Below are 58656 nucleotides of genomic sequence, written 5' to 3'. Positions count from 1 at the left end.
CTCGCACACCGTTTACTCACAATTAGTATAATAGCTCTGCACTTATGGATTTTTGTCTCTTGAATTATTCAGACCACACTTGTTTGAACGAAATGTGAGGTCGCAGGTATATTACCGGATGTTATAAACATTCACCCGCAATTTTTTGTACAGCTAAACTAGTCGGTGCTCAATTTATCTGACAATGATTTTTTGCAGATGTTTTCCGATTATTCTTAAGGTTGGATCAAGGCAGTCGAGGTCGTTCACTTCATGCAAGCAAAATTCTTCCCCGAGAATTATATAAATAATATGCGATTATCCACACTCCGAAATATCAAAATTAGACTTTGCCCAGATGCGCGATTTAAGTTGGTATACAATAAATTCCAGGGTTGAGACATGTAGATAAACCGTGCCTTGAGTCAAAACAAAAATATACGATCGAAATCCGAATAGTTCTCTCTAGTTTCTATCAAGTTATTTTTCTCTTGATGTGCCCAAAAGTAAAAAAATTTTTATATCTGCCTCTTTATCTTATAAAATTTCGAAGCATTGGTCACAAAAATTGGCAGACTATACAGAAGTATTTTCAGATTATGATTGTAATCAATTTATGCGTGAACTGAAAAATCTTTGAATAAAATTTTAAGTGATTATCAAACGCGCAAGTTCTTCTTTCGACGCGCACTCAGTTCAATCTACAAATCGTGCGGATGGCTTCAACCCACGATTTTGGTGTACAAAACGCGTGATAATTTTGTCGAGATATTGACCTTGACATAGAATAATCTATAACGTAAAACGTTCAACAGTATTTATTTATTTTAGTGTCACAAACAAGCGAAAAGTAATAAAACTAAACAAAGGGCTGTCGAGAGTTCGTTTTATGTGTAACCTCTTTTCCCCTCTTCTTTATTCAACCCTGTTTTTCGTTGCGTTTTTCAAACGATTATCGTGCAAGTGAAACCAAGAGTGAAAGTTTGACAACCGTATAGACAAGGACTTTCGATCATTGTCATTTTGCCGGCAATTATGCGCGCGCTAATGCAACCAAGAGATTCGAGATCGAAAATCGTGATGGACTAGGAAATGCATGTGTCATGATCAGTTGTGCGAAAACACAAATACACGAGTAAAAGCTGAGGCAGTGACAAGGCCGAGTGCAGTGCGAATTCGTTGTATTTCGCAATGATCTTATAACAATGGTGAAAAGCGGAAAGCTGATTGGAATGTAAGTCGTTTGGCTGAATAAATTCCCCAGCGTAAGAAGAAGGTAATAAGGAGGGTAAACGCTATTTCGCTTCATACCTCATAGCCAAATTGAGGCGAGAAAACAAACTTGTCAAACGTTCAAACTGTATGCGAAATAACCAGCGAACGAGGGCTTGATTCATCGCCACAAGCTACTCGAGGGAGCGGTTATACTAACATAATTAAACCGTGAATAGACTGGTCCCATGCATGTGATAATTCTTTTCAGGGAGGTAAAACACTCAATTTTTCGGTCTCGCAAATTATCCGGTCCTACGTAAAAAGTCCTTGTGCTTTGACTGTGAAAAACAGAAAGCAGACTGCCTTCACCTGAGAAGAATAATATATCGAACGATTGAAATCTAGACGAGCGGAAGAAGCTGAATTGTTGAATCTCCAATACCGAGGCCCCAAACTTCAAAGAGAAATTTTGGTCCTGTGTTGTACCATTCATGGTCGAGATGAAAAAATAGGGGCGTATTTTTACCGTCAAATAAGATTAGTCGCAATTCCGAATCGCTTAGCGATCGCGGATGATATGTGAGAAAATTTACACGCGCACCTTGTATATAACAGCGGTTTATAAGGATCATAGAATAGTCGCGTGCACAATCGAGTGGCTTTCTGACGCACTCTAAATCTGGTATGAAAACCCTCGAACTACGAAATCAATAACCCAGCCGTGAGTACGGGCTAAGAAACAGACTGAGGAGGATAGGATATTTGTTTTGTCTTCCCTGAGTTGCTATCCGTCGACTGTTAATTAACGACGTTAGTTACGTCCAACCTGCACCGGAAAGTGAGAAGAGAAGACACAACACAGCTTCGCCTGAAGCTCTGGAAATTTGAATAAGCTTTATCTGCTATGCAGAATGGTGCTTTTGGCGAGCTGGTGTAACTGGAAAAGAATTCATGGAGCATCCCGAGTGAATAGGAAACTTGAAAATCTTCCTGCACTTCGCTTCCGAGCAGATCCTTTGACTTGGTATCAGATGACGCAACGTGACTTTACCCATATCCGAGAGAGGCCAAAAGTTGGAAATGTTTGAACCCATTCTTGTTCTCCACGTGAAAGTGATGCTCTAACAGAGAAACAAGTAGTAATCGTCTTACGTAAGGACCGTTACGTTTACGTAAAAATCAATTATTCCTTTGTATTAACACTGCACAAGTTGTGTCCTCAAATTCACACTTTGCAATTTTGATTAAAATACCACTGCAGTTGGCATTAATTTGCATGTTTATAAACGGTATTGTCACGAGGCTTGTATGCGATTTGAAAAGAAAAATAGTGCTCATAGTTAAGATGATTAAGCACAACGCAGTATCGCAACTAATTGTAACCGCGGTAGTTTTATAATCCATTTATTTGCTATTTCACGAGGATCAAGTATGTAACATTTGTGATCATGCATAACCCAACTCCAAAGGTTTCCATTTCGTGGACCTTACAAGGGTTCGGCAAAAAAATCAGGCGACCCGACAGAATCCCTGAAAGGCTCATCCCAGGCTGCCAAAGTTCGATCAATGGTTGAGTAAAGCTTGAGCCCATTATCCGCGAGAGCTAGCCTGCAAAATACATCGTACCGTTTGGTTTGCAGTATCAAGCGGGGGTAAATATGATATATTTACCTGCGGTAGCCACGGGCTGTTTGTGCCATCGACCTCTTCGAATTCCGCGAACACACAATGCATAAAAAGGTAGAAAAGATATAGAGGTAGGATTCCAATCTGGGAAACCTGTTCATCGTCAAGATGTTTTACAAAAGGATCGATCGGACGTGATCAAGATTTGCTGACGATTAGTTTCACCGCGGTATCTGATTATACCGAGTTTACTTCAAGCGATGTCAAACGATGTCAGTTTCCCAATTGCTGAACTCACTGTTACTACAGAGGCATGCGAAGATGGGACTGCGAAGGATGCGAGGATGATCTGAAATGGAGAGCACAACTTGAGAGCTCGGAGATCTTGGATAATCTCATCCCGGTGACTCTGAATGCAATTTAGGGGGCGGTAGAATTCTCTCTTGTTATCAGTCCAGAATCTCGATGAGCCGGGAACTCAGAGTTGCCAAAGACGGGAGGTAAGATTTCTTGGAATTCCTGAAAATATCATGGAATCCATAACTAAACTGACGTTGAGAAGTTGAACATATCGCCATGTCCTGATGAATTGTCTAAACATTGACGCGGTATCCTTCTCACAGTGAATTTCGTCAAAAGTTACTCTCCATTCATGACATGTTGGATCTGGTTCAAGGAAATCATTCACTGAGTAATTCAGTTGCTCTGAAGCTTTATCTCCTGGATTGATTTCGTTCCGAACCCGTGGCGTGGTACTCTGAAGAACCAGTGGTTTATAAACACCTCCAACGATAAGCTTTTGTTGAAAGTAGCTTATAAAGACGCACGTGGTCGTGCGAAAACAAAGGTTTCAGTTCTTTGCACCGCCTGCAGTTCTGTCGCATCGAGGATAACGCGCGGTATCAAATCGCGTGTAAAAAACCTCAGGCTCTTTTATTCCACGCGCTTACTGCGTATAAAATTACGGTGTTCGTAGGAAGCTGAGAGGAACGTGGGATGCATTTTGCCATTGACCCCGAGTTCATCTTAAGCTTCGGTTAAAAGTTCGCGCAGTGGGTCAACGAATCGATCAGCGTCTCTTGGAGTCGGTTGAAGAGTCCATTGTGAAGTCACGAATTTGGACATGTTCGCGGGCACCTTCCTTTGAGCAGATTTCCATCAGCGTCTGACACGCCGGGCTTGGATATTGGTTTGAGAACCAACTTTACGCTCCGTGGGTCTACTTCTTAGGTTTGGCCTTTTAGGAATATACCTACCACCCTGCTCTTCCGTCTCCTTGTAATCCCCGCCTTGGAGAAAGATGGTGAAGAAGTATTCCGCTGTCTGGCACGTGGCGTCTTACTTTACCTTCTCCGCTTATTCTTGCCCTGCCCTTCCTCTCTTATACTCCGCTTTGTTTACTCGATGTCTAAAGCCTGATGGTGCGGCTGGTGGCTCCATTTTCGTTTTCGAGAGTGTACGAGACGCGGGCAAGTTCTGCCGTTACACAACGCCATCCTTGGCTAATGGTGGAACTGTCCCGGAATGGTGACTCTCCGAATCCCAATGTTGTTTCAAATTAATGCAAAGCCCACCACGAGATCTTAACCGTTCTGCAAAGTTTACCCTTGGCAAGTAGAGCTCCACAATGATACGTCCGTTCCATTTCATAATCTCATTTTCCAACGCGACGTTCAAATGAGAATGCAATTTGATGAAGGTTTCATGAGTTGCTGTCTGATACCGGTATTCGTGCAGTTCGTGAAATGACTTGTCAGTTGTTTCGTACACGATTTCAATATCGATGAAAAACCTACGTTTCTTATCGCGTTTGTTTCTCCTAGCTTTGAGACTAGTTTTTCACCACCCAGTCTTGTCCAAATGTCATTTTCAAACAGATCGCGAAAAAACTTTCCATATCCGTTGCTTCACCTGGGGTGATGTCTGCAGTAGGATGATGACCAGTCTATTCATCATTTCCAACCTGACTGAAAACCTGTCGAGTGAGCCAGACGATACCAACGTTTTTTCTTTCAACCTTTGAAACGCTTTTCACGAAAGAAGCCAGACTGGAATGTCGTCCTACTCGGTCCTTTTTCGATCTTTTCACTCGTAACACACCTACATTCATTTCTTCTAATATTCATGTCATATTTCCATACTTGCCATCAGGCTCCTTGATTTTGCTGTTCTTCGTTGGTTTATAATATACATATATGTATATCACGATAATAATAGTACGCAATAATATACCTAACGCAACACATTTTTGTCTTTATTTTTTCTTCTTTCGTCTCCCAGTATAAGGCCGTTGACATTCTCCCAGGGGATTTATCAACCTCCGCCACCAACAACACCCATTTTCACCCCCTGCGTCTCTTCAGGTTCGAATAATACCTCATTGACATGCTTTGCCAGTTTGAGGCGAGAAAACGGCTTGCTTAGTCTTTCAAGAAAAAAGCTTTCACCCGACTCGGTTTCTCGACTCGTTTACACAGCCTTCTTATACCCATGAATAAAATTATCAGCCTTTCCGTATAAATCTTCTCTTTCAGTTTGCATTCGACAATTATTTCCGCGGTCTCTCAGTAAGTTCCTTATGTAATTTTCAATATTGTTTTTATTATTATTACTATTGTTATACTCACGCTTACCCCAGTGAAAATATTTTTAGAGATTAAAATTCGAATACTACTTCTCTCAGGTGTCTCGACAAACTGTGCAAGTGGACATTATACCCATAAATTTGAATTATTTCTTCTCATAAATTTCATTATAAGGATTATTGCTTGTTTTAAAATTATCTTTCCGGTCTTTTCTGCGCAATTTTTCCGAGTTTATTGTCCTTAGCATCTTCGAAGATATAAATAAATGTCTTTTTCCCTTTTCCCTTTCCACTTTTTTTTTCTTCTTGCTTGTTTTGTTTTTATTCTTTTTCCTTCCCTTAAGTATACAATATGATAACATCACGTCGTGGGCGTTTCCGTCGGATTGTTGTGCGCAGTGGAAATGTAATATATGGAGTGAGAAATGGACGTGGGAAAAGCCTTCAAAGAGCCTCAGCCCACGATCTCGTGGCGAATTCTTATCTCGAAATTCGCAATGCGGTATGCGCATCTGGTGTGTCAAAACTGCTAATGAATTTATAACGTAGGGGTGAAATAACATAAGCATTATCAAATATTTTGCCAAGGGTCTCCGTAGACGGTAAACGTATCATTACAACGGCAATAAAATTCAGCATTACAATACGTAGCATTACAATAATATATATCCAAAATGTCAAGTAATCCTCGAGACTTTTTGATCCGATCAGATCCTAGATAATTTATTTTTACCTCAAAGTGGAACTGAAACTAAAACCGCTCGACGACGCTGATAATATAATAATAGTCGTTTTAGATACGCATATATACGTGTGTTACAAGTTTTATTTCCCAGTGATTTAGGCACTTTATCGAATACCCGCTAATTTATGCCGGCCCCGAATGAGGGAAGTAGCAAACACTATGAATCAAATGTTATACGAAGTAAGAGGCCCGACACGTGGCTTGTTGATAGAACGAATTAACTCTTGTACCAACCTATTCTGGGCTAACACCGTGAAGCTAATTCGATGAAAAGTTTCCCAGAGATTGTTTTTTTTTTCCCATCTCCATAAAGCTCCCACATTTATTTTCGAACAGAACCGATTAGTCATACCGAAATAAGTTTACGTAACTGAAGTACAGATAGAATAGGTACAAGAAAAAGGAATTTGTGCACCTGTACGTATTCAATTCAATGAAATTGCATTAACAAGTAAAACTTTCTCTTGATATTGCAAGAAACCTTCGTCTGCAGCTCTGAACTCAATCCAAGTAATTCAATTCGCCAACTTTGCCAATTACATTAGACAATTGATAGCTTTTATCGCTCATTTAATTGTTCTCCTCTCCACCTTTCACAACTCTTTCGCAGTGATTTAATGACCTTCTTAAAAAAATGAAATAAAGGGTAAAGCAAATAGAGCAGGAGCCCGATGAACCTCAAGGACTGGGCGCACGTGTTTCTCGAACCTTTGAATCGTTTAAACGCCAGTTTGAGATTGGAATTTAGTTTTTGTACGGTCTAAGAGTAGCGTACAATTGAGTCTGGGCTCTTGGCTCCCAAAGTTACTTTATTGTTGCTACTGGAATAATACTGTTCAAGTTTATATTATATTTATTTCAAGTTTTACTCAGCATTCCGCTTGGGACGGCAGCCTTTGTGTTATCGACTAAGTTTAAAACGCAAACTTACTACTCGTTGTAAAATAGCAAACAACGATCAGAATACAAGGCTCGACCGTACGATGTTAAATATGTAGGATTAAATCTGCTGGGTACTTGAATGCGTCTGAGAAAATTGTTACCACAGCACAATGCATCCTTGGCTCTTGAAATTGCGGCATATATTCAAAGAATAAGGAAACAAATGAAAATAATTGCTCAGGCAGTGTTTGAGAAAATGTATATTAGGTTGTGAGTTTATAATAAAATTGAGCTCTTGCGACGGGGTTAAAGCTAACGTTGAAACAACGATGCATTTCTGAAAACAAAACTGTTATTTCGCGTCCTTGCGATCATTGTCGCGGAATGCATAATTCAAGCGACTGTATGTAATAAAGCAAAACGTAGGTATATTGATATTCCAAAAGCTCAACAACAACACCATTTCAAAGTTCTAAAGTTACAATTTCGTAATTTTCTTTCCAATATTCAGTTATTTCAATCTCAACTTTAACCTTAGATCAAATTCGACTTTAAGGAAACTTTGAGATGAGATTCACGTTTAAGGTTCCATTAAAAGTTCTTCGCCGATTGGTGTGCTGCGTTTTGATTATAGACATTACCGAGACGATGTTGCGGTCCGGTTTTTAATTGAAATGTGAAGAAACCCGAAATGCATACTGAATTATAGTTTTCCAAACCGTTCACCTTGCGGGTGCTTCACGAACAGATACAAAATCGCAGCCGAAGCCGAGACTGAAGAAGAAGGCGATGCAGATGCTGGTAAAGTTTAAATTGCTCGGTATTGTGAGAAAAATATGTATATATCACGTGTAATACATGGCGTGGATGCTATCCCAGAAGAATCGGAGTTTCGTACCGAGTTTTGAGCGAGTGGAGTTGATTTCCCGACGAGATTGCTTCATCCGCTACAACCATTTCAGAAAAGTACGAGGTGGATGTATTTCTCGCTATCCACCTATCTATCTCTCTCTAAAAAAACAAAAAACACACAATAAGTGGTAGCGGAAGGAGAGAAGAAAATAACTCGCAGATTCCGTGCAACTGTCTATCATTTTATGTGGAACAGGATGCCAACACTATATATAATAGTATATAATGGTTATAAAATACCGAGAATGTTTTTCTTCATTTTAATCTTAGGAACGTCGCGAGAGGGAGGATTTATAGCTATTTACAAACCATTCGATGGTAGGTGATGAAAAGACGGTGGTGAAAAAGAGATCAGACTCTGTTTTATACCCGCGGTAAAATTACGTGTCATGTATATATAATATTACATGCCTTACATTATACTTGAAGAAAAATGTTACAGGCTGCGTGAAAGATTCATGGAAGAAAAAAAAATAGACGCTGAGAGCCTGTTGAAGCAGTTGCTGCCGGTGAATCTGATTCGAAAGTCCCCTCCGTTTTTGGGACTATGCAAAACGGGGATCTGCAGCGCGCGAATTTGGTTTTTAATAAGAGCGCCGTAAATTTTTCCCGCGCACCGTCGTATATACGAGATGGGAAAAATCGCGCGACGACTTTTACTCCGGCCCTTTGTCCGGGCCGTTGGATTTTATCGTTATTCCAAAAGCGGAATTCCGGGAAACGACATTTCCGGTATGAGACGGGTGATCTCATCGAGGTCGTCTGTCGACTGACACAGATTGCTTTGAATTAAACTAGAGGGTCGCGTGCTTTTACCACGAAAATTTGAACCCCCCTTTATACCGTGTATAATGCATGTGCACCCGGGGAATCTCTGGCGGAGCCCTTTTCCCTGCTTCGGATATCCGACGGGTTGTCTGATCGACGACTTGAAAAAGATTTTTCGCGATTTAAGGGGTTACACCCAGTCAAGAGGCCGAAAAAACGCGATTTCTCAAGGATTTTTTATGAAGAGACATTTCAATTAATTGATATAAAAATGTATATACATATCGGGGTAACATTGAGCTTCGTTCTGATATTTTTTATTTTTAATAATCACGATTTTCAAAGCTGTTATAACCGATCTCCGGGAGCACCACTAAAAAAAAGTCGCCTTGCGGTAAGCGAGATATCTTTGGACTGGATCATCCGAAATGAAAGAACGAGAAACGTTTAGTTGATATAAGGTATTATCTGTTCTTTAATCGAAGGAATAAACAAAATATTAATTTTTAACAAGACGGCGCCTTCTCAAAAGCTTACAATAAAAATTTTTGCCTTAGTTTGTTTATAAAATGGAAAATATTTATCGGCGAGAAACAACCTTCGATTAAGGACTAAGAGATGTATTCCTAAAGCTTGTATAAAAATTTAAGACCGATCGGTTCAGCCGTTTTCGAGAAATCTTGCTCACCGACTTTGAAGACATAGTTCTGAGAAAAACGCGTTCAAAGCTTCACAAGCACTTTAAAACGCTCCGGGGCGTCTTTGCAAGTGTGCGTGTAAGTTCAAGAATATTTGTCGGGTCGACATGAAATTTTCTGTGTATGTACTTGAATATATGTACCTCACGAAAGTGAAATAAAAAACAATCGATTTTTGAAAAAACCTGACTGAGTATAACTCCTACAATTTGATGGTAAAAGCGCCCGTTATCTCGGGCAAGTTACGTAACGAGAAGGGGGAATAGATGTGAAGGGAGCTAAAGTCGGTCGTTCTACTCTCAAGGCTTGAGCCGTGGAGGTGCAAGAAAACTGAAACCGATGCGGACGAAGTACGTGAAGCCATGGTTCTTCATCGTTATGCTTTCTTCTTGTCGCTTTTCTCCGTTCTCACAAATGACCCCTTTATCTCGGAACAGAATACAACCACCGATACTCCGAGCCCTCCGATCAGTAGGAAAAAGGGCACGTACAAGTGGTGCAGCCTTATAACGACTGGTCTGCTATTGTAAATGGGCTCGGGCCGCCTCTTCAGGTCCTCAAACCATTTGCGGTAGAAACCAGCGTTGTGGAGTCTTCCGATTAAGGTGTTCAGTCGTGGCTGGAAAGGCGAACCTGCCGGAAAAGAAATTGACAGTCATTGCTCAGGTCGTTTGCGGAGTTGCCTCTGAACTACATCGACGTCTACTTGAAAAATAAAAAGATAATATAAAAACCATGGTTTTGTTTAACGAGTACTACAATATTTTCCGCATGATCCTGATTGACTTCCACTTCACGTGTTTTCTACCATGTGTATTCTCGAATGTATCATGATCTATAATAAGCCCTGATAGATCCATTATTCCTCATTTCGTCACCTCATGAAGATAGGTATATCCAACATTAAAGAAACACTTGTAACAACACGAGAATACTTTGGTATCGTGAAAGACGATAGCCAGAAGAAAAGAAATACAAAGAGAAAAAGGAGCGCCGTTTCCTGGACTTTGAAAGCTTCGCTTCACCCTTTGCGATTGGATAGGCCAGGTGGTATTTTCTCGGGCAATCCGGAACCACGTGCAGTCCGATAACGGTGCTTCCCTCGAGCAGAGCGCTCTGCTCACGTTCAAGGAATCCTGCGTCCCGAGCATGAAAAACGTGCCATTCGATCTCCGAGCCGTTATTTAGCGTCAGCTTGGCCTGAAGATTCCGCAGCGTTGACGGCTCGTCATCGGCAAACACGTCCGACAGCAGATTTGGATAGTTCGTCAAGATCTTCAGTCCTAAAATGAGTCAGAATCAGTCATCGCTCCTACGTCTCGCTGCTTGGATTCAAAAACACATCAAGCTGCTTATCAGTGTTCGTCCTTGTCAATGTCGATGACGGACCAAAATTCCAAGGCCAATAGAGGTCTGAGGTCTTTAGTATCTTCATATTCCAATACGCGTGATGAGATCGCATTAAAGTTGTAATCAAACGTAAATGTGTTGAGAATTTATTGTTCCCTCGTGAATGATGGAATTGCTCACCGCTGTGATCGAGTTCCTCAAGAGTGTCAATGTTCTTCAAGAATGCAGGTTTGCTGAAGCTCGAGGCGAGCTGGCTGGTGAAATACCCGCTAACAACTACGCCGAGTACAAGTCCAGAAGCGATGTGAATCCGTTCGCTGATCCACTTCGTGTTGGAATTCATGGGGTAGAAGGAGTAGAACACACAGGCAGCTACGAAGTCTTGTATCCTGATACCGGGACGAGACTTGGCCGAAGTCTGATCTCTGGTCCGACCGATCCTGAGGTGGGTCACGATTACGTAAACCATAGCGAGCACGGCGTTACCAAAAGATATCAGAGCCCAGGTGAGGGGGCTGAAGATCCTGACCATCATAAGGTACTCGGGTACCCGCGCTCTGCGCGGCACGATCACGCATATCTGATCGAGGCTGAGGTACGTCGTGTACTCGAGGTTCTCGGTCCCGTAGTTCTTGACGAAGAACTCGTTGAAGGCGAGGTCGCTCTGGTGGTAGGTGAGTCTGCCGAGAGTCCCGGTGAAGGTACCGTTCCAGAACCATCCGAACTTCTCCGGTGGTTCGTAGAGTTGCGGAGTGACGTTCATCCGAGCGCAGATTTCGAGCATGGAGTTCGCCTCGAGTCCAACGTACCGACCATCCTTCCACTGCAGTGTCAAGTAAGGAAATATAGAGATGTTCACTTCGTAGCCGGCGAAGGTCTGCCGCTTCTTCAGGGGTTCCACCGAGTCTTCGAGGTTTCTGAGCGCCCCGAAGCCGCCTAGTTCGCGGGGTTCGAACGGGTCGAAGTAAAGGTTCCTACCTTCCGTCGACAGCACGACTTTATGAACGTAGTTCCGCCGCCAGAGGAGGCTGCCCAAGCTTCTGAACTCCTCGGGCGATACTTCGCCGAGTCCTTTCGGCACGTAGATGACGTATATATTGCCTGGGATCCAGAGACGCTCTTCCGGCGAGCTGGAGAACGCGACAACCGTCTCGGCCGATATGCAGAGCACGACGCAGGCTTGCCAACCGACGCTCTTCAGTGCCTTTATGTCGTCGAAGAGCTCGACGGGCGTTTGGTAAGCCTCGTTTACTTTTCGGAAGACCTTGGAGCTCAGCCAGTCTCTTGAACCAGGCTCCGCTATCACCGTCAATTTTCTGTACATGTAATCGTCGCCGCAGAATTCGAGCAATCGGTTCAACTTCGACTCGTATTCGATGCGATTCTCCAACTGGAGGATCATCAGATCCGCTCGCGACTCCAGAGAACAAGTTGCGTAAAGGAAGAGCAAGAAAATCACACGATGCTGGTGGAAATTCATCGCGCAATTCCAGACTGTCTTCGATTCTTGCCTCTTCAGCCTTTTCTTCACTCCGTTCAATCAGTCCTTACGAATCACCAGCCACTTCCACTCCATAAATAACCACTTTCACTCAACGGTTGGCCTCACTTTGTTCGGTCCGTAGGGTGCGTTATAAATTATTCCACCTCCTGGAACGCCGATTTATCAACACCGTCTTTAACCTCATCAATTTTTCCCACGTTTCACACATTACTCTATCTATACCATACAGCGACACGTAGTTTTTATCTATTTCATCGAAGCACTGTTACTTTTTGTGACGATCCAATGCGGGTGTTGGCGACTTCTTTCAATTCGAGATCAAGCGAACTTTGCACGGTGATTTAGAGATTTTGCTGGAACAATTCGATCGTACCTTAAGGGCAGTGGTTAAATCCGGGTACCCAACATTCCCTCGGGAAATTAAATCCGTGAGTAAACACGAATGATGTATCTGGGTCTCAGCGTCAATTGAAATCGATTTCAAACACACACCCGTCGCACTTTGCTGCACTTTGTAGAATCTGGGTGCATCAGGGGCACCGACAGTGTTTGATAATCGTCACGTGACAACCGATCCACGTATATTCATTTGCACTCTCATCCATCAGACCGCAATCCTGTTCATGCATCTCTGTCAGAGCACCGATTACATTTGCAGTTTTATAATTACAAAGCAGTTTTCATGCTCAGGGATATCGAGTCGCGTTTCTCTCTATAATTACTGTATTTGCAGATCAGCTACAGAAATCAGCGTTTATGGATGTTAGGTGTACAGTTGGTATGGAAAACTTTTGAAACAGAAGCGTTGCGAATACGAATGTTTTAAAAGTATCACTCAAGATAATCTGGTTGCATCTAATTTAAACTGTTTTTTTTTCTCTCTTTTTGTATTCTAATTAGAACAGTCTTTGAAATTTCCTTCTGAATGACAATAATTTTCTGAATTAGAATAATCGTCTTGGCTATCTCCGAAAGTTGACTATTTACTTTCACGAGTCAAAAATTCATCGAAGTACTAATTCGAAGTTTTTCAAGAAATTATAGTAAAGTATAGAATAGCGTGGAAAGATTCCCGTATGGGTAAAAAATCCCTGTTTCCTTGATAAAGAATCGCGGAACGAATAAGAACAAAAATCTTTTTAAAAGTATACAGCGAATCAGTGAAACCGAGCTAAGGTAAGTGTGCCAGTTATTGACACGTTAATACCCAATTATTGACCCTTTTGTTTTCCAAAATTCTAAATTGACGGTAGAAATTGTGAATTTATCGGTGACTAAAACCAATCGCTAGAGAGTTAGTCACTAAAAATGTACTTTTTAGTAGTTTTAGAACTAAAGATCAAACAGATACAACCAAAAAAAGGTCATTAATTGGAACAGGGTTAATAACTGGTACACTTACCTTAATTCAAATTTAATTCTCGCGTAATACACAACCGTCGGATAAATTATCTCGTCCTAAATCAGATTCCCTTTTTTGCCGTACAAGCTGTAACTACGCCCTCCGAACGAGCTTCCAGATATATTAAACCGCCGTAGGTAACAAACTTTCCCAGCCTACTTGAATCCTACGAGAAGCGACGTTGACAGTCCCGAATCACCGAGTCAAAGACTGATATTACACTGTCAAGAGCTCTCAGCGGTGACACATAAGTTCCCTCCCGCAGATCTGCGGAACACGCACGACTCGATAATTTATATTCGAGTACACGCATATAGACGTTTGCCCAATAATCCGTTGATGTTATTTAAACTCTCGTTGTCTCTTTACTTCCAAATTTGCACGGCTTATCGCTCTGCGAGCATCGTTACACGGATCGTAGACGCGAAAGATGCGAACCCGGATAAGAACGGCTGCGTTCGCCTTCCCACCATAATTATACAACAACCACTAATTTTCCCTTTACTATCCTATCCGCTTACTAACCGAGCGATATCATCATCGACGAGTCCCGAACCCCGGAATCGGTCGCGCAGAATTTTAGTCGAGGCATTTGATCCAGGTTGGGGATGATTTGTGTTTGCTTAAAGGTGATTTGCCGCGTGTTTATTGGACCCTACCGCACTCGTGGATAACGAGCTCTGCAATCGAGTTGATTTCTGTCTCTGCCCCCGATAGGAAAGAAATTTGCTACCCCGTAAAGGCGGGGGCAAAGAGGAGAAGAAAATACAAACAAAAAAAGAAAATACCGATACAGCTACGGTGAATGGAATTTGTTTATTAATCTTTTCTTTCGTAAATTCATAATTTATTTATTGAGCTTGAGTATCGGATGGAATTTTTTATCAGCGGCTTATTGAATCGCCGCGGGATATATTGTAATACCTATTCTTTCCGATCCTCATTCAATCTTGTCATCCGTCTTTCGGTTAACCGTGCATGTGTCACTTGTCTCTGAATCTCGTTCAGCCTCTGCTCGCAAATAAATTCATTTCATTTCGTTCAATTTGCCTCCGATATTTTCCGTTGATCTCCACTCGGAAGTGCGATTATTATTTCAAAACGGATCATTGATTATTTAATGAAATTACTACCTCGGAAGATCGGTTTCCGGGTAGGTGTGATAATTATCCAGAGGAAAAATTCCAATTAGGCGTTGTCCAACTTTATCAATTATTGCTGCAACTTTCGAGATCTCATCGCGAAATTCTTGGCACAGATTTATGCGCAAATTCAACCAGGTGGAATATTTCGTCGTGCACCCTTCGTTCCTTGATCTGATTTTCGTCTCGCAGCTACGCGCTAATTACTTAGTCTCGTGTCTCTGTCCTATGTAACAAATTAGCTCTGCACCAGAAGCTAGAATTCATGATCAAAGAGTCGTGCCTAATTAAAATGATCTCTCCGTATCCTTTAAGAGACTATGTCTCTGTGTGTATGAAAATATCAGTGAAACCTCGGGAAGTTGGCAGTTTTAAGACGGGCCGACGCTAAGACGCTGCAAAGTTGGCTTTTTAAAGTCCATTTCTCTGTGTTATCTACATGTTTTCCTGATAAATTAGCAACTCGATTCGAAGAAAATTTACATTCAAAGTGATTGAAATCAGTGATACGGAAGGATATCGATCGATCGAAATCCTTCCGGATGATAATTGTCTGTTTAGGACAGTGCCGTGACGCTTGTTTAGTACGCACGAGAAACGCCCACGGGTATCAATGAATAACAACGAATCGTATCGGGTATCGATATTAATTATAAGCGTTACATAAGTACAAATGGGAGAAATACCGTAGAAGCTTTATTGGCCATGTAAAAGCGACGAAGCCTCCGGTTATTAAAACAATCACGAGCAATCTACATTCGACTTTACGTAGGTAAAGACAGTATTACGTGGAGCTAGAAGGCTTTGGAACAGTTTCGTGTAACTTCAGTTATTTCCAATTTAGAAACTAATCACGTCCGCACATTGCCGCGAATTTTTTCAATTTCCGCACGTGTTCAATTTAGGTTTCAATGAGCGAATGAGTTTCGACGTGTATAATCCAGTGTGTTTGAATTGCTTTAATTTAGTTTTGTTTTCGGATAAAGTTAGAATACGGCCCAGAACGTCGGAAAAATCCGTGCATATTATGTAGCGTCAAAAGTTTGTTTTGGGTGATTTAATCAACGAGATTGAATAATACGATTCACTTCGCGCATTTCTGTTTATGAATGCAGATTCTTAATTTAGTTGAAATAATTCCGAGATGTTTTTCATTCTGTGGCAAACATGTTCGAATCATGCGCGGTACAAAACGGCAACAAAAAAATTAGTAAATAATCAATTTTATCTTCTATATAATTTTGATAAGCTTGTCACGGAGTCGAAGATGTTTTAAAGTTTTTCCGAACGTTTGAGAAATTGATTTTTTTTTTTTTTCAATTATATTATAGAAAGAATGATCGTAATTTTTGATATTCTAGGGATATTGATTCGAAAAAGTTCAGAAACAACGTTCAAAATGACAAAGTAAAAACTACAGCGTAATTTCTGCCGCGTAAATAATCTTGAGGTTGACGGAAGTGTGAAAAAATTGTCGACTCGTATAAATTTAACCACAGTTTTATAACAGTCCGCAAACCGCGGGCTGACCGTGTGTTACATTTATCTCATAAAACATGATACGCGTCTTGTATGTTTCGAATTTAATACGTACCTACATACGGACATAAGTCAGACTATGCGAGTAAGCGGATTCCGGCATTCTCATTCCCACCGGTATAATCACGGATAATCTTTCAGCCGATCTAATTGTAAGCTCTCATTAAAACAAACTTTGATACTTTCGTTCATTGTTCATCGTTCTGCACCACGTGTCGAAAATGTTTTCGCTAATAAATGTAAATATTATTCTCACTTTTATTACAACCTTACACTATGCACACATTGTGTAAAATTGATTTTTACGCTTTTAATGTAGATTGGCACCGTGAGTTCTAGTAACTCGCTGGTTAACATCTATCTGACATCTACACACGGTGAATTCCTCTCCTCCTGAAATTCCGACAGCACGTATGAGCTGTGAATAAATCAATAAATCGTATCCCTTAACAAGGTCCAAAGAATAAACAAAGAAATGAAAAAGCTTTTAATTGTCAACGTCGGAACTGCAGCGTCATTGAATGTTTTTCATTTTTTTTTTTTTTTTCTTCTATTTCCTCTGCACTTTTCGCCCACCAATTTGAAACTTTTCACCCGAACGTAATCGATGCTGACGTTCGATACGTTATTTCCGGTATAAAAACGAGACCGTGCAACAAATTCCTCGTTGCTCTTTATTTTCCAAAGTGACTGGGCCGTGTCTTTTTACTCTAAATTCGTTAAAGTTTCTAACATTTTCCGAAAGGTCGAATCCCGCGAGTATTGTATGCTTACTCGCCTTCGGTGATGAGCCCAAAGCTCATTATTTTCAAATACTCCATAGCAAATATGTATAGAGGATGGTGGAGGAAGATTGCGGCTTTTCCGAGCGTAGAAATCGGCAGGGTCGATGCGATGTTGATGTGGATGTTACGTATACAGCACTGCGTGAGTTGGCAGCTTCCCGATTCTAAATCTCGGGATTACCAAAAGCCTAAAAAATTATTTACAGTTCTGTACCTACGTGAAAATTTCGCTTGGTTGAAACCGGATGCGCGATCGAAACCCACGGCAAATTAACCCCTTTCACATTGTGTAATTAGGGTTAATCTGCAAATCTCTGCTAATATCTGCAGTTACGTAAATGCGGATTCATCTCTCCCTCTGATTAACAAGCTCGAATTGTTCGGGCTAGACGCACTGCGAACGGCATGTAACCTAAATGGATACGGTTATGGCAAACCTTAGAATTACACGCTTTCATTTCTAATCGAAAGAGACAAAACGTATTTTACTTTTGCTCTCGATCCTTTTCAATCACAGTGGGATGCTCAGCGTACGATAGCCTTGTCGCAGTTTATTTACAACTTTGAATAATCTTTGTTACATACTTCGTATAACCCCAAAAACCCTCGAGTAACAAATTTCGAGGCTAGAATTGTCGAATTTTTATAAACTGAGAAAAATTTCGTTTGTTATAGCAACTAGAAAAATTCAGTAAAACAGGTATCGTTGAAAAAACTGTTTGAACATTGTTGGAATTGGGAAAAACGAGGTACGCCTAACCATTTTGCGTTATTGTCGATCCTTTTTTGGTTATTGCAACGCAAAATCAGTTTCTGAGGTTTAGTCTACTTTTTTAGTTGAATAAGGCTTCAACGTCAATTTATTGTTGCACAAGCATCAAATTTTCCCAACAGTTACAAGAAAATATAGCAACAGTGATCGTAATGAGAAAGAATAGTAACGGATACTAGACTTTTTGGTAACAGCCAGAAATCTGATTTTCATTTTCTACCTAGAATTATATTTTTCTATTGTGGTAAAAAATGAAAATAGTTGAGGGCTGAGCGTAACTGGAACGAAAAATTTCTCTCAGTTATTTCTATTTTACATCCGCCATCTTGGATTTGAAAATGATCAAATTCTAACTTCAAATTCGTGATCAGTGACCCCAAAAACCCCCGAGTAACAAAGTTCAGGTCAAAATATCGAGTTGAAACGTGCGTAACTGAAAGGGTTAAACCCCGTTAATACATCGTGAAAACTGTTGAACCTTATATTTTTTACTCCAATTCGTTTAATTTGATTATACAACCGAGCAATAAAATTTGAAACCCTGAATCAGAAAAACTGTATATTAATCTGTCGAAATTTTCTCTGAAAAAATAAAATGGCCAATAAAAAAGGAAATCTAGATAATTGTTCGAAATTGAAGCTTATTTAATTCCTTCACTTAGCGCTTTCAATTCAACACCACACACGTATTGTTTTTTCTCTCTCGCACAACTTAGCATGAAATCGAAGGTATTTATTCTATTCCTGACTTTTTTTTCTCCAGAAATTCGAGTGAAATTTGATCAGAGTTGAAATTTGAAAATCCTTGTTAATTTCGAACGCTAGTCACGTATCGATGGCGCGAGTTTCGAGCCGAACGATTCACTCTTTTACTAACAAATTGAATCCCGTTTTAACTTACAGTAGATAAGAATTAACTGAGAAGAGAGGGAGAAACTGCGTTTTTTCTCCTTTATCTGATAACGCGGATGCGGAATGCCGGCACCGGAAGTAAAAACCGTCGCATATCGCGTTGCGATCCGAGACAGCGTGCTTTGCGTTACGAATGACAAGGAATTAATTAAGTATCTGCAGCCCTCCGCATTCCTCGATTCTGCTGAAATTTCCAGAGGTGTTTCTTTGCCGTGAAATGTGAACCTCTCGATCCGTCGTTTCGTCTAATAAGCCTTCCTTCATCCAAGTTAAGTATATCATGTCGAAATTTCACTGACAATCATTTTAAATAAATTCACCTCAACTTTGTTCTTATAAGATGGAAATTATGTAAGTTGAGTTTATCATTTATCTTTATCTAGAGTATAGAAAAATTTGCTGCTATCCGTGTTCATATTTTTTATCGCAAGAAGAACAAGATAAACTGTTTTCTGAAATTCATCTTCGTCTAAAGTCTAGAAAAATCTATTGCTGTCCGTGTTCGTATTTTCTTATTGTATAAAAACAAGATAAACTGTTTTCCGAAACACAGAGAGTATGTCTTAATTTTTTCGGAAATAAATGATTTAAAATAAAAACGTCTTTTTGGCACCAAATCTGACAGTCAGGAAACTGGTGTATTTTTTTTTTTTTTTATTTATGGGTGATAGAGAAACAAAGTATCTTACTTGCTTGAATAATTGCATGAGAAAGTACCTCCCACCTTATCTAGATGAACATTTCTATGAATAACCTTATCTTCGTCCGTATAACGAGACTCGTTATCTTGTAGAGCACTGGTTGTCTACAGCAAGGGTCACGCGCCATGTCTATCCGTATCGAATCATCGATTATAGGTCGGATCCCGCTGAAATATGTCGGTACACGCGAAGGTGACGACCTTCGAGTAAGCCTATGTACACAAATACGTATGGGGATGTTAAACGCAGAAGGTGACGAAAGGAGATTTAATCTCGGCAAGCTAAAGAGCTTTCGATACGTTGTAACGGATTCGTGATTTTCGAAACGGCTGAAAGTGATTTAGATGATTTTTTAGGCTTGAAAAAGATTTTGTATATTTCATATTATCAAACCAAACATCTCTACTCTGGAACATAAAACGAGAATTGAGATATTAGAAAAGAAATATTGGCTTCTCTTCCGGAAAGATGATTGTAGGTACTTTTAATTGTATACTTTTGTATTTGTAGGCATATAAAAGCGATCGCCGACTGCACGCTGGGCAATCCAAAAGGATTTTCGTGTCGAATTCGAATGCGATTTCCCGTCGAGTGGGCCGTTATTCCCCCGAAAAAGAAATAATTGAAACAATTACTTACGCATTTTCACCTTTTATCCTGCTGCAAACTATCCAGCCCGATATTTGTATATTTCAACTTTCGAAGCTATATGGCCAATTCAGACTAGCTTGATTCAGGGTGAATAATGATGCTTCGGCCACGCATTACACGAAAAAACTGACCGCAAAGTACAATCACATTGGTCATGTCTATTGTTATTGTGAAATTGTTGAAGCAGTTTCAAATTTCATGAACCTCCAAATACACGGTATATACGTAGAACGTATGCGGCGGAGGGCGTTGTTCGGAATTTATACGATAATCAACTCGTTCCAGATACAAAATAATAATACGGTAGTTAGTTTTTATACAGAATTCGTTTACGCGTCGTAAATTATGTCGCAATTTTTTCCACGTAATTTAAAAATTTTTTTGCTTCTCTTTCGCAATTACAATCCTCTGTTTGAATTATTACACTTCTAGTTTTTTCGTGCAATATTGAAGCAATACGTATAATAACTGTCAAGATATCTTTTTAAATCAAGATTCAGTATTGAATCCTTTTACCATTTATTCCGACATGTGATTTCTGACCAAACCGAAGGTACATTGCGGTTCCTTACTAACGCGTAAACTTTCCAAGCTTACAAATTTTCAGCTATCCAGGCCTTGTGCGGCGGGAGTCGAAGCCAGAAAAAATCATTAATCTCTCCTCTTGGACATAGTCGTTTGATCGTGCTGCCCACCAACTTTTCCGCGGGTAAAAAATATCTCTGTTAAACTACAGTGATCGAGTTTCTCTTCAGGCTTCCCCGATTGCCCGACTCAGTGGTAATTTACCTTACGTTTGCGTGAAGCTGTGAACCGTCAAAGCGTTCCATATGACGGTTCCAAGAACTGTGTAACTTTCACTTTCAAAACTCAATCGTCAATTAGCGCGGAAATCGTCTATATATAATTAATAGTAATTCGATAGTCGTAACAGGCAAGATGTTCCGTGAGAAAAGATTTTCTATAAAATTTTCTTTCTCTTTACATTTCGTCAATGATAATTTCTACACGAATAGAAAACTTTTTATTAAACAAAGATAAAAGTGACATTCCTAATATATTCTAATCCATTGTTTCAGTTCTGCGCAGCTCGAGATGAGCAGTTGCGGATTTTTCGTGTCGCACAGAGGTCGCCACGGTCGAAATCGGAGTACAAGCGAACTCTTCTGGGTGGTGAAAATATGCGAGAACCCAGAGCCGGGCGGCTATTCAGAAGGATGATCCGGGCGTCAGGTTGAGCTTGATCGTCAACCAGTAGAACGAGAGTCGCGAAGTGAGAATCCGAGATTACCAGGGAGACGGTGGTGATGGGATTATGAAAATTTCGCCAAGAAAGCATGAGCAAAAATCTTCTGCTCCCCATTGCAGAGGTGCCTCGTGATACCATTCGTGATCCTCGGGAGGTGGTTTGACCCAGATGAAGAGACGGAGATACGCCGCCGAAAATAAGTCGTGCAGGAATTACTGGATGATGTTCGAATGGCCGTTGAGAGGCATCTGCAGGGAGAAGAGAATGTGCAAAGTACCAGCCTCACTCTGTTATCCGGGTATTCATTAGCCTGCGAGGAGAGTTGATGGGCTGAAAGAATGGCCCTCAATAAAATGATGAGGAGTAGGAGCGGCGACAACTAATGCGGCTATAAAACAAGCGAATGTTATACCCGGAATTCCCGAGACCATATCCTCGCTAAGGATGCCGTAGATTTCCTGTGCAGATATTTTTCCTCGTACGTACCGAGCAAGTTTCTCAAACCTTCAACTTCCGCAAAGAGTCAGCAGGCTGAAAAAAACTTCTCCGAGCTATATGGTTTACACGAAGTGCCGATTTATTCGATTACGTCTGTCGAGACCTTGTCATGATGTCTCGCACAGTTTATACTTACTTCCAGTTTCGTCTTATGACTCACTGCTGATTGACAACAGGAATTAATTAACATCTATTCGACGAGTTATGGTTTGCAATTTGAAGAAAAGTTCGGAGTTCCAAAGATAAGACCGTCGCATTAATTTGAAACCACACTCTTCGTGGAAGCATAAAGTGATACGATCACATTATGCACGATGCTTTGGCGAAGTCTACTCTGTTCAAGCAACGTCGTAAGGTTCATATTATTTCATATTAGATTATCAAGCACAGCAATATCAGTATTTTCAGCAATATTCCGTGATACTTGTCAAAGCATGGGTCCGGAAAGTTGATGAGCAACGAGTGGCGGCGTTGTTTGATCCGCGCCATAGTAAAAAATGATTCAAAAAAACGACCCTTCACATATCAGGTTGCTTTCTGACAACGGAACGGACAGCAGCTTATGTATAATAGAATGACTAAACGCACTATTGCGAAACTATGTCTGAAATCATGGATATCTTATAATTATACTGAAACTAACTGGGCCCAGAACTCTGAGGAAAAAGTAACTGGCCGGTTATGTCGTTAAGCCGTTAAATAAAATAATGGAAATACTTTCTGAGAAAGAGGGAGAGAGATAGATAAAGGACAAAGAGGAAACGAAAATGGAACTACTAGATACTTTATTTATACATACCACGCATGAAAATTCTTATAACATAACATACTTTGATGCACCCTACGACCAGAAGTTTTCGAAGGGTATCGAACGAAAATATACAAATAAGTCGTTGATTCATTAATTAAATCCAATATTCACCAACGTCTTTGCTTGGCTTGATGTCTAGGAGGTAGATCGGCGCCTACGCTTGTCAATGCGATAGTTACGACCAACTGCAAACAGAAAATGCATTATTCACTCAAAAAGGGCAAGAGAAATATCGTTGACTTCTCGCCGAATAAATTCCTTATGATCCAAATGCCTAGGAACGTACTGATTGCAGTTATCAGCAGAGCTGACGTGCCTTTGATGATTTTTTGGCGTATTCTTATACGGTAATAAAATTCCTGAAGAGAAACTCACCGTTGGAATACATGCGCGATGAAGCGGCTGGATATCCATCCCTTTGCATGGAGTTGCCGCCGCCAGATTTAGAATGCTCTTCAGGATAGAACGTCTCCACGTCTGATCTCGACTCATCATCGTAGGTATCACTTGGATCCGAAAGATCTTCCTCGTAATCATCGTACCCATTGTCGTAATACTCATTGTCGATATCTTGGTCATACTTTTGGAGGTTATTGCGGTCCTGCTGGTAGCTTACGTCGTTGTTACCATCAAAATCCAGATTTTGTGGAAGATGTTTTCGTGCGTCGTCTAACTTTGGTAGTCCGCGGTGAGCGTGTCGACCCGTATCCGTACCCGGGAAGTCGTCGCTCCTGTCCCATTCCATGGCCTCATCCTCATAGGCACCCTCTTGAAACGACAAATCTTCAACCGGCAGCTGTCCAGACGGGTATAAGTTCGAATCACCGTAGCTGTTAGAGGGGCGAAGATCGATCGATTCCCGCGCCCGTAGAGCCGGCGAAGGGTTTGGGGCCCAGGTTCTCCTGGACCCATCCCGTTCTTGAATCCAGCGCCGAAAACGTCTCTTGGGCTCCTTCATACCCTCAGGGCGAGCTATCGCGCCGACAAAAAGTACGGCGGTGAAGGCGAACACCGCCACGAAAGTGACCCTCATGATTGTCTTTCAACTTTGATACCGACGTGTAATTGTACCTCGCCAAAACACACGGAGGAACTGATTTCGCTGCTACTTGGGCGTGGATTTATACCATTTATCGCAGGAAGCTCTGTGGCTGTGTTCTCCGAGTCTTGGACTCACGTCCGTTGCGGTTTTCGTATAATCATCACAGATAAGACCGTCCAAGGAACCTGGAGTTTTCATTGAACGGTGTGAAACCTTTGTGTTCATTGTTGAGAAGGCGCTGCCTTTCCAAAGTCATCGCACTGACTTGGACATCGTCGTTTCCTAATCACCCCGTAGTTATTCGAACTCGTAACGAAACCCTGTAGACCAATTTTGCCAAGTTCGTAACTGCGCTTGCAGGCACGTATACTCCATCTTCAAAACGATGCTTGGCTGTCCGTCTTTCCTCTAGAACCAACTGCTAACTCGTCGCCATGCGGATGCTCGAACCGCAGGTTTATCCGGAGCACTACCATGCCGGGAGTAGCCGGCGAGAAATTCTTCCAAGATTCAAAACGAATTCAAGGTTCATCAGAATTTAAAATTGACCAGGTTCGTATCGATCGGTTTCGCAAACTTATCGCAGGTTTCACTTATAGCTTGACTATAATTAAGATACTTATTGGGCAAAAGTTCAATGACATATGTATTGTACATACAGATATACATTGCTAACGTGTCCAAGCAGTTGTAAGAACACTGGTGGATTGGTTCGGTCCTTTGAAATCCTCAATCACAACAGGCATTAAAGTTTGCTTCGTCAGCCACCGATTAACAAGTCCCGCGGTCTGCGTCGTCTGGACAGTATATACCTTCCGAGCTATACGATTACCCGTTTAAAACTTTAAGTCTGACAAATTAGTCAGATGTATTAAAAGCCCTCCACATTTGCTATAGATTTTGAGCAGCACCGTCGCGTTAGCTATCACAAGTTTCAAGCAGATGACCTTGTACTTTTGGATTCTGGTGCATAAATAAGTAGATATCTATACATCGCTGAAAAAAATCTCTAAGTCTTCGATCATCTTCGCTATTGGCTCGTTAGGTCGTCTAGTCGTTCATAATTTCCAGTCGAACAATCCATGGACAGCGGTCTTCCAGCTTTTGATACGGTGACCCGACCACCACCACAAATGGAGTAAAAACATCTCCGAGAGTTGACCTTTGACCAGACCAAGATTTTAATTGGTGCCTGTGGCGGTAATAAGCGATTATTCCCTATCTTTGGCCTTTGGTACAATCAAAATCGACCTCATTGCCAACTCTAGCCTTTCTATGAAAGACCTTTCTTGATTTTGATACTTTGTTCCCGTCCTTCTATGCACGAGGTGGTACGCAGACAATAAATAACCTCTAAAAGTAACGTGGGGGATTACTGAGCGTTAAAAAAAATAGCTCTGGATTACCCATGTGACCTGACACAGACCTGATGTCGACTTGCTCGGTGCAGAAGTTGCGGGATTGACCGATGTTCAGGAGATGTCCTTCGCCCGATCAAGTAGTTGCTTTGAATATTTCCTTCGAATCCTGACCCTCGAAAATACCAGAAACTTAGGGGCACAGTTCCCAGAAGCAATGTTAACGACAGACTAGACGGAATATAAATACCACTTCGTTTACACAGATTCTTTGGTACTGGAGTCTCAAGCGGTCGCGTCGCGTCGTTCGTCGCATACTTTTTCTTTTCAGAGAGGCGATTCGAATGGCATATCCTTGTGAAAAACGAAACGAACAGCTGGAAAAAAAAATGGTAGACAAGTTGTTGTTGATCTTGGAGCTGTTTTGATAGCAGTAAAAAACTGGATTCCCGATGCTTGGTATCAAAGCAAACAATCCTTTCTCAGGGTGTGCACAAAGTAGTATCGCTTGGATTTCTCGCAGACATTGTGCGTGCACTGCACAGAGTAATAAAATTATGACCGATTGCGTGATGCTCCGAACGAAACGATCCTCAGCCACGAACGGTGATTCGATTTGAACTTATACGAATTTACAACGTGGAGTCCGAGCACCTGTCGCGTGGTGAGTGATAATTTGATCGGAAAAAATGCCCTCAGAGAGCCAGACGCGATGCTTCGACTGTAAAAAGTGACAAATAGGCGTTACGTGACCCTGACAATCATTATCGATGAAAATTGTATCTAACAAAAGGGATACAATGACGCGGGGTAGCAGGAAAAATTCCAACCCAGAATGGGACTAACATATCATCGGAGATCATCCTCGTTTGTTCTCATAACCGTGTCCACCTCGGTGACAGCAACAGCTGCCCAACGGACACCGTAGTGCTGTACGAACGGCGAGTGAGATATTGCAACACTGCGACACTACGATGAAAACGGGACACTTTGGTCTCTGAGTGTAATGTGGTAGCCGTCGAAAGAGGAGATCAAAGATTCGGTAATAAAACAAAAGTGGCTTTCCTGAAGGTAGCTTCTGCGTCTCTCTTTCAGGGATCCGATCTCCACTCCGCGTTCGACAGTTGTGATTTATTTCGCGCCCTCCCACTGCAGGTCGATGTTAATGATTTATTACCCCTTTAGACAGTGGATGGACTCGGATTTTTCGTGGCCGCAGGTTTCCGGCATCAATTCCAATCACGCACTCATGGAAAATGGCCATAAGGTTACCGCAAGCTGGAAAATCACCCCAAGATCTTGGAGGGCTTTGGCTTGAGCTATTTCGAATATCATTGTAGATCTTGCACCGATTAGTTGCAGCAGTTTCAGGCTTGTGTAATATGTACTGGTGGTACTGGTTGTGTGGCAGAGTTTACCAGGCATCGCACTATCAAATTTCCTGACGTATGTAATAACCCAACATGTACCAACATGTGCGGCTGGATGCGATAAGAGACTGATTGGATGTGTATTTAAAAAACGCAGCGTTTTATTCCGAGCTGCCTTATCTGCCAATAACAAACTCGACTACATCGAGTCGTAGCGTCGCAGATATTGGATGGTATTGAAAATCGCCTAAAATTATCGTCATCGTTGAACCCCTGGGTATTTTCGTAACTATCCCAGAGGTAAGCCGCCCTTGAAATCTGTAGTAGCACACCTGCAGTCGTCTGCGAAACCGCTTTAAACCCACCGTTTGATGTTATTTGCGAAGCCTTCGAAAGTAAATTTCACGCAAAACCTGTTTCGATCCCGTGGCACCTTTGAGTTCTTGGAGAATTGTTTAGCCATCCGAAATGTTTGAAAGTTGTAGAAACGATCGGTTAGCCATTGGGAACGAGTTTTGGAATCCTCGGAATCTCAATGACAGTCCGATTATACAAAAAAAAAAAAAGAATAAAAGGATCGCATCGACGATCAATTGTGTGCGGATAAACACATTGGTGTAAAAAGAATCGTCAGAAATGCAGGGTAGTAAATTGATTCTCCTCGGGCAGATCTAACGGTCCTCAGATTTCTGGGGAAGGGAGGCGACGAATTGATTTAAATGTCACGGACGCAGAAACGGTGAATTGAAGCGAAGAAAAAATGTCAATCCGGACCGGCCGAAACACGGTGGACCAGAAACACAGCGCAGGTTTCCACGCGCGAGAGAAGAGAAGACCAGAGACGAGACGAGAAGCGTCGAGCAGAGTTTACGCCAGTAGCGTCGCGACGCTCCGTCAGTGATCGTCTCCTCCCCCGCACCACGTTTCGAGAGTTATCGCGGATTTACCTGTTGCCGACGATCAGCTCTGCGCCCGTCAAACTCACCTTCTCGCGCTATTTTCGGCTGACATCAGAAAGAAGTGGACAGCGGCATTTGCGGAAGGGAAAACCATCATCCCCTTCCTTTGTAATTAATCCAAGTTTTCGGTTGAAATGACGCGCTGAAAAGAGGAACAATATTCGTGAATAATAATTATTACCGCTCTTATTTTCGGTTCGAGAATAGAATGTATGAAAGGGAGAAAATCGCCGAGCTGAAACAATCTCTGGACATGTTCATGGACAACGTTGCGAATTTGTTTCTCGGATCTTCGTAACGTGGAACTTAAAATCGCGCCGGTTTGAAGTCCAAGAACCGATCATACGCTGCTTTGGAGAAGAAATATCGCAATTTGATTGTATCGATGGTGAGTTGCGAACAGAAATGCGGATGGAATCGGTGAACGTCGAGTGATGAACAAGGGTGAATCCGGATGACGGGGAATGCAATGGAAGTGGATCCTTCGGTGGAAGAACACTTAAACGTCAACCGCAAATGTAAGTCTGACATACTTTGCTGTGCTTATTGTGGTTTTTTGAACTCTTCAACAGCACGCCGGGTCATTTTGTCCTCAAGAAATGGTATAAAACACGTGTTTGAACGTGATCTTACAATACAGACATCAACCTGTATGGTCCCGAGTTCTTTTAAGGGGTAACACCACTCCAACAGCAGAAAAAAAGGCCTAACTTTGACGACTTATTTTTGGAGTATGGAAAATGGAATAGGATTTATTCTCAGAGGGTGTATTTGACACGCATTAAATTATGAAAGACAATCTTTATTTTTCTGTCATTGTGCTGCAAAATGGCGGTGACGGAGCCAGTCTTTGAAATCACCTTTTTTCAAAACTTCTCGTAAAGTATAAGACCTGGAAAAAGAAGCCAAATATTTATATAATTTATACACTATTGCCTATAGAACTACGTAGGTTGTTTTTTTTTTTTTTTGAAAAAATTATTTGATTTTTGGCCTAAAAATAAGCCGACAATTGTTTATAAAAAAAAGGCTGCCCACTTCCACAGACAATGTAATTACTATCAAAATTTCAAATCGATCCACGAAACGGTGTTCAAGTAATCGGTCCTCCCAGTTTGAAAAAAGTGGTTTCGAGAAAAATGCGTTTAAAGTTTTACTGTTTCAATATCGAAAATTGAACATACAAAATTTTTTTTGACGCTATAGAACCAACTGGATATTGTTTTCATGACCCTAAAATATCGTTCAAGTAAAAAAAAAAAAATCAAATTTTCCAAAATCCGAGAGTGGCGTTAACCTTTAAAAGTTTCCTCGAATATGTAAACATGAAAAAACCATGAACGACTCAGTGTCCAGTTTGTGTCGTGAGAAACAGTTTTAGGGCTAAGGTAGGGGAAAATTTATTGATCGCGTAATGTAATCCACCATTAATCGAGCGTAATTTGTTTACCGACCATTCATTCTCGCACAAGGCTGAAATTAGCAGCCAAAGGTTCCAATTTTCATTCGAATAAGATAAGAAAGTCCGAAATTCAAAATTTTTTCAAATATCTCGAACCCTCGATACCTTAGTAGAATCTCGTCACGGTGCAACTGGACTGCATTTTTCTATTTCCAAAAAGTTCTAACACGTTTAACTTCATCATTCTAGCGGTCTAACATTTTTCACCAAAATAATGCCGATCGATTACGTTCCGTTTAATCATGGCTAGGCGCTTTTGAACCGCGTAAAGTCACGAATCCATATAACTTACCGACGACTCTTCGTTTCTTTAATCGTGTCGTCCATTATCGTATGACGAATTTAAATCCGCACCATCAATCGTGCGATATTGCAGCTAGCGTTTCATTTAACACGAACTTAAACGGTCGAGCGATCAAGAATCGGTGATCAAACGCTGTCGTGTCGTGCTGTTAACTGATTTTTATCCTCTCCAGATTCACCCTAAGGTATATCAAGCCCACATAATTCTCGTTAAACTAAATTTGCGCGGGACTTGGAAAAAAAAAACTATCAATTTTCCATACACAAACACGCCCAAAAAGAGTTGAGTTAAACAGTTCTCCGAATTCCTAGCATCAAAATTCGCCTCGCCTATCATTTTATGACCAAAATTATGGCAAAATCTTCTTTCAGCTAAAGTGTTTAAAAAAAAAAAAAGCTCAACCTCCTTCGGTGTTACTATAAGTAATAGAGGAAAAGGGGCCGGAAACTAGGGCGAGAAAGCGGATACCGTTCAGGCGCCTTGACAGGTAGAAAAATGTTCGAAAACATAGTTATACACTCTGCGCTGTGCCTAGGCGAAATAAATTTCCACACGTACTCGTATAACATATTTCTCCTCTCTCCTTATTGCTTATCATTTATTTCCTTTTGCAATATCTCTTATCGCGTCGGTGAGTAGCTGCCAAACTGTGATAAAAGTAGAAAAAAAAAATAAATGAATTTAGAAAAAAAAAAAAAAAACTTTTCGGCGTATCAATAACACGTTATCTCGAACAGTTTGTAAATTTTTCGCCGAATAAAATATTGTTACACACATCGTATATTTTATACGTTACATGTTTACACCGCACTTAACGGTCTTTCGTATATTGTTGTTGTTGTTATTATTATTATTGTTGTTGTTGTTGTTGTTGTTGTTATTGTGTATTAACCCCTGACTTTCCGCTGCTCGTATGCGATTTTGGTATAAAATGAGGGTTGGAAGAGAGAGAAAAAAAAAAAAAAAAAAGAAAAATTGAAAAAAATGAAACCGAAAAAAAGAAGAAAAAACCAACACTATATACGCGCAGAGGACGAGCAGCCATAAATAATTCTGAGGTTTTAATCGCGTCGTCGATCAGTTCGGTGCTCAGTTATATATATATACGCGATCGGATCCTGTGTCTCTTTGCAATATCGTGAAACGACGATCCGCCAACCGATAGGCAAGGGCTGTCCTCGAAGAGCCGTGCATGGGCTTTGGTATAGCTTATCGGCGTAATTACTTGATAAAAAAAATATGTCGATGCCGGCAGAAGTTGGTTTATAGGCTTCGGGTCATACACGGTGTGACGCGATTCTGATCTCTATCGTGAAAACGTTGAGATAAACCGCGATAACCTGGAGCACCGTCGCGTAATCTGTCGTCAAAGCTTATGTACTACGATTCTCTCTGATATAGTAATCGTTGACAATACTCCGTTTGTTATTATTTCATACAAATCCATTTTTACTTCCCCCGCCTACTTGTAGGAATTTTTTTTTTTTTTTGTTCTCTTCTTCTTCCATGCGCATTCGTTGCGAATCAAGGCAGCGGAATCACGCGATCAAGAGGCTCTGGTACGTGGCGATGGCCAGTAAGCTAAAAACAATCGATGCATCGATTAGTAGAGTCCAAAAAAAAATAAATAATCCAATACGACTCGATTTAATTCATAAAGATTAGTCGATTAATCGATTGTTTCGTGTTTTTTTTTTTTTGTAAACGGGTCACTTGAAGCCAAAATTTCGCAAATTTCAGTCTGCAGTCTTAATGGCGGAAAAGTTTTTTGATAATTTATAGTTTCATTAAAAATATTCTTCAATAGTAGGTGAATATATTAATTTATCTTGCATTAATTATATCAAATAAGTATAGTTAGTTAGTAAGACAATAATAGTAATTGATACTTTAATTACGTAAATTGATATTGTATTGCGTCATTCGTGGGAGTAAAAATACCAAAACTGATTTTGAGGAAAAGCAATCGAGTCGTTCGATTAATCGACTTCATAAAATACTCGATCATACACGATTAATCGCGAAAATAATAATCGATTATTTTTGGTCAATCTCACTCTGTAGAGTAACTCGCGCCGGGTATTCTACTCGATCGGAATAAAGCTCTTCGTAACTAACTGTAAAAGGCCAAAAAGAAAAAAAAAAATCATAAAAAATTCCCTTTTTTTCGACGATTATAACAGTGCACTTATTAAATATTATTTGATATCCTTTTTTTTGCCATAAATGTAAATAACCACACTCCTTTCACTTTTCCGCAAAGCCTTCTACGAACACGATCATATCTGTAATAAACGAGCATTTGACACGCAATGTGGTTAACACAAGCACACGAGAAAAGAATAATAGAGTCAACCTTATATCCGTTTTACTTATTCTCCGCACAAACCGAGCCGCGCATGAAAAATTATTACATGTATAAAATAACGTGAATGTTGGAAGCGCTGTAATTGATTTAAAAAAGAAAAAAGAAAAACAGGGAAGAGTACAATATTTGCGATGCAAAGGAAACGTCTCGAATATCGGGAGAAGAATGGTCCTGATAAGGGGAAAAAAAAAAAATCAAAAATTGATCCCTTCGTACGAATAGTGAAAAGAAAATCTCTATGGAAGAAATGTCGTCGAATTTTCTTATCCGCTTTACAAAGCGTCGCACCGACGAACGCAATTTTGTGTCGCTAGTAAATATTCGCTCGTTTCGTCCGAATATCGTATCACGTACTGTATATAATAGCTGCACGTCGCATCCAGCTTTGAAATGACGGGCAATTTCGACCCGGATGATATATTCCATGAATCATGGGGAAGGAACGTTCCCTACCGCTTTACGTTAGGAAATTCTTCGTTTTTCGAAAATATCCTCTTTCCACGTTTCTGCTTGCTTGAGGGGTTATACACAGTTGGAAGGCCGAAGAAAAGCGAATTTTCCAGAATTTTTTCTGAGAAAACTTTTAAATTTATTGATCTAAAAATTTGTACACATATTATGGTATGTTTTAAATTTATTTTAAGATTTAGTATTAGTGAAAATATTTATTTGGAAAGGAGCTACAGCTGATCTCCGGGAGCTCCTCTCAAAAAAGACGTTTTGCGGTGACGACTGTATCTTTGAACTCGATCCTCAGAAATTACAAAACCAAACAGATTTCGTTAAAGTAATGTTAAATCTAGTAATTAATCGAAGGAATAAGCAAAATAAATTTTTTTGACAAAATGGCGGTTTCTCAAAAAAAAAAAAATCGATTTTTGACCAAAATTTCGGCCTTTAATTGTTTATATAAAAAAAAAATATTTATCGGTGAGAAAAAATCTTCGACTAATTACTAAAAAATATATTTAAGAAGCTCGTGTTAAAACTTGAGACTAATCGGCTTAGCCGTTTTTGAGTAATGTTGGTCACCGACTTTGTAAATACCATTTTGAGAAAAACGCGTTTAAAGTTTGGGGAAAGAAAAATAAAAATTTACCTTTCAGGTATAAAAGAAACAATAACACACTGTTGCTTTACGCATCTAAATATATTAGAAGGGAAGGGAAATTTTCTGTGTGTATTCTTGAATATATGTACGTTAAGAAAATAAAATAAAAAAGAAATCGAATTTTTTGAAAATTCTAACTGTGTATAACCCCTTAAAAACCCCCTGAGCAAGTAAAGGTCGTTCACCTGTTTACCACATCGGTCGGGTGATTCGGAGGCGTTGACGTTGGCTAATTGCTTGTAGGGAAAAAATCCACTCTGACATAACGGGTGTATAAGTCGATGTACGTGTTTTACAAAAAAAAATTCCGCCTAATCCTTGGAGTCGATGGCTGTAAATTCTCAATCGCTGTTACAGCCTCGAATTTTCTACATCAAGGATGCGTGGGACGTACAGTCAGGTCAAAATTGTGTCGAATAAAAAACCTAAACGAAAGTTAAACAGGGTGACTGAAGCTTTTGACGATCGAGTTGAAGCTGATCGAATTAAGAAAGTCACTGCGATCTAGGAGGAAATTATTTCTGGGGATCAACTCACGATTGAGATGAAGATAAAAAATGATTTCGCTGAGAGAGAAAAAATCAACATATTATATGCATAATACTCGCTTATCAATGTAAAATGTGTGCCACGTAGGATATCGTCAGTTTCTTCCGGAAACCGCAGGAGTTATGACAAAAGGATATGACTCAAACCTTTCAAAGGTACCGATTTAGTCTTAAGTTTTTTTTTCTTCTTTTTTCTGATATATTTTCGCACTTTTTTGCATGTAAAAAGCACAAACACTCTTTAGACACTTGGGTGCCTAAATTATAAAAATTTCACACAAAATTGCAATAATTTATTTACGTATATGCTGGTTATAAGCAATTAATGTACAAAAAAGAAGATTTGGTTTTTTCGTAACGTAGACAGCTGCGGCTCTGAAATTATTTTTTACGTTTTCTCCATACACAGTTTTATAATATATATTTTTCAGCATTTTCCTTACGCTAGTTTTTTGATAAAAGAAAATTTGGAACTTTCCGAAAATTCCTGCCATTTTGAATCTCGTAATTCTGACTTCTGGTTCGTAATAAGCGATTTTTTAAATTCGTTAAACACCGGCGGTGGTGAAGGGCTGATGTAAATTACTGAATTTATTGTACCGTAGCGTTTGCCATTTGTTAATCGAATTTAACAGGCGTGGCTGATGTTGAATTAACGTCGTTCTAAATCTGTTGCGCTTCTGAGAATCCCATTTTCGCTGGAAATTCTATATCCGAAGTAAGTAATCGATTCTAACAGGAAACGCCTGTTGCTCGCCAACTGGAAGTGCTCCTGTTAACCATTAACCGATAAACCTTTTATATTGAGCTGAACCATTCGATATTGGATTACCGTGTCCATACGTATATGTGAGTCAAGCTTTTCACTCCGGCTGACAAGCTCGAAGTGCGCTTCTGGTTTAATAACGACAATTATGGAGCAGGCTTCGCATTTTTCATACTCGTATTCCGGTCCTTCAGGATGCATGGAACGACGAATGGTTCGAAAACTTATCGGATCGAAAACGTGACGGGACAAAGGAATGAAAAAATCAGCCGAAGCTAATCGAGTCGAATACATAATTTCAAATGTGCCGGTGATTTTGAGGAGAAATTTTCGACCCTGAATTTCAACTTTAAACACCTGATCACCATCAACAAATTCGAAGAATATATTTTGTCTGATTGTGGTTTTTAAAAAAAGACCTCTTTTTATTCGTTGATAAATTTTCTTCAAATCTTCTGAGACATGATTTTCTTCTTTAGCTTGTCGTTCTGCCATAAAAATTCCGACATTTTCATGCAACAGTTATAAGTTACAGACAATAAACTTGTAATTCGAAAATACATTGCTGATATTATACAAAATCAAATTCAGACAATTTGTGGAAAATTTAGATTCACGAATGAAATTATCTATTGTTACTCAAAATCGGACAAAGAATACGAATTTTTCGGTAGAAACAAATGGCAGAATAACGTCCTTGCTTTGTTTAAAAAATTTTTCGCTGGATGTAAGTAGATTTTGTTTGAATGATGCATTGTAAACGTTTCCATTATCAGGTATTTGATTCGATACTTTTTTGACGTGACTGTACGTCCGACGAATAGGAAAAAAAAAAAAAAAAACAGCACCGTGATTCAAAGCGAATTGATTGATCGCTCGATCTTAACTGATGACAGGACATTGACCGAGGATCTTACGCGACTCGAAGAATTTCAATTACGACTCGAAGTGAAGATGAGAAACCGTAAGATTAATTATTCAGCGATTTCGAGTAGCTCCGAAACAATCCTGGTGAAATCCGCCCCAGACATTCAAACTGACAACCTAAAATTCCATGTTAGCTGACAATGAAATTCGACCATCTGGTAATTTGGAATCCACGAATATAAATCGCAAATCCAGTGTATGATTTTAAACAATTACAGATAAATTGCAGCTCATAGCTAATTATTTTAGCGGCAAATGAATCCTCTTCACAAATCATCCGTAGGGATAAATTTTTTCCCCATCATACAACTAATTCTGTACAAAGGTTGCACCATAAACCCATGCATGTAAAATAAGTGTAGTAATTATGATGGAAATAATTTTTTTTGGGGGTGGGGGGGGGGGGGGGGGGGGTGTCAGCTTGGATGGTCGAAAATCATGCAATTTTTTTTTTCTTAAAGAAAATGAAAACACTTGAAGCAATTTCAATTTGAGGGACTTATTATTTATAGCTTATAGAGTATTTTACAATTTTCTCATTGAAATTAATCACAAAATGGAGCTCCTGTTTTCAATCAGATGGCGCAGATTCCTCGGTCAATTTATATCCGATCGACTTGAAGTTTCGACACAATCTTTAAAATTTGTTTATCCTTTCGAGTAGTGGCTAGATTTTTGAATTCGAACCTCAGAATTTTTTTTTTAAGTATTTTTTTCAGCAATTCTCTGGTCGACAAGTGAAATGTTTTGTTCATAATCGTATATACCTGAAAAACTTTTCTTTTTTTTTTTGACATTTGGGCTGGGAGCTCGCACCCGAAAAGTTGTTTTTAACTCAAAAAATTTTTCCAATCTGTCACAAGTTGGACAGTTATGTCAGAAGATGCGACACCTCAAAAGCCTTCGATATCGGAGTCGTTCGCTACTTATATGCACCATGCTGCAATTTTGTTGTTAATTTGAATTAAAAAATTCCAAAATGTTTGTGAATCTATAAAAAATACCCTCAAACTGCAAATTGCTCGAAGCGTTTTCAATTTGTTTAAAAAAAAAAAAAAACTTCTAAAAATAGGTATGATTGTGGGCCGTCCAAGATGTACCCCCCCTCCCCCCATTTAATGTTATTCAAAATTCAGATCCAGTATGATTAAATCAGAGAATTTGCCAGCACTCAAAATCAGATCGAATGATTCTTTGGACATAAAATTGCAAGCCTCGATCAACGACAGTCAAATTTTCTGAATGCCCTAATTCGACCGGTTCGTCTCTCGCCTCGGTGATTTTTTTTTATTTTATTTCAAACCTACATCCGATTCAGTCGTGCTCACCCTCGCATACGTTTTACTCGGTGAAATACGCGCATCGAATAACAAGTGAAAGAGACTGAATAATGATTATACGCGCAAGCGTGAGCGTTGACAATTTTTGAGTGCTCTATTCGCAGGGAAATCGTACTTGCCAGAGCTTTCAAGGTGCGTCAATAGAGCCGATAAATGTGCAGTCATTGCATCCGCAAGCTGTGTTCGAAACTCTATTAATTCATGGATAAACTACTAATTTTCTCGCTTTCACATATAAATTGAACGTTGCTGATTATCTTAAGCTTTTTTTTTTTTTTTTAATTGCTTCAAAAAGTTGTGCATAACTTTCTCGTAAGATTGTATAAATTGCAACGTAACTATTGAATCAATCGCTGTTTCATTTTCCGTTTCACTGGTTCAACTCGTTTCACGAGTCGTCATATTTATCGCATGTCTTCGTGTTAGACCTGCGACGTTCTGTCTGGAGTTATACGAATTCTTCACGCAAATAAAAACGACGCGACATTAATATATCACGGTTGTTAAACGAGATAAACGAGTAATGGGAAAATTCCTCTGTACAGTATCACATACGAGCGTATTATAAAGATTTAAGAGAGCTCGCGATGAATGCATAATGCATGAAAAAATTTGTCGCCACGTTGTTTGAAAAGCTTCTTTCACAGCTTTTATTACATCGTACGTAGAAACGGGAGAGGAAGAAATGTGACAGAATCCGAAAGTATGACCCAAGTAACATACTGAAATCTCGTTTCAGTCTGACGCCCCAAAAACATCTCGAGTGAATTAAGTTAAGGATTCTCGGGACGTACAGTCAGGTGAAAAATCTTTAGGAAAAGAAAAACGCGTTGGACCTGAGCTTCGAAAAGTATCATCGAAACTAATCTCATTACGTACAACTAAAAAGGTTCTAACGATGTCAAGAAATTTACTTGAAACGTTGTAAGTAAATATACAAGGGGGGTTCTGATGCAATCTTCCCTACCGACCGTGTACTCGACTCGGTCGGTAAAGAAGATTGAACCAGATCCCTCCTTGTATATCTACTATTGTATTTTGACTATCACCACCTCGTTGTACATGATTTAACGAAATCAGAGAAATCATGCTACTCTATAATTTTTTCACCGACAAATTGATACTGATTTTACAATTGTAACGAAAAACAGCTCATTTGAATCGTGAATAAATATTCGGAACATCGTCCGAGTTACATTTTAGATAAAAATAACGTATTTCTCGACGAATCATTTGAGTTTGTCATCGATAAATTGTATAAATAGTTTACACGTCAGTCTTTTTTTTTTTATCACATCTAGCGAGTGCGTGAAAAAAAAACCGCTTTACACGATTTATATGGAATTCATTTGTGAATTGGACGAAATATTTCTACGTGGATTTGTCGTTATAAATATAATAGAATAATATGATTGTCCTGAAATTGTGAATAACGAGGTGCTTACAGTTGAAATTGAGTGATTGAAAATATTTCTGAGACCACGAAGACTTGTTGAATAACATTCAACTTCAGATCTGTGATACCAGTAAAATTTGATATATATTGAACTTGATTACTTATTCAATACCAGTTTCCGTATCTTTTACTCGTCGTGGTATTGTTGCAACGAATGTTTGACCCGCCTGTACCTTCCTCAGGTCCTTGAAATTCCCTTGCCAAAAATCCCACAGGGAAAACCTTTCCCGTCTTCTTTCCATCTTTCTCTCTCACCGTCTCCATTTATATTCGTGTAGTAAGATTACGACGCGAGCAATTGAAAAATAATCAAGGTATTTGATCCCTCCGCAAACGTCGATTTGAACCAACAGAAGTGACGAACAATTCGAATGACTTTTTTTTTTAAATTTATTTCAACCTGAGAGAAAAGAATTATTCATACGGCTTTAAAACATTTATTTATACAACGCGAGCATGTTTTACGCGTTTTTTCACGCATGTTTTCCGTACACAAAGTATCCGTTTCTATTACGGGCAAGTAGTCTGCGAATGCGCGTGCGCGGAGTACTGAAAAAACCACTTTCAAGTCCTAGGAGTGAAAAGTGATATTTTCTGTACTGCGCGCATGCGCTGTAGCGAACAAATCTGACATTACGCGACTGTAACCTCAATTTCGTGCTTCGTGAAAAAACGCGTAACATACTCTTGTTACATAAAGAATCGTCTGCAAGAAGGAGGAAACGGTCTTTTCGTCTTCTGTTCACCTACGACTCATACTGCAAACTTACGCTCGGTTGGCAAAGACCGAGTTTTCCTCCTCGTTACACAATATACTATTCTTTAAATTCTGTCTCTTGAACGACGCACGCATCTCGATTTTTTATATCGTCCGACAGTTATTATTACATAACATTGTAACCTTTTTGATAAAAATTCTAATATACCAACGGTGAAAGCATGAAGAAATTCTATGAAAAAAATAAATACCTAGCACAGTCAAAGTTCAAGGTTCGATTAAGAGAACGGAAGTAAAATTTCAGTACGTTTAACACCGCCGTTTTCGTAATTATTTTACTGATCCGTAGCTACCGCGTTTTCTTGACAATTTTTTTTTGACCCCCTCCCTAGCAAAAAAAAAAAAGCGAAAGTAAAAAACTTCCAAACAAGAAATTTGCTTCACCTGCGGCGAAATAAGCTTACATACATAATTATCACACATTTAGCAAACTGAGATATGGATGAGCGTATCGGTGTCGTCTATCCTGACGGGGATAACGAGTAACTGATTATTGCGATGCAGACAGCTTTCGGGGCCCCCTTTCTTATCCGATCAGACTAACCCAATCTAACCTTAATACGCTAGACATTGTATTATACATCCTTTCAGCTCTCGGGATCAATTTAACCTTGGGAATTAGTTAAGGCGAAATTCGGAAAATTGCTTCATCGCTGCTTCTGCAGTAACAAGTATGAGATGAAAAGCTGGTAAGCGAAGGATATAACGTCACATGTCGTTAATTCCAGGTCGGTAAACGGATATTCTGATTTTGAACCGACGAGGAGAAGTTTGGCCGAACGTATCCAAGCTTTCAGATCCCATGGATTCAGTTCTGAAAAAAAAAAAAAACAAATAGGGCTTTAAAAAATTCTGGGATACTTTTTAACTATAATATTTCAAAGCAAATTAGTTATTTTTGTCAAAATGATGTTTTAATTATAAAAAAAGCTTCATAAAACAACAAAATATCGGAAAGTTGATCATTCTACTAAAAAAGTCACAACTCGGTGAACTTTTAGTATTTTGAACAGAAAATTGACTGAGTAATTCTTCAGACTCGGATATTAAGAAGGAAAAATATGGAGATGCTGCTCGATGAAGAAAAGATATTTATTTGAGTGAGTGGAGTTGGATTTTTCTAAAAAGAATGAATTTTTACTATATTTAGTTTTGGATATTTTTCTTACATCATTTTAATTCCAACCGATTGCATCATGATCGTTACAATTAAACGGGGTGCAAACTCTGCCTTAAGAACTTGTTCGATTTAACCGTCAATTCTCTGATGATAACTTCTCTGAGACGAATTTTGCATTCAGTCGGAAAGTAATCGGGTAGAAAATGAAGAAATGACGAAAAACGAATGTGAAGTATTCCAGGATAAATTCCCACCGTTTTTTGGGTAAACCCTTTTGAGCGATCCTCAGCTCATGAAATATGTCAAGAATGTCCGGAATTTCATTCCGTTTCGAAATGCGGATAATTCCTGGCACTTAGCCCTCGACGGTTCCTCAGTTAGATGTATGCTTTTTTCTCGTCCAGGCCCTCGAGTTTTATTGCCACGGGAAACCTAACCGGGCAGAATTTCGCGGCTGACGTTGTTCGAGGCCGAAGTACGCGGAGTGATCGAAGATAAATTAATTTTCCGGCATCCCTTGAGCGAGGACCGCGTGTCAAGATGAAAGACTTGAGCTCGAAATAAAACGAGAGCGCTTCCTTCGATTTGCTCCGGATAATGTTTAAAACAAAATTCTGAAATTATCACTTCATCGCCGTCTTTTACAATTAATTACCCTCGGTTACAAAAACACCGCTCGATTTTCTCCGAAATATAAATCCGTGGCAAAGTGAAACGATCGTCCAGTTTCCCAAAATTACACTCGTCGACGCACAATTTTATTTCATCTCACATACTTTTCCTCTTCAATCTAATCATTCATTATTTTACGAAGAGAGAATAATTTCCATAACACAAGCTATCATGAAAACAGTTCAGCTCATCGAATATATATCGAAGGATGAGGAAAATCTGGCATCCGAAACGAATTATTCAAAAATATTCACCCCCTAGTCAGTTTTTCAATTTCTCTTTCTACACCATCTTCTCTTTTTTTTTGAACGGTTTGTATTCGTTTTACCGAAGTACGCGTATAAAGCCGGAGAAAAATCAGTTATACTATTTTTTGCCCCGCTTACAATATGGATTCAATGAATTTTCTAACCCGTAATAATACAGGCTTGTAAAACTCCAACAACTGTACGATGATGGAGAAAAAGAATTGATAAGAATTTCAAGAATTATTTACAATTGTTTTTTTTTTTTTTTACACGAATTAATAAAGAATATTGCGAAGAAAACTTTGCTAAAAAATTGTCGAATTCCAATGTGAGGATAAAAAAAATATGGAAAAAATCTAATTCCACCGTCTATACTCATTCAATAACTTAGCGATGAAGCTACTTTGGCATATAATGGAAAAAACGAATGTCGGTATTAACGATCGCATATATCGATGTCCAATTTGTCCGGTCCGTTCGACTTAAAATTTATGTTATTATATGGGTGTAAATACAGAGCACAGGTAAACACCCACGTTATGAAATGCCAACAGGGGGCTCCTAAACTTTTTTCATCCAGAAAATAGCCCCACAAAACTTTCACCCGTCCTTCAGACCCTTTTTTACGGCACGCGAGTTAACGCAACTTCCGTAAATTTTTCCCAACCCCTCCGAAATGGTAGAATTAATTTTTTTTGCACTCTGTTTTCCTTTTGTCAATCATGCCCCTTAAGCAGTATCCGTAGATACTTTCCTTTTCGATTTCCTTGTATTATTATTATAGTTCGTTTACCGCGTGTATTTTTTTCCCGTTTCTTTTTTTTCTTTTCTTCTAATTATATTATTTCCAAGATGACGCACAACTCGTTATAGCTATATACATATTGTTATGTACCTATCTATGAGATCGCACGTAGGCCGTAATTTTTCCGACCCCTCGAGCTGTTCAGGAGCGTACATAAATTTATACGATGAAAGCCGACGTATTATAAAAACACGACCGAAATATTCTACGCTATGAATATAATATAGATGTAGATATTTACCCGGTTTATCGCCGAATAACCGCCATCACCGCGTTCGTCTAACAAAATCTTTAACTCACTATATTTAGAACATACGATAAACATGTTACCGAACGCATCAGTGTGTAATTTTTCCAATATATTATACAATACGTCCATAGCTTCGATATTCAGCTAAACCGCTGACGCTTCATATTTTTTACCGACATTTTCATCCTCTCTTCTATTTTTCCATGGCTTATTTTTTATTTTTCGTTTCTCACCGCGAGAAATTAATCATTAAAAACCAAACCGAGTTTTAGTTAGAACATTATTCATACATATATATAAAGATGAAAATTTCATCCTCTGTTATTCTGTCAATTTGACGGTGTTATTAGGAGAAACGATTTCAACGCCGTGTCATCATCACGTCCAATTAAAGCGATCTATCAGCCCTGAAAAAATGAGAAAGTCAATTAATCGTTGAAACTTCGTCCCCACCGCTATACCTCTTTAAATCATAGGATAATCAGGATTAAATGGCTTCCGTAATTAGCAGACCCCAATCCTCATTGCTTGAGCAGGGCTAATTGCAGTCTGTATAATTCAGGGTAAATGACGGGGTGAAATTGGATTAAACTCTGCGGGAAAAAGCGGACATCCGGTTTTATTACTGATATCACCCTCCCATTTAGCGAAGCAATGATTAGTCGATGTCTATAGCTCCGTAAGCCTTGAACAACTACGAACATTGTGATAAGTTGCTCGAAAATCCCTCTTTTCAAAAGGGATAAAATACAATGCTGACACGTGTATTCGTCATTTCTCAAGCGACAAGTAAAGGCAACATCGAATAGCTGACGGTTAGATATTCGAGCTTTGAAAATATCGAGACACAGGGTGTATCATGGGTTTTCACCACGAAATTTCATTCTCCGGGATCACTTGGATCCTCCAGACACTTGTACCAGATTGTATCCCACAGCTGACACCATAGGGCAAAGTTGAATGCCAGAAAGGATCGTGGGAACGTGATTCGTGGGTCTGAAGTACTCGCACTGAGTCGCTCAGAAATAATCTCGAAGCAATATGCTATCGCCGGAAGTAAGGAAGAGGAGACACGCAGCTTCCTGGGGTCTGGATGCACTCTCGGTAATTCAATTTCTTCGTAATGACGACTCTCGGAGATGGAACAAGAAGGCAAAGTACCGTTAGAAGCGTTTTGTCTCCGCCGAAGAAGTCTGGAAGTATAACCTTGTCGGTATGCATGGAACTAAATTTTTACTATCAGCTGACTCGAATCAACGACCGTCGCTTCATGAGCTGCCTCAATTCCAAGGTATAAACTTATTGCCAACGCTGTACTGATTTTAATCTGACAAAAGTTACGATTCTGCATGAAGTCGACTCAGAAGGAACGTCAGTTTAGTGTCCCCCTCTGATTTCGTTGCTACCTACGTATGTTGTGGAACATCGAATACCGAAAGACACGTATTTCTTTCTGCCTTTTCGGCGGAAAAACGGTTTCAAAGGGTGAAAACGACTCGCAAAGATGGGCACCCAATGGGATGATTTCTTCATGCGCTTGATGTACTCGAATGAAACCAACTCTGAAATATGTTATCATTCGGTAGAAACGTTTCAGCGCTGGTTTCATTCGAATATATGAAGCGCATGAAGAAATCACGCCATTCCCGTGTTTGGGGATCGTTTTCACTCGTTTAAACCGCTTTTCCAGCACCACGATGCGGCGTTAAAAAGAAAATTCATGTATTTTAGTTTTTAATGGTCTACAACATTCACGAGTTGCAACGAATTCGAAGGAGGATACCTCACTGGTGTTCCTTGTCGAACGTCAACAGAGGCTGACATGAGCTCGTTACTGGTTGACTCCATGCTGCGTTGATCAGGATCAGTAGCGAACCCATGTTGCAGAAACACTTGACACAATGCAGAGTAATCGAAATGATCCCGATCGAGTAGAAGCAATTAGCTGATAATCCGAACGGTCGTCAAATCGAAAGTTTTGTTCTCTCTACCATCAACCGCATCTTTTTCGCACAATGGCGAGAGTCTAATCGTCTCGTCGCTGGACTTTCGTTTCCATGGATTCCTGGACCAAGATAGATCCTCCGTCAACTTGCGTGACAAGCCAGTCTTTTTACGCTGGGTGAAAAGAAGAAGCAGAAGAAGAGGACCGGAATGTCTATGGATACAATACATCGTTTACATAGCAGACAGTGGATGCTCGGTCTTCAGTATCCACTTGTGTTGTCCTCCAAGTATAGCAAACGACGCCATTGTAGCGGGTAAAACAAACTTCTTCCTTTAAGACGAGACGACGTCTATTGGCACCCGACCTTTCTCTGACAGAAGTAGAGGATCATAATAGTGGAAGAGCGGAAAATTTGGAAAGGAAATGAGAGAGGCTTGTCCTGATGGCGGAGAAAAGGTACTCTTTGTTACCGTTCCTCACTGCAAAACATTTGATCTGCACGGATCACTCTGTTAGTAAATATTCATGCACGGCGTAAAGTCTGCGTTAGTTGAAGCTCGGTGAAAAATTCCTCGCGCGATGCTTCGTGATGATTGTAATTTTGGCCAGGATTGAAAACAAACAGAGGCTGGAAACATTCCTACGAGTAATTCCATGCCTTTTCAACAACTTCAAACGTACATCGAAGTTAGTCTGAATCAGAGTTAGACTAATTGATCAAGGCTTTGATCAGGTACACCTATAGCTGTTATAATAGGTTTAATCTGTGTAACGATTTAGTTTGCGATGATTCCCGTCGGATTACATTACGGATAGATTGGCTTCCATTGCGATGTAGAAAGGTCGTGATATTCGTGGAAATCTGGGATTCGCTAATTGGCCAGGATCCGCTTGAAGCGATAAATATGAACCCTGGCGTAAAAATTACTCTCTGGAATTCATCTAGCGAGAAAATTAGACCGGAGAAAATCAAGTCTCATCTTCGTCGACGGCTTTGAACCCCACTGAGAAAGAGACGGACAAAATTCTGGGCTATAATATTCGTCCTGTGAGTTCCGTAAAAATTTTATATTCCGCTGGCACGTTACTCCGATCTTTTTGTTTCGCGAAAGAATTCCCCCTTGTTATATGCTATATACTTGAGATAGGTCGATCGGATGAAGCCGCAATTAGCGTCACTGTCAGCCGGGTACAACAACCTTCTGCTAACTCAGAGCCTCGGTCCCTTCGATAAAAAAATATCTCCGACGAGAGATGTTCCCAAGATATCGAAATGATCCTGCGTTGGACAAAGGGGCCAACTGCTGTAAAACTCGCTGAAAGAAGAGAGCGACTGTATTTTATATCCATAACAAAATCAAGAATACGGATCCGTAACCGATTTTCGAAGGGTGGTTCGTTTTGTTCGTTGAATCTGTCCAAGGCAGGCTTAAAGGCTGCCCTGACATACTCGCATAATACATTTTATAATTCGAAGTAAATCCGAGATCATCAAAGAGTTTGAGCTGCCGTCTAGCGTTAGAGCTAAATTTGATTTTCACATCAAGGGCGTCATTTTATCATTGATTAACAAAAAAGTAACAATTTAACGTGTGTAAGTGAGTGTCAAGACTCGATTCACGTGCGGTGATGCATTCGACGTCTTAAACCGGTTAATCATCGAAGATTGGTTCACCGCGAAAGTCTGGAAACTTGAAACTCCGGGCTGGAGAACAGGGAGCAGGTCCTTTGACGCAGGAAAGTAAGTTGGAGATCATCTCGTGCCTCTGTATCTATTCACCTGATAAGGACGTAAAAAGCGACGTCTGGAGAGTATTTTACAAGGGGTGAAACTCGCTCTCTCGTAACTTCTGGAAATTTTCTTTCTCTGTTTCCATATTTGTTTCTCCTTTGGACAATGAACAATATCGAGAATAACGCCAGATCGTATGATCAAAGTGCGGGGAGTCGATTCGAGGAGAGGAAATTGAACAGTTAACGACGAAAACAATGCGGACGAAATTAAAAGACGCATCCGCCCGGAATATGAGAAGGGCCCTTTGATCTCATCATCGGGAGGCATGGAACCGAAATACCGAGATAAAAGACCGACGTGCCCTGATAAAATCTGTATCGAAGACTCGAGATTCTACAGGCGAAATGTTCGAACAAATCCGCTTTTCTAGGCGTTAAAAATACTTGGAGAGACTGTGCTTTGCGCTTTCACCGAATCCCGAGATCGCCCATTGATCGAAATCATGATCCTATGGATCTTTGCTCCGAGACATGCTTTCCCCAATCCGTAGTCTATTTTTTTCTTCATTTCGGGCACTGACAAGCATTCTACTGTTGTAGTCGATATTGGTAAGGAATTCTGAAAATTTCAACCTTTATCCTTGGATAATATCCGGTGTTGGAAATTTAAGCTACACGTGGAATTCACCTCTGCGATTTGACGACAGTCTTTAACGACGCATTCCGGACTAACTCAAATTGTTGTTTCACCTATTTTATCCATATTTCCTTTTTGCCAATTTAATGAAGCCAAATGCGCGTTCCCGTGAGTTTAACGGAATGGATCAGCGTATAACCCCGGCGGATTTTTTCATATCTCAATTAAATTATCGCGCAGATAAACTATTCCTCTTAAATCATATGAACAGAGAATCCTCTGCAAGTGCGAGTCTCTCCGTCTACTTTTTTCAGAATACACTAATATCCGCATAATTGGAATCGAAATTAAACCCAGTCGACGTGACGATACGTTGCACGGTTTGCCCAATGCGTTCCGGCCAATCGAACAGCAGAGCTCTCTCCCTCTCTCTCTTCTCTCTTTCTCCCTCTCTCTGGATTCCCCCGAAGCTGAATTGATAGGAGGTTGTGGATGGCCACCTGTGATAATTGTAACAATAATTGTCCGAGATAACGGAGAACGAATCGAACTACGCCGGGCTGCGTTAACTGTATAATTACAGATACGAGCGGATACTTTTGGTTTACCGGTCGAATCGCGCAGTTCGCTTGATCCGAGGAATTAAAGGTATTGCGGTAGGAGAATTGTTCCTGCATGCGCAACGTGCAATCTATGAGAATATAGTTTTTCCAAGGCCTCTATTCCTGGCCCGATCGTGCTGGCAAGAAGCAGAGAGATAATTCACAGCGCCTCGGCGAGTATAAACTTGTGAGTTAATATTTTTGAAGCTTCCCAGAGACCGTCGACTCGGTTTTTATACCCAAGCACTCGACTCGGCAACAAGAAACACTCGTGGGGGAAAAAAACTGGGGAGCCCGCGTTCTTCGAGTCTAAGTCACTTTGCATGAACGGGAATTTAATTCTGGGATTATTGTAGTCTCGTGATTGACTCAAAGACGACGACGCGACGCTGGATTGCCGAGGAAAGCTCCGAGGCGATTAGAATTCACGCTACGTATTCCCGACCTCTGAACGAGCCGAAATAAAATGAAATTAAATAAAGCCGATCCGTCGCCTCTCGCCCGGTTGAAAATCGTATCGGTACTCGCGAAGAAGTTGAACCGGAGCGAAGGCGGAATAATCTAGGCGACAAATTGAAACATCTGTTCGAGAGTCGCGAAGCACCTTCATGTTTTATAACCCTCTCTGTAGCTGTGCGAATTCCATCTGTCGTCCTGCTGATCAACGTAGATGTACCTGCGGGACGCTTCGTCTTCGAATTTTGATTTCCTCCGGGATATTATCCAGTCGCGATATTCGTATACCGTGAGGTTATCTGCGAGGTGATGATAAAGGACCGGCAATATTTTTGCGGAAAGAACGAGGAACCGTCGAGTTGTGTAGAGTTTTCACTCGTTTTGAGAATCTTGGAAAGCGAGCGAGTGAGTTTTCAAATGAAAGTAAAACAGTTTGGGTGATCAAGAAAGTTTAAAAATTTTCCTTTACCATTTTGAACAAGTGTAATATAATCAAAAAAAATTAAATAAAAATAATCACAGCGCGAGTCGCTGGAGGTTTTTATATGTATTTGAGAGAGAACTTTTTCGGTAGATTAATCACCGGGAAACGAATTGGGGTGTTTTTAACATCGAAATAGAGGCTCACGTGTAACACGTAGATCTAATAAACCGATAGCAACAGCGTTATTTATACACGATGCTTTTCATATATTAAATTATCAATTAGTTCGACAAAGCCCGCGTCGTAAATCAATAAATAAATATCGCGCCACGTAATCCACAAGGCACTGTACATACATTTGATAAAAAAAAAAAGAAAGAAAACGTACGGTTTTTCACCCTGGCCATAAAATTTTTACTCGTGGGTGTTTATATATAAAGTTTATTCGATGCTGCATTTGGACCCTCGGTTATTAAAAATTAGGTATAATATTAGGCATATTAAAAAAGCTTGTTGCATATTTCAAAACGATTTATTACCGTATGCGGAAATCTACTGGACGCCGGCTTTTGGAAGTTTATTCGTTAATAATTAATGTCATAATTAAAGTAATATTAGCCAAAATATATAATTATACGATCACGATACTCACTTCGAAAGTTTTTGTTATGAAACAAGGACGTGGCTGCAGTGCTGCTTACATTAATCCATTAACAAAGTTTACCCACGCTTATAATCGTGTCGGATTATAATTATTTTGCCATCCTTGTTACATTCCACGTAAAAGTTGCGGGATTCTTACATAAGTAGGTAAAAACGGACTCCGTAACAAATCCTCTGATGATTCGCAAAATTGAAAGAACTGTAGTTACATAACATTTACGTCATAACATATTCTCAAAGAATTGAAAATACGATCTGCTTTCCTTCAATTAAATTTTCGATATTCTCACCGAGAAAACATGAACAACGCAGTGAGAGTAGAGTGCTAAAAGCGAATGACAATCCTCTCTTCCTCCCACGAAAATTGCGAACCTCGTTTTTCCACAATCGGTCCCTCGGCGATACTCTAAAATAAAAGCTCGTTCCACCGACCGACTTCTCTCGAAATTTTATACTGACCGCGCATTGCCGTAATACCAACCGAACTGTTTTCCTTTCGGTCTATTTCTAGGTTTAAGGGTTCGCCTGTCGCACCGCAGGAAGCATAAACGCGTCTCGAATCTCCAATTCAAATGAAACGTCACAGCTGCCGAAAGAAGATTAAAAAACGTGTAATGCAAAATGAAAAGCTGAAAGTTCTAGCCGACTCTACAAAAGCTCGTATTCCAATTGTTCCTCATATCGGCGTAAGATTCTTTCGCGACCCATGGTTTCTGAATCATATTTATACACGATCAAATTTATCGACTTCATGCAACTTGTCAGGTTCGTTTGGTATATTCATCTTTGGATTCATCTCCGTTGAACGCTTTTGATTTCTCGGACCGCAAGGTCTTGAATCGATGTTTTGATAAAGCTAAGTCTGGTTCGTCATAACATCGGAGTTATTATTTCGTTCCTCGACGTCAAACGCGAGTTACTCTGAAATCCTCGTTTTCCGCGAACGATACGATGGTCAAAAGCTGGCCGCATTAATAAAGTAAATAACCACGTCGAATATTGGTAGCTGCACCAGATGCCAGCCCGATATAATATCTGGGCAGCATCGTTGTAAAACGTATTTGTCGAAATCAGACTTATGTACATACGTCACAGCGTTGACGAGTTATATTTTCCAACCGAACGCAACTGGACCTTTCCTGCTTTAACCCCGTTTTGATTTTTCTGTCAATAGTGGCGCCCTTCAGAGAAAATTGACCAGCACCACAGAGCGAGCTGGTAGTTCGTGATAAAAGAGGGAACCTGGAATTAAGCGTCAGGGGTTGGGGTCTGAGATCTGTAAGCCTGGACCGGAATGTGCTGTACAACCTGGCGGAAGTCCAGACTGATGCGAATCAGCTGAACGCTACTCTAACTTAAGCACTTGTTGTACGAAGTAACGATGATGAATCGCCACGAGAACATATCGGACTTGTACAAGAAGCTCAATATAACCGAAGAGGACATCGACTACCTGAACAACTTCAGCTTCCCAAACCTTCCGACGACTAGGACGACCATTTCTTCGACCGAGGAGAAATACTGCTACTGCAACGGTGTCGTTCGCGACCTTGCCCTCTCCTACAAGGTTTACCACGGCTACGTTGCCCTGATAGTCTGCATATTTGGAAGCGTCGCGAATATGCTGAACATCGTCGTTCTCACCCGGAAGGACATGGCCTCGGCACCCATAAATCGCATACTCACAGGACTCGCGACCGCCGATATGCTCGTCATGTTCGAGTACGTTCCATTCGCCGTCTACAAGTACCTCATCCTTCCGGGACACAAGGTCTTTCCTTACGGATGGGCGGTCTTCGTGCTCTTCCACATGCACTTCGCCCAAGCCCTGCACACCATCAGCATAGGATTGACCCTCACTCTTGCCGTCTGGAGGTACATCGCCATCAGGTCAGTAAACCCTAATTTACGAACGAATTGAATTTATTGGAACCGTTGACGCGACTCTTTCATGTCCTCGCATTTCTATCTCGTACGACTTGTCGTTGGTCGTCGTAATATGACGAGAAGAAATCAACCTGGTCTACTAGGCTTGCACTACCATGGTAAAGCCTGCAGATGTAATTACCTCCGGTAACAAACTGAACTCAGAAACGTCATTGGAGGCTATCAACATCGTGCTTGATGCGACGTAATCGTTAAAAGCAGTTGATAGGATCAGATTCGTTTCGGAGACTGCGGTGGATTTTGATTGAACCAGTTTACCTCGGTGTAGAATCGCCTTTGATGGTATACATTTCACTGCAATCGCACCACCTGACCGCTGATTTTCCGCTTGAAATCGGAACCCGATCGCCTCCGGGTTTTCGCTCAAGCTGACCGCAGCTTACAACGAATGAATTCCACATCGTGACGAGGTACTCGATCAGGAATCGGTTCGGAAACGATTCCAGCGATATGGTGGCGTGATGACAATCCCGTTGGACCCGTGCCACATCTCTCAGTCATGGTGGCAATTAGGTAATGTCGTGGAACCGAAACATTGCCAATGCACTATCGATCGTCCTCGAGTTGTACACTTAAGCTTCACCCTCGGAGGTGATCCCTGTCCGATTAGGGTGCGGGATTAAGGTTCAGTTTTGGTATCTTCGAGCGCATTCTCCCCAATGGCAAAAGTTTCCGAGAGTTAACGTGGTGAACCGATTTACACGGCCCACCAAAGTGAAAATGCTCCTCGTGCTCTTCTCAACCCCAGACCGTGTTGGAAATCCATTTTTATTGACTTCCTGTCCACCGCGATAAGGACACGGAGAGCAAATGGATTGAACTCATTTTTTCTTCCTTTCCATTCCTCTTGCCTCGATTCGTGATTCGAGACCACAAGCCAAGCTGAACGGCCTCTCTTACTCAATTGTCACTCCCCGAAACTTCTTTCGACAGTTTAGGGTCTGATCAAACAGATGTTCTCTAATGTCGCGTCAAGTTGACAAAAAAGCACTTTGACGAATTCCCCGCGATCGTGAGGTTTCGCAAGCCCCAATTCTTAGCTCGTAACTCAGCTGTGTGGTCGTATCTTTGGAAGGAGGATCATTCTCCAGTGCGTACTCTATCGAATATTATATATTTTCCTAACGTAGGTCGTAAAGTTATTTCGCGATGAAGACGGCTTGGGTTTGTTTTCTCTGCCTTAACGGACAAGATTCATTCCGGAATATTAACGCGTCTCTGTTTTTTCAAGACGATAATCGTACCGCCTAAGTGCTACGAATCTAAAATAAATTTGTACGAAATAGTGGCGCTCAAAAGAAGCCTTCATAAATTTTTCATTACGGTTGGATATGGCCGAGTCTGATGGCGCGTGTTGCGGTCCTTGGGATCCCGATTTTTCAAGTTTCCAACAAAGTTTCTAGGAAAGTTAAACAAAAGTTTGATTTCGGCACTCTTCCAGCCTTCAAAGCCTTATATGGTCCTAGCAAAACGAAATAAAAGATGAGGTGAAAGGGACCAGACAAATAATCAACGGAATTTCAACACCGACCAAGTCACCCTCTTCCAGAATCGTAGAATCGTTACGTTAGCAGTAATAAATTACGACTAACATATCAAATTTTAACCGGCTAGAAGGAACAGTCAAGAGTCGTTTCGGGTGGTGGCAATAATTTAGGGTCAAGTCGAAACACAATTAAGCGGTTACTTATATTACTACAGAATAAACTCGAATAACGAAGATTATATAGACATATAGTTGGCCATCCCGTTATTGAAAAAGCCGACAAAGTGCAGCTGGAATATCATCCCCGACATGGTGAGGCCAAAGTATACATTGGATAAAATACAGGAGAAAGTTTTGATGAAAAGTAGGAAATATGAGCTGCGTAAGTAAATTATGGAAACGTCTGCCGAGTGAAAACAGTCCCGTGCGTCAGACTGGTGGAAAAAACTTTGGTAAAAAGAGTGGCGAGTCGGCTTGCGGAGGATGCCAAGGTGGCAGAGATAGCTCGGGCAATATTATCCGAAGGATATAGTGTTTCTCGACGAGGCCATTACTGTGCGGACCGTTGACACTGCAGGGTTTACAAAAAGTGGTAGGCGTCCGACAGAGGCGCCGGCAGTGACATAAGGGTTGATCAGAGGTGTAAACAGCGCGGAAAGGAAGCCATCGAGACCAAATTTCACAGAAACGTTAAAAAAAAAAAAAGGGTGGAAGAAGGATGGTCAGGAGCGACGGACCGCCGGAATTCACGGTAATCCGATCGCCTATCGACTCAACGACGCAATTTATAACGCGTGAAGAGGTCCATGGCGCGAAAAACGCGTCTTCCGATTCCGGCGTATCACATATTACATGAGCGCGGGGGGAGGAATTGGGTTCGTATAAATATTTATAAATCCGTTAACATCGAGTTCTCCTCGGGCAACTTTACGACACGAGTGGAACGCGGCACATACTGTTCCCTATCAAAGGTGACGTACGGGTGGAATGGTGGCCATAAAAATACACCGGCATAATGCAAATTCCAGGCTTCGGTTCGGAGGGGAAGTAATAACTCTGCATACAAATTGGCATTCAGAGAGGAAGCTCAGTTCTCACATACCGGCCAATCCGCTTGCGGTTGTAACTTTTTGAAACGCTTCCACCCGGTTAAACGATTTTAATTTCCGCCATGAACAAGTACTAGCTTTTGGACCATTTCAGGTTCCCGCAACACAATCATGCCTGGTGCACTGCTGCTCGGTGCAGAGTCGCACTCTGGAGCAGTTTTCTCGCCCCTTTCATCGCCTGCGCTCCAAGCTATCTGGTCTTCGGGGTGAGTTCACGTTATTTACAGATTCTGATTTACAGAGTGAACCATTTTTTGAAATATGCTCAAATACATCGAAAACTAAACAAATTAGCGGGAAAGACTTAAGTTGGGCTTCAATGGGCCCAGCAAAGGCCCTGGACCCACAAACTTGGATGCTCATGCGATGAGCCTCACCTTCAAATACAACAACTTCTGTCCGAAGCATTTTTCAATTTAATGCAGCTTACATAGTTTTCGATATTTTTGAGCAAACTTTTTAAAATGGGACACCCTGTAGGTTCGCGGAACAGTGATTGAAATAAATCGTCGGGATGACCAAATCCTTGTCTGCAGATCAGGGAGGAAAGGCTGGAGGAAAATGGTCGGGTGGAAATACTTTACTACGTCGATGCGATGGACGCAGACACGACGGGAAAGGGCTTCCTTATTCAGTTGAACTTTTGGGTGTTGGCCGTAGTCGTCAAGCTCCTTCCCTGCCTGATTCTGACCGTCATTAGCTGCTGGCTGATCAAAGCCTTGTACAAGTAAGCCAGCTGTAGCCCTTTTACTTGCATAAAAATCTCTGATCGAGAGAAGAATTTTCGAATCTTGTTATCGGTTGTAGATAATTTTCGAATTTTTTTCGAACCGTCTACTGTTTGGTATAATTATAGAAACATTGGCCATTAAATAGCAGCAAATCCGATGTTTTAGATGTGGATCTATTTCTGATATGACGTCACTTTACTGAATCGAACAGACAAACTGTAATCGTGGAACAAAACTAACGCGTCTTTGTTCACGAGTAAAAGCTCAGAGTTGACGGGTAGGTCGAGTTTTCGGATCAGATTGTTTGTGTCAAGGGTTTCAAAAATATGATTCTTCTATAATTTATCAACCTGATGCGGCAAACAAGATGACAAAAGTATAGTCATGATCATCCATGCACTTCGGGCGATGAACTTCTCCGGCTTTGCTCTGGTCATACAATATTAATCTTCCATATGGTAAAGATTTATCCGTTTTTATGGCTTTGTTACCAGTTATTGCCATCGTTTGATCCAATTTCGGCATGATGTATAAAACCTAATTGTAAGGTTATGACAACACGTGGTACAAAAGTGATTTGATCCACGCAAGTGTCTACTTTTAAACAACACAAAGTGTATCGAGTATGAAACAGTTCTCTCTAAAACTTGCTTAAGCGTCGTGTTTTAGTAATTGACGTGAGTGGCAGCGAAATTGTTGATTAAAAAATTTTACAATAGCAGCGACGAATCGTACAGTGACCAAAAATGGTGGATCTACCCTGTTATTCTCTTTAAAGTAAATACTTTCAAAGAGACAAAAAAAGAGTAAGCAAACTCGTTGCTATATTGTTAAATATTTTTTCTTCAACATCTCCATGCAAAATTTTAAAAGGAACCTAGAAAAACGGTGTATTTCCCAAGTCCACAAATCCATTTACCGCGCATTCCACCTTCACGGATTTCCCGCCGTTGCGCTGTAGATCGATTTGGTTACTTGGGGGGGGGGGGGATTCTGGCGACCCTGGAGCCCCCTAGCCTATCTATTCAGAAATTACGAGTTATTTTTATGAAATAGTGGCGAAAAATTTCGTCACTCTCTTGACTGTCGATGCTTTTCGCTTACTACGAGACTTAACAAAGCGCGAATGAGAAAGAAAAATTGAATCTATTTAACAGGGCGAAGGGAAGAAAGCAGGCGCTGAGGGATTACAATCCGTGCGCCATTAACACAATGAAGAACGGAGGCTCCCGGAGAGCCAGTAAATCCGAGAGACGGACTGACCGGACAACTCGGATGATGGTTGCGGTGCTGCTCCTCTTTCTCGTCACCGAATTCCCGCAGGGGATTCTGGGCCTGCTTTCGGGCGTGCTGGGCGACTGTTTCTTCCGGAACTGCTACCACAATTTGGGGGAGATTATGGACATCCTCGCCCTACTGAACGGCGCCATTAACTTCATTCTCTACTGCTCGATGTCGCGGCAATTCCGGACGACCTTCGGCCAGCTCTTCAAGCCCAGGATAATGAAGAAGTGGCACCCGGCGACGCAGCAGACTGACATACAGAGCACTTATGTATGATACAGGCCTGCCAATGCCCCGATTCAAGTCAGCTGCTTTTAACCCTTCCGTCTGTTCGTTGCGTTATAGGGGGGTGCAATGCCTCGCGCTAAATGACTGTGCAAAAACTCCTGTATCTGTATTTTCTCGTGTGTTAAAAACTCGATCATCCGCCGTAAGAAATTCCTAATTGTGGTCACTGTACAGTCCTTGACTATTTTCATTTTTTACCGTAGACGAGAAATATACTTCTCGGTACAAAATGAGAATAAATGAGCTTTTTAGATGTAACCAGAAAATCTATACGTAGGTATGTGTTTTTGTTCCATTTTTTATTATGCTCAATCGTACTATATTTTCATTGTAACTGTTGCAATCATTTTTGAGATATTGTCGGCTATTTAACTTTATCGAGAAACCAAGCAACCAGATTTAATATTGCAATTACCGGAAAATCTAGTACTGACAACTGTAATTATTCTAAACAGTTAATTGTATCACATTTTCTTGTGATTCGAAGCAGAATTTTCCATGGTAAGTATAACGATGGAAACTTTCCTCAGTGTATACTCTACTTTGTGTGAAAGCATCGGAAGCTGTGCTTACTCGAAATCAAATCCCGACACTAATTCCTTTTTGCATATTTTAAATCGTAAAAGTACCTTCTTCTCTTGTTAAAGGTACGATCCTTGTGATTATTCAGGGGTGTCAAAATTTCACTTTTCATACATCACAGTCTTGAAAGAATGAAGGTAAGAAAAAGCGTATATTACTATATGTACGCAGCACGGAGAAAGCGAGGGGGATGTAAGGTGATTGACGTGAAAAAAATGTTCACTCGATTTTTAAGCTAAGAACTCGCGCTTGTCGCATGAACTTAGATTATCGAATTGCCGTCAAAGTTTACTCCCAGAATACTCGATGCACCGAAAGGCCAGGACGTATACTTATAGGCATTATGTAACTAGGTATTCGTTTTATTCGATAAAGAGCGAGCGGCGAACAACCTCGTTCAAAATTCTATCCAGTTACGACGAACGGCTGTTTCTTTTACAAATTTAATTACGTAAATTTGAAGCGTCACCGTTCGCGTAACCATCGGAAGCCATTTTTTCCCGAATTCTTACCCAAACCCTCTGCCGTTGTCAAATTGTGTGATTATATATGAAACTGATATTGCGATTATATTACAATCAATAGAATAATTTCTGCGGAATCTTTATTCTTGTTGCCGGAAAAGTTGTCGACAAGTTATCAAGCTTATCAACGATAATCCTCAGATTATTAGATTTCTTTGGCAACGGATTGTCCTTGAAGTGATAAAGAAGAATATCTGAAGCAATGTTTTCACAAGCATCGATATTGCCGTGTGTGTGTGTTTTTTTTTTTACGAACCCAACAATGTGAGGTCCTGAAATATTCCGATATTATTTCAAAATTTTTTACATTCGAAATTGAGATTTTCCTTTGTTCAATGAAATCATGGACGTGGAACCTTTCACGTCAGGGAATTGGAAATTAAAAACTTAAAAAAATGTCTCACGCAGATTTTTCAACGCAACTTCCCATTCGATTAAATTCGGTGATAAAAAACCTTGTGCGAAAGAATCCAATTCTATGGGGATTATCATGAACGTGAAAAAATAGAGTAAATACCTGAGACCGAGATAATAGCGGGTTCTTTTATTCCACGGGTCCATTTTCCGGGTGAAAAATTTTCGAAATCAAACCACAATTCCCTCAACGACGCATAAACGTTGCTAGATGTATATGTTTCGGATAGCTCTTATCTACGGAGGAATTGAAACTGTTTTAAGTATTATACCAAGGCGAGGTAAGAAAATTGAAAATACATGAATATTGGGTTAGCATGGTTACAGAGGGTGGGATGAGAATAGGGAGGGTTCGGCGAGCCCACGGAGCAGAAAACAATTTTATCCTCTTTCTCGAATGACTTTCGCTCAACCGTAGAAATCGGGTCGGGGGGATCAGCGAACGGGAAACGCGGAGCGACGGGTCAAGGGTGAATAAGGTCTGAGGAAAAATCCTTGTACCTACTCGGCACGGGTGGGGGGGGGGGGGGGGGGGGAGAAAAGTAAATAAACAGAATGAAATACTCTCCTCTCGGGGAAATTGCTTGATTGTAGCTAAATCAATTAGCTGTGCCTGCTGCTCTAATTTCATTAATGACCCACCTCTCGTGGCTCCGAACTAAATTTACCGACTTTACGTCAATTACGGAAAAATCAAGTTTCACGTTCCAAGCGCAGAGAAACGCAGTACAGATTTGTGACGATTCGATGCTTTCTCTTCTGTTTCTAGTGTTTCTTTTCTTTTTTTTTTTTTGTGGGTTACTTTTCTAATTGTTCAGCTCTCATTCCTTTTTCCGTGTATCCCCGATGATATCTGACCTACCAATCCAATTGGCAAGGTAAGGAGACGAAGACGGGCGTGTGTATTATAAATTACGGTTAGCTGAAGTCCGTTAATTATTTGTAAATTGAAAATTCGCTATTCGTCGAAATAGCAATGTGTAATGATCGTATGAATATTTATATACCTGTATGTATCGATGAGTTTGTTGAGGTGTAAAAATAATGAGTGTAAAGGAAGACAAGAGTTGAAATAAAAACGTGGTTATTTATTGATAAGGAATAAAAATTTTTACCAACGGTTAGGATTATAAGTTTAGTCTAGTTAATTATCACTGTAATGTTTTAATGTTATTATAGTCGATAATATGATTAAAGATCGATTAGGCAGCAAAGATTTCCAGCTAATGAGCCTGGCTGGAAAACTGAGCTGCTTGTAACGAGTGACTGAATAGAATTGTGTTCGCGAGTGAATTTCAAAATATCGTGGGAATATAAATATTTAAGCATTTTATCGATAGACGAGTAAATTTACGTATAAATGATAAAGGCGAAATACCAAGCTGATTTAACACTTGATATCGTTGTTTAAATAAGTATGAAATCTGATCGCTTCAAATGAAAAACAAATCTGATTTCAACAAGTTCGTGTTTTTATCGATGTGCTTTATTATGCTGAGGAGATCTACGGCATACTTATTAAAAAATAATTCGATAAAACCAGAATATTTCTTTATCCGACCCTCTCGAATTCCTCCCAATTATTCCGTATCGATGATAACCAGTGAAATAATGATTCATTCCACTTTCATGGAAGGTGGTATTTTATTTGAATAGTTTTTAAAATGTCGGAAAAATAACACTTTGAAGATAGCAACACTTTTATTTCTTTCAAATTGTTTCAAAAAATCATGCAATCACAACGCGATCTCAATTTGAAAGCTGTAGAAAGCTCTATGCATTGACTAAATTTATTATGTATGCATAATGTTATTGTTACACTCTCGGTTTTATTGTCAGTCACTTTTTTTCATGATCACCTTTTTACCATATTGACGTGAGTGGTACAGGGTTCCTTTCACTTTCGCTCAAGTTAAACGAAGCGCACAAATTGCTTTTAACTTTTCCAACCAATTTAAAAATGTTTTTACGTTATACTCGGATAATCATTACAAGTTTAAGTCAAAGTTTGACTCTATTGACAGTGCGCGTAATTTTCTTTTTCTAAATTTTTTTTATCGTTGACTGATCAGTGCAAACCAAAATCCTATTTCCGTTTATTAATATAATTCTTTATATTATTCTTATCGACATAAATGTAAAACGTAATACTGGCAGAATGATATTTTCCGCCATTTTACGCCAAGAGGAATATCAAATCAAAACGTGGCCAACGGAT

At 40.3% G+C, this 58656-nt stretch overlaps 3 protein-coding genes across 5 annotated transcripts; 1 reads left to right on the top strand and 2 right to left on the bottom strand.

Moving 5' to 3' along the window:
• Positions 1-8114: 8114 nt before the first annotated feature.
• LOC124224857 (uncharacterized) lies at positions 8115-12974 on the bottom strand. Of its 2 annotated transcripts, none has more exons than XM_046637059.2 (3): positions 10940-12974; positions 10435-10692; positions 8115-10042 (listed from the first exon to the last, which is right to left on the bottom strand). In XM_046637059.2, the coding sequence occupies exons 1-3, from the start codon at positions 12237-12239 to the stop codon at positions 9786-9788; spliced, it is 1815 nt and encodes a 604-aa protein (XP_046493015.1). In that variant the 5' UTR covers positions 12240-12974; the 3' UTR covers positions 8115-9785. The 2 variants fall into 2 exon arrangements, with proteins under 2 accessions (XP_046493015.1, XP_068990335.1); XM_069134234.1 differs by having other exon boundaries at positions 10534-10692.
• A 9708-nt stretch (positions 12975-22682) lies between these two features.
• LOC124218095 (uncharacterized) lies at positions 22683-23827 on the bottom strand. Its single transcript, XM_046624519.2, has 2 exons — positions 23101-23827; positions 22683-22910 (listed from the first exon to the last, which is right to left on the bottom strand). Exons 1-2 carry the CDS (start codon positions 23756-23758, stop codon positions 22861-22863), a joined length of 708 nt encoding a protein of 235 aa, XP_046480475.1. The 5' UTR covers positions 23759-23827; the 3' UTR covers positions 22683-22860.
• A 3558-nt stretch (positions 23828-27385) lies between these two features.
• Positions 27386-56970, top strand: LOC124219451 (G-protein coupled receptor dmsr-1). Of its 2 annotated transcripts, XM_046627025.2 has the most exons (6): positions 27386-27562; positions 27662-27972; positions 49248-49963; positions 52710-52821; positions 53152-53342; positions 54504-56970. In XM_046627025.2, exons 3-6 carry the CDS (start codon positions 49455-49457, stop codon positions 54904-54906), a joined length of 1215 nt encoding a protein of 404 aa, XP_046482981.1. In that variant the 5' UTR covers positions 27386-27562; positions 27662-27972; positions 49248-49454; the 3' UTR covers positions 54907-56970. The 2 variants fall into 2 exon arrangements, with proteins under 2 accessions (XP_046482981.1, XP_068990356.1); XM_069134255.1 differs by having other exon boundaries at positions 27386-27972.
• The last annotated feature ends 1686 nt before the right edge of the window (positions 56971-58656 follow it).

Source organism: Neodiprion pinetum, chromosome 1 (genome assembly GCF_021155775.2).
Source record: "Neodiprion pinetum isolate iyNeoPine1 chromosome 1, iyNeoPine1.2, whole genome shotgun sequence".
NCBI lineage: Eukaryota > Metazoa > Arthropoda > Insecta > Hymenoptera > Diprionidae > Neodiprion > Neodiprion pinetum.
The sequence above is the reverse complement of the archived record's forward strand: the minus strand, read 5'-3'. Positions and strand labels throughout refer to the sequence as shown.

What these genes read in the sequence shown, in the direction of transcription:
- LOC124224857 (XM_046637059.2), bottom strand. Translation starts at nt 12,239, where the DNA reads ATGAATTTCCACCAGCATCGTGTGATTTTCTTGCTCTTCCTTTACGCA. An exon ending in TGAGGAACTCGATCACAGCG is followed by an intron (nt 10,693 to 10,939) that starts GTGAGCAATTCC and finishes GACTCATTTTAG; the next exon opens with GACTGAAGATCTTGACGAAC. An exon ending in GGCCTATCCAATCGCAAAGG is followed by an intron (nt 10,043 to 10,434) that starts GTGAAGCGAAGC and finishes CTTTTCCGGCAG; the next exon opens with GTTCGCCTTTCCAGCCACGA.
- LOC124218095 (XM_046624519.2), bottom strand. Translation starts at nt 23,758, where the DNA reads ATGAGGGTCACTTTCGTGGCGGTGTTCGCCTTCACCGCCGTACTTTTT. An exon ending in ATCGCGCATGTATTCCAACG is followed by an intron (nt 22,911 to 23,100) that starts GTGAGTTTCTCT and finishes TTCTGTTTGCAG; the next exon opens with TTGGTCGTAACTATCGCATT.
- LOC124219451 (XM_046627025.2), top strand. Translation starts at nt 49,455, where the DNA reads ATGATGAATCGCCACGAGAACATATCGGACTTGTACAAGAAGCTCAAT. An exon ending in TGGAGGTACATCGCCATCAG is followed by an intron (nt 49,964 to 52,709) that starts GTCAGTAAACCC and finishes GGACCATTTCAG; the next exon opens with GTTCCCGCAACACAATCATG. An exon ending in CAAGCTATCTGGTCTTCGGG is followed by an intron (nt 52,822 to 53,151) that starts GTGAGTTCACGT and finishes CCTTGTCTGCAG; the next exon opens with ATCAGGGAGGAAAGGCTGGA.